The 71,326-nt window shown below is 42.9% G+C and overlaps 4 protein-coding genes across 17 annotated transcripts in view; 2 read left to right on the top strand and 2 right to left on the bottom strand.

Moving 5' to 3' along the window:
• lmnl3 (lamin L3) overlaps positions 1-10,153 on the top strand; it is a 12,139-nt gene extending 1,986 nt beyond the window's left edge. Inside the window, exons 2-12 of one of the 3 annotated variants that reach the window (XM_010877119.5) lie at positions 303-459; positions 738-863; positions 1,346-1,516; positions 2,364-2,489; positions 2,810-3,030; positions 4,260-4,482; positions 6,044-6,151; positions 6,493-6,609; positions 7,662-7,766; positions 8,019-8,097; positions 9,158-10,153. In XM_010877119.5, the coding sequence (XP_010875421.1) occupies positions 303-459; positions 738-863; positions 1,346-1,516; positions 2,364-2,489; positions 2,810-3,030; positions 4,260-4,482; positions 6,044-6,151; positions 6,493-6,609; positions 7,662-7,766; positions 8,019-8,057 (1,393 nt within the window). In that variant the 3' untranslated portion in view covers positions 8,058-8,097; positions 9,158-10,153. Of the gene's footprint in view, positions 1-302; positions 460-737; positions 864-1,345; positions 1,517-2,363; positions 2,490-2,809; positions 3,031-4,259; positions 4,483-6,043; positions 6,152-6,492; positions 6,610-7,661; positions 7,767-8,018; positions 8,103-9,157 lie in introns of all 3 variants that reach the window. The other 2 variants (XM_010877124.5, XM_010877114.5) reach the window with 2 other exon arrangements.
• Positions 10,154-11,573: 1,420 nt separating this feature from the next.
• Positions 11,574-25,420, bottom strand: zgc:158785 (RING_CH-C4HC3_MARCH2_like domain-containing protein). 10 transcript variants are annotated; one of them, XM_034297263.1, is made up of 6 exons: positions 18,362-18,852; positions 15,440-16,018; positions 14,961-15,167; positions 14,541-14,745; positions 12,857-13,063; positions 11,574-12,186 (listed from the first exon to the last, which is right to left on the bottom strand). In XM_034297263.1, the coding sequence occupies exons 3-6, from the start codon at positions 15,143-15,145 to the stop codon at positions 12,028-12,030; spliced, it is 756 nt and encodes a 251-aa protein (XP_034153154.1). In that variant the 5' UTR covers positions 15,146-15,167; positions 15,440-16,018; positions 18,362-18,852; the 3' UTR covers positions 11,574-12,027. The 10 variants fall into 10 exon arrangements, with proteins under 10 accessions (XP_034153154.1, XP_034153157.1, XP_034153167.1 ...); XM_034297266.1 differs by having other exon boundaries at positions 15,878-16,018; XM_034297276.1 differs by having other exon boundaries at positions 15,440-15,472.
• A 134-nt stretch (positions 25,421-25,554) lies between these two features.
• On the top strand, positions 25,555-26,918 carry cx36.7 (connexin 36.7). The gene is made up of 2 exons (XM_034297287.1): positions 25,555-26,100; positions 26,212-26,918. Exons 1-2 carry the CDS (start codon positions 25,611-25,613, stop codon positions 26,853-26,855), a joined length of 1,134 nt encoding a protein of 377 aa, XP_034153178.1. The 5' UTR covers positions 25,555-25,610; the 3' UTR covers positions 26,856-26,918.
• A 722-nt stretch (positions 26,919-27,640) lies between these two features.
• sh3gl3a (SH3-domain GRB2-like 3a) lies at positions 27,641-51,010 on the bottom strand. 3 transcript variants are annotated; one of them, XM_013137456.4, is made up of 11 exons: positions 50,754-51,010; positions 36,102-36,170; positions 35,353-35,425; positions 34,894-35,037; positions 32,822-32,955; positions 32,416-32,574; positions 31,993-32,096; positions 31,595-31,719; positions 31,430-31,468; positions 30,906-30,965; positions 27,641-30,484 (listed from the first exon to the last, which is right to left on the bottom strand). In XM_013137456.4, the coding sequence occupies exons 1-11, from the start codon at positions 50,991-50,993 to the stop codon at positions 30,282-30,284; spliced, it is 1,350 nt and encodes a 449-aa protein (XP_012992910.1). In that variant the 5' UTR covers positions 50,994-51,010; the 3' UTR covers positions 27,641-30,281. The 3 variants fall into 3 exon arrangements, with proteins under 3 accessions (XP_012992910.1, XP_012992906.1, XP_019911488.1); XM_013137452.4 differs by having other exon boundaries at positions 30,906-30,968; positions 50,754-51,006; XM_020055929.3 differs by lacking the exons at positions 30,906-30,965; positions 31,430-31,468 and having other exon boundaries at positions 50,754-51,009.
• Positions 51,011-71,326: the final 20,316 nt, after the last annotated feature.

Here is a 71,326-nt window from a genome sequence, read left to right as displayed (position 1 = left end):
TTCATGTTGACTGTGGTAAAAGTGAAATGCTGACACACATGGTTACAACCCTTCATGAACTGGCAGCAGGCAATCAGGTGATATCCACCCTCGTAGTGTTGATGAAGTTGAGCTGAAAAGTGGAATTAACCTCTGAAAGTGAAGTTGTTCTTTTTCTTTTTTTTAAGTTGGTTGAAAATTAATTGCTGTCCTCGATGTCACTCATTGTTTTTAAGCCCTGACCTCTCACCTGTGTGTACATATATCTTTCATCCCAGACCAGGAAACATCGTAATCACCTGTCTTCTCTTTCATCCTAACAGGAACCAGAAGAAGGAAGCTGAGTGCAACATGGCTGTTGGTCAGTGGAGGAACTTGGAGGCGGTCCTCAACTCTAAAGATGCAGAGCTTGCCAATCAGCTGGCCGATAACCGGAGACAGCAGGAAGTTGTCAATGACCTCCAGGCCCAGGTGGCCAATGTAAGGGTTACACTCCAGGCAGGAGGTGTTCAAGTGGGGTTCAGCATTGGGCGAAACATGTATATTCTGCATTTCTGATGATCAACCATCTTTGCTCTTGCCAGATGTAATATTTGAAGCTGACTAACTCGACAAGCCGTAGATTGAAACTGGTACCACAGTTTGCTAGAGTGAATCTTCTGGTGCTGTTTGGAGGAGCTTGCTTATACATGAGTGTAGCGATTTACTCCTGGAAAATGATAAGCCTTTAACACAGAGTAACCTCTTTGACCTCTTAGTTGGAGTGTGCACTTGCAGAGACAAAGACACAGCTTAACTCTGAGATGTTGAAGAGGGTGGACCTGGAGAACCAGGTGCAGACGCTCAGGGAGCAGCTTGAGTTCCAGAGACACATCACCGAACAGGTAACGTATACTGAACGCGCGCACACACACACACACACACACACACACTGCAGTAGCTCCCTAACAGATGAATATCACAACACGACAATACCACCAGTGGGAGACTGATGTACTACTGACTGGTTGTAGAAGTAGCACCTTTTGACAAATAAATGCTAATAATGACATTACAAATAAGAATAGTGCTTACTGTATTATGATGGAAATGTTCCCTCTGCCTGCCTAGTGGGGGGGGGTGAAATCCTAAGAATTCAGAAGACCGTTAGGTTCAGGCGAGGGTTAAAGGGAAGTGGCTAGGGTAGGTTAGTGAGGGGAAAGGGTTTTGTCAGAGCTTTGGCTAAAGTTCAGGGATGTATGGCGCATTTAGTTTCTGTCATGTTGAACAAAAAAGGTGTTCGTTAGGGGGTTACGGTGGGGCCAGGGGAGGGGTTTGAAGTTGGAACCGTGGAACCTAACCTGCATCTTCTGCCTGCTGCGTGTAGGAGGCCAGGGAGCTCCGGAGCAGACATGAGAGTCGGCTGGTGGAGGTGGATTCCGGGAGACAGAGGGAGTTTGAGAGCAAGCTGGCGGAGGCCATGCAGCAGCTACGGCAGGAGCACGAGGCACAGATCATGCAGTACAAAGACGATCTGGAGAAAAACTACAATGCCAAGGTTGTCTCTCCTTTCGGAAACATTGGGCCAATCGGAAAAGTGTGCCGCAGCACTCACGTCCAAGTTTTACTTTTAATATGCCCCTGGTTTTAACGTGACATGTCATAATGTATTGAGATGGGTGTGTCATTGCAGTGTAACTGTGTTTCTCAGAGAGGCCTGAGTTCCAGGGTGTCTCAGTGTGCGCACTCTGGATTGTTAGGACAAACAGCAGAAGTGAAAAGGGAAGGCAGACAGATGCCAGTGCAGATTAGGGAGTGTGCTATCCATCTGACAAAGGTATTCTCAACCTGTCCGCGCTTTAAGTCCAAATCACAGTCCATAGGCGCTGTGGTCCAGAGCTTACATGACTCTGACGGCACCATCCACAGAGAAAACGCACCCCGAACGCTTACCCACATTTCCCCCACCAACGTCCGGAATTCTGTGGTTATGCGTTTTGGACTATGATGATGCCTTTAGGTAGCAGTGTACTCTTTTGTATACTGTATTCAAAATGAATCATATAAGACCTAATTGGACACCAGTTGAAAGGGAAAGAACCAGCAACCACTAGGCCCTCTATGGATTTAGTTTGATTAGAACAGTCATTGATCTATTACAAATTCCATCCGAACAGGCTGAATTTCCACATACCTGGAATTCTTGGTTCTGTTATGTGTATCTCTACTCATAGGAGAAACTGCAAATCTTAATTTGATTACCGGTCTACAGATGCATCCCTAATTTTGGGGTTATAATTCATCACATGTCGAAGGAGCAGTAGGTAAAATGAATTTAGATCTAGTGTGACATTAACTGTGTGTGTGTGTGTGTGTGTGTGTCTGTCTGTCTCTGTGTTAATCAGCTGGAAAATGCCCATCAGACAGCGTTGAAGAGCAGTGACTTTGCCTCCTCTACCCGAGAAGAGCTGTCTGGCACCAAGCTCCGCATCGAGAGTCTCTCCTCCCAGCTCAATCACTTCCAAAAACAGGTATTTGGTGGTGGAGGTGGACACAGGTGTAGTGCCATTTCCTGTTGACAAAGACCTGTGGGACTAATAAAGGTTATGGTTAGGATTGGGGAAGGAAAGCTGATCCTAGATCTGTATTTAGGGCTGTGTGTACATTTGTGCCCCCCCTCCCCCCCACATCTAATATTAGGACATCTCCAGAAGTGCTGGTGTTTTGTTTCTAAGTGGTTTTATTGGTGAAACAAACTTTTCGACCCTTTGGGTCCTCATCAGGTTTTTAGCTGATTGCAGTGTTCAGTGTTTTCCTGTTGGTTTGTGCCCCTATGTGACCGAACACTCAGAACAGCGCCTTGGAAGGCCGCGTGCGGGATCTGGAGCGGACACTGGACGGAGAGCGCGAGGCGTGGCAGCAGCGGCTGAGCCACAAGGACGAGGAGATGTCGGCCCTGAGGGCCCATATGCAGAGCCAGCTGGAGGAGTACGAGCAGCTGCTGGATGTCAAGCTGGCCCTGGACATGGAGATCAACGCCTACCGCAAGATGCTGGAGGGAGAGGAGCAGAGGTGACGCACGAATGAGCAGGCAGTGTGGAGGCCAGTGTACACGTTCGCGCAAGCACGCGCCCCCCCGCACGGTCACGGCAAGACCTTTTGGGGCTAGTGGGTTTTGGAGTGAACCGTCTCATGCATGACTCCTAATAGTGTCGCGTACATCCGTACCCCAGTTCCCTGAAGGGGGGGAACATCTCGGGGTACATGCCCTCACCGCAGACATGACCTGAGCTCAGCGTTCAATCATGCCTTTCAAGGCCGCTCAGCATTGAAGACTGACTGGAAGCCCGGCCTATTAGGTTATATAATTGTGGCTGTGCATTTCCCAAACCTATTCCGGTCTGCCCTTCATTGAGCCTTGACCTATCATAATTCATGTGCGGTCATGTTCGCTGTCAGGCGTTCACTTTGAAACAACCTTGGTGTTAGAATCAACCCTGAACATGCAGCCAGTGAGACTAGACCGTCGTGGTCTTCAGCCGTGTCAGCCTCTTATTTACATGTCTGAGAGCAATCCAACATTTCAAGCCACTTCCTTCCTACCTTGTCTGAAACACCCGACTCCGACTGAGTCAATGCCGAGGGGTTGGTGGAGGGGTTCTGGTTAGACTTTGTGACAGAGATAGCTGAAGCTGGGAGGCACAAGCTACTTGATAACAAACGGGATATAGAACACAAGGCTTAGACACGGTCGTCAGGCTGGCTGGGGTTTTTCTTGTAGGCATTAGCTTTTTATTTTTGACTTTTTAAAATGTTAACACCTTGCAGGGATTTTCCCAAATTGGTCAGTCAGGCAGATGTGCTAAAAAGTATTCTAACGTTAGAAACTTCTTAGAAAAGTTAGACCTTCAGTTCTGTGATGTTATCAGAAGGATGATGAGTTCACATGTTGCATGTGGTGAGGGCATTTACCCGAAATGTGACCAACTGGAGGGGAAATTTGGCATTAAAGAAACGCATAAGAGAAGACGTTTCACCCACCTTTTAGCAGAGATTCTACCTGAGCACCTTTCTGCTCCTCGGTTGGCAGTTGCCTCATCTGTGACCTGGACATTCATGCCAGGTTTTGTGCCACAAATCTGAAAATGATTTGCATTTGGAGACCGGAAAACAAAAACAAAGCATTTGTTCACAAATGACAATGCTGTTTTACTTCTAATCAATGTTAACGGTATGTTGTTGAGCAGAAAAGGTGCAAGGACATGGAGATGAACATTTAGGTGTTGTTGTTCTGTTTTTAGACTCCACCTCTCCCCCAGCCCCTCCCAGCATTCGGCCGTGGGACGCACACACGCGCATGGTGCTCGCAGAGTTGTCCGTGGGAAGAAACGCAAGAACGAGGGCCGCACAGGGTCTTCCCCGGCCTACAAGGTCTCACAGCACGCCAAGGCCCACAGTCACATAATGTTGTCTGATGTCGACCTGAAGGGAAACTACATCGTGCTGAAGAACACCTCGGAAAAGGTACAGCCCCCTTAGCTACCGCCTCATTCTGGCCAATCAGGACAGTGAGTACTTACCGCCTCGCTGAAACCTTATTGCATTGAGAAGTCCCAGCAGCCTTTGATGAAATTCTTATTTGTGGAGTTATAGCTCTTATTGGCTCAGCAAGCAGCGTTTGTATAGTCATATAGTATCAGGTGGAGGGGGCCGGGTACACTGGCCATAACTATCCAAGTCAAAACATGGCGCAGCCTTTGGCTGGCTATCTTGTTACTTTTTAGCTATCATCAGCACTCGTTAAAGTAATTATGTGCTTTGTCCGCTCTCTCCTGCACTGGCAGCTCTCACTCTCCCCACGTAGGGAGATGAAGCACAAGTTAATGGCGGTTGAGCAAGATTTCTATATTTCTGTTGGGCTCTAATCTCGATTCCCAAACACTTCAGCCAAGTTTGCGGAAGGTCTGATGGAACATTCCATCAAACTTGGCCTTCATTCAGTGTGAACTGTGTGTCATACAGACCAATCAGGTCTCAAAACACCTCCTCCCACATCTACAACTATCGGTGTGTTGAAACTTTTGATGTGGGACGGCTGAACATACAGAACAGCTCCTCATTCTCGATTGATACTGACTTTGGGTATTACAAGGCAGTTGTAGAAAACACACTACCGTAGACCATGTTTCAAGTTTAATTAACAAGGGTAATTCATAAGCAGTAATAAGAACCCAAAGGGCTTTTTGTCATTGTGAAGTTACCAAATGTCCCTCGTGTGTCATGTCTCTGAGTAATAACTTTAAACAGTGGTTATGTGGGGTTACATTCTGGCAGTTGAAACACAAGCTTGTTTAAATATGACTTGATATTCATGTTAATGTTAATAAAAACATACAGATATTTTTATTTATGCCTTACTAGAGCAACTGTTGTGGAAAATAGTACAGGTGAGCAGGGGGTGGGATTTGAACCCAACCAGCAGAAGTACATGTGCTTTGGCTGTAGCGGACCACCTTAGGCCTGGACCGTTCTACACCACTTATTTATACATATTTTTTTTTGCCATGAGCAAAGGGACCAGCAGCAAGTTATCTTGTGCTACTTTCACAAACTTCTATCATTGTTAGTTTTCATTGTCATCCGATCTTATTGGCTACACTGTACATATCTTTATTGCTTCATGCATAACAAATGTGGAGAAGCTAGCTGGTTTTGCTAGCTATTCTTATGTTTTGGGTCAACAAATGGGATGTTCCTTCGGACATTCACTAATGAATCAATGACATGGCTATCTAGCAACGTTATCATATTTAGATTTTAACAATCTAGCTGTTTTGAGTTCCCCCCCAAAAAAGTCTTCTTGTGCCAAAAAGATATCTGATCACTGTCATATTTTGACCTGCTATATATCAAAGTTAGCATCATACGTTTCTTTAACATGTTAGATTTTTTCCATCTTTTCCTATCTGTATCTTTTTTTTTTAATATAGAATATTTAATCATGAATGTTTTAAGGTAGTGCTTATTTTTCTGTTTGGTGCCTAATGAATATGCTACACCCCACTGTTTTTCCCTGCTGTTTCAGGAGCAGCCACTAGGAGGCTGGGTGGTGAGGAGAAGTCTCTTAGACTCTCCTGACATCATCTTCCATATCCCCTCTTCTTGCGTACTGGCTGGGGGAAACACCCTAACTGTGAGTACTCATGCACACATGCAGGCATTCATTGGGGAGTACTTGAGTTTGGTAGAACTGGCATGAATCTACTCTAACCAGACATTTCATACAGAATTACATTTATTTTTCAGTTATTTAGCTGTATTTCTTATTTAGAGAAACTTATAGTGATGAGTGCATACAGTACATTTTTATACTTTTCTTATATTGGACTCTAATAGGAAATTAACCCAACACTGGCCTTGTTAGTGAGATGCTCCACCTTTTGAGCTGTAATGGTTCTAATGACAAAAGGAGTTAGTGAGTGCAAAACTCAACAATTGTTGTAGCCAGCACACATGTCAATCTCCGTCTATCAGATCTGGGGTTCAGAGTCTGGCATTGAGGCCTCTCCAGGTGACCTGGTCCTGAAAAACCAAAGGAACTGGGGTCTGGTTAACAACGTGATAGTTACTCTACTCCGCCCAGATGACGAGGTAACTGTTCAACATCACCCAATCAGGGTCCTTTTATTTACAGTGTCTGAGAAGCTTGATCTTGCCCCTGAATGAATCTAATGTCGAGTGCACAAAGATACATTTGAATGAAAATACCATTTTAAAATTAACAATATCATGAAGAAATATTTTATTAAAAATATTGTTGCAATTATTGGATCCATTGGAAAATCTTATGAACAAAAACTAAGTGATGTATTAAGACTATTTAGTTTTACCAAAACTGTGTTTAGATAACACCTCCATGCAAACAAGTTATTTGAAAGGTTTGCCTGAAGAAAGGCCCTGCTGTCACCAAACCACTAATGTAAATGCCAGTAGTTTGCCAAATGTCATTTGAACTTTGATTGGAACCAGGATCTGAGATGTGATGAGACAAAAATGTAGTATTTTGGTATTAAGACCAGAGGTTGGTGTTAAATGCCAAATACATGTTATTTTGTGTACTATCAAGCTGATTACATTCCACAGCCTTTTTTCATATTTTCTTAGGGTGCCAATAATTTTGGAGGGCACTCTGTCTTAGTCCACATTTCCAAATTGCCATCTCACAAAAGCCTTGTTGTCTTTATTGCAATTGTGCAGCTGTTTTTGGAGCCATGTGTCGCAGATTTAGTAAACATGCAGCTGAATTAAGATCATATTTAATTTCCTACATGGTAAAGATGGTCTAGACATTACTATTATATACAGGGGAGGGCCCCTATCCTGGATTACCATTCTACTCTGAAACACTTCTATGGAGTGATTCATCTCACCATACAAACCAAATATGATTTATTAGACCGCAAATAAGACATCCTGGAATGCAGCCTTTGGTGAAATTAATTTGAATCCGGGGGACTTTTCCCCTGCGGTTTAAATCCAGGATAACCTTCTTCTCTCCCAGTTCTAACCTTCACTAGTGGGGGAGATCAGACTGGTGGGAGACCAGTGTTGGGGGGGGGAAGGTCTGCCCACTCCAACAGGCTGTCAGAGGGGTCTCATGTTTCTGACGCTGACTGGCTTTCCTATGCTGATGTCATCACCAGGTGATGGCTGAGCTGCGAGTTCAGGGCATGGACGAGGAAGACTCCGATGTGGAGGTTGATGACGAGTTTGTGGACATGAGCAACATTCACCACCTCAGAAGACAGGTACCTGTTCTTTTCCACGCACCTTAGGAAAATGGGAAATGAGTCACAGATGGGACAGGAAGAGGCAAACCAAACCGGTTACAAACGCTTAAAACGTCAATTCCAATTTCATAAACTCCAAGTGGCATTTTTTCCCCCCTGGGGTGTGGTACTGCTTTAGGTTAGGGATGAAGGACGGGGAAGGTGAACCTTCATTTTTCCCTGGAGGATGTTTTCTTATTGCTGTGATTTTTCTGTCACCATTTCTTTAAGCCTAAGAAAAAGAAAAAGAAGTGCTGTCTGCTGTTGTGAAGCGCCTACTGTAGGTGGTCTCCTGACAGCCATGCTGTAGGTGAGGTGACTATTGCAGCATGGCTGTGGACATCCTCAATGTGCCCCGAGTCTCACCCTATTCCCAATATAGTGCACCAAGGCTCTATGAAGGGAATTGGGAGCCGTTTTGTTTAAGCCCCTGCTTGCCTAACACCAGCTACAGCTCTTGTTAACGCTCCATGACCTAATAAATGTGATTTCCCCTTTGCACCCTAGTGCTTATAAATGTGGAAGGGCTTTTGTTGTTGAGGCAAACGTCCTACAATGTTGACAAAAGTAAACACATTTTAGTTATCTGTCGCCATTCTTAACCTGCGGCACAGTGACTAGTGTCTAGTGTGAAAACCAAAAATGTCCAGCAGCTGTCACACACAAAATAATAGTCTGTATGTATTGGTTTTCTTACATTATTTATACAACTTTCAAAATAACCTCTTGTATTTCAAAATGGCTCGTCGTACTGCTTTTGCCTGTAGGCTGTTGTGACCTGGGTAAGAAGGTTTGAAACCCGGGGTCCATATACCTCTGGGGGCCCGGGAACATTTGGGTAAAACAAACAATGGAAGAATATATTTATTTTAATTTTATCCTGACCTAGGGTGCATTCAAAATTAAGCAACACTCATCCCTCAGTGCAAATGGACGCAGTTTCTCCCTTTGCGATGGCACTGCTGGCTTGACTTGTGTTGGGTTCCCTCTGCATGAACTGAGAGGGCTGTGTGTTGGCCTGTCTTGTAGTCTTAGACCTGACCCTGGGCAAAACACTCAGGAGTCTGATTTTAGCGATGGACTCTTTTGTCTTGGCAGCACAGTGTTACTTTGCTGAGGGAAGGAATAAATTGGTTTGAAGATTTTGTTTTAGTTAAGGCAGTTATAGCTAGCCTAGCCACCTGAGAAATGCATTCATTAAGAATAACCTCCGGGAGTCCTTTCTAGCTACTACTTTTATCAGTAACATAGTGGCCCTGCTAAACGAGTCCGTTGTTGAGGCAAGGCCCTCCTCCAGTGTATCAGGAGGCCAAGTGTGTATGTCTCTGTGTGTGGAGTTTTAATGCTAATGGATGTTTTGTGTCTTCCAGGCTCCAGCAGGAACAAATGAAAGTTGCTCCGTCATGTAATCCATGCCATAGCACTGTTACAGGCACACCGCCATCTTGGATCGTCCTTGAGTTGGAGTGGTTCGGGAAATTTGCCTTTGAAATACCGGAGTTGAAATTACTAACTTTAAACTGCTATTCTCTACATAGTGAACTACTTTAACTCGGAGTCACAGCTCCAGTAGGACACTACCCATGGAAATGTTTAGTTTGTCACATCCCCTGTGTGAGCTTGGTGATTTAGGAGTACTGCTACACATTTGTGTGGTTTCAGTTAAGTTTTTTCTTAATCTGTGTAGTTTGGTATGGCTGGCTGTGCCGAGAAAAATAAAATAAGTAACTCTTTACACAAAAGTTCAGATTAGCTTGTGCTGTACAGTCTGCGATTATGGTCTGATGTTTAAACAGCACAAGCACATCTGAGTCTTTAGCATCAGAATGGCATTTGCACACGTACTGTGAGCAATATTCGGAATTCCCTTTTGTTCAGTAAAATGCAACCTCTTTCATTGGTCATTGTTTTTTAAGGAAAAAACTATTTTTCATATATGCCTTGTCCTGACCATGTTTAAAATCTGTGCCACGCTCGAATGGTATTATAGTATGTTTGTGCAATGACTTTAAAGTGACATGGATGTTTTTTGGGGATTTTCTACTCTCGAACCTACAGCTCTTTTTGCCATTGAGCTCTGACCAATTATGCTCCAAAAATATATTGTACAATGTGGAAATATTTATTATATTTATGGTAATCCAAATATATAAACAGTATTGTTTCCCCATGTTTAAAGGGTACTTTGGTTGCTTTGCAATATTGTTTATTTTTAATTTATTAAAATTATAAAAATAATTTCTAACAGTCCTGTCAATGGTCGGTTTTGTCTTCGAGAAACTCATTGTTGCCTTTCACAGTGTACCATATCCTTTTGCGTCAAAGTACTAAGATGAAGATTTCAATAAAGATTGGTCCTGAACTAATGTGGGTAGTTCATTGTAGGTGTAGTTCACTTTCTGCCTGGATGATGGATGAGCCGTTACAAATGTTCTAATGTAATTACAGACTGTAGTAATGTAATAGGTACTCCTGTAGTGGTGATGTTTGAGTCAGGATCCAACCTGGTGCGGCGCGATATAGGTGACATTTATTTTGTACGGAAAGAGGCAAAAACATAATTGTGGCAGAAATTGTGCTTATTTTCAGGGATCATGGTCACGATACACTCATTTCACTAATGATGTGAGACCATGGCATCAATATACTTACTGTAGTACATTCTGTTCTTACTGTCCCCGAAGACAGCTGTTTCTGTTGTTCTGCTTGTGATAAACAAACCTGTCCCTGATACTCCTGTACTCCTTAGAACACATGGAATTTAACTTTTGTTCACTGAATAACGGAATTGTTTAGTGCACTTTCATTTTTGTATTTCAGAAGACACACCTTTTGATTTTACAGAAATCAGTTAATGGAAAACCATCTTTCCACTTAGTTTTCAGATAACCTACATATAGTCTCCCTGTGTCACAAACTCAACTTCACATCTAACACACACTACCAAAGTACAGGTTGACTCTCCACTCTCAGTTTCTCTCACTCACTAACAATGTACACCCATTTATCTCAGTTCACATCAGCTGACCACTCACTCGTTTTTTCTCTTACACCGACACACACTGCTCTCAACTTGCACTTAAGGGTATCAACCGGAATTTAAGGGGTCACCAGGAAGAAACGTTTGACTATGATATGATATTTACATTGATTACATCTACTGAACCAATCCTGCCTGTATTGCAAGTCTTTTGGCATCTGCTGGGCATTGCGTAGCCCATCAGTCCCATGTCTATTCCTGGGTTAAAGCCTACCGTGCTATATTTGACTGAATTTTCCTGTCATCCATGTTTGTAGCCCTACTGAATAATGGAGTTTGCGAAAATAGCAAACATCTTATAATGTGTGTGAATCCATGGCGTAAAAGGAGGTCTGGTTTATAGGGGATGGTGCTTGTCCTTTGGGTATTGATACATGGTTTTCAGTGACACTTTGCTCTTGGTTCTCCGGTGATCTGAAAATGTGCACCTGCTCGCGTTCAGGGGGCGGCTCTTTTTGTGCATTTAAATTAAGCCTGATATGGGGGTTACATTATAAAATGTGCGACTGGTTGGCTGAACGCGTACGAACACGTGCAAAGTGGATGATGCACGTTCTCTGACAATTATCTGACATCACGCTCAACGTCCTTTTTCTTTGAAATATATGTCAGTTTATGGATGCATTTCCAAGTCAGTTCATTTGGTTTTCTCTTCGGTTTTATGTGATTTGTTGATGAAAACGGAAAATATTACAAGAAAGGGAAAAGGGATATTTTCCCCCTCAAACAGACCCCCCCCCCCCCCCCAGACTTACATAGGCAGAGTTTTTCTATTCTATATAACTTTAACAGGGTCATACATGAACTGGGAAATTTCACTGTAATCTTGTCCCAGAATGATCTTTTGAAATATAGTCTCCAAAAGAATGCTGTCAATTAAATATATGAAAAATGTTCTTCAGAGAGAAGTTTGGTCCCCCAAAGCTTGCTTGGTAGAAAAGTATCCTCAGGCTACTCACCGTCTTCTTGTGCCAAGTCGTTGTTTAAAAAAAAAGAATACCAGATGGTACCTGGTTCAAATAGAAATGCACCTCATGTCCTTGCATCCTTGATGATCATAAAGACGTTGTCCTTTAGATGTGTTCGGCCTTGTTCCAATCCAGATACAGCATTCTCCTTGCAGAGTAAACCCAGATCTATTCTGGATACACCACAGTCTGTGTCCAGGAGGAGTGTAAACTGCACCCAGTACCCTTCCAGCTAAACCACGGTCTCCTTGTTGGTGTCCTTGCTTAGGAAGCTGTGTTTCAGTGTGTGATACGTGTGTGGGGTCGGTGGTGGTCGGGCCATCTGTAACCTCACTCTCTGGTCTGTCCGTTTCCACGTCCTGAACAGGTGGATGTGGTAACGCAGCGACACCTGGTGGTGAACAAGAGCAGTTTATTGCCATATATAGTGGCGGCGGTTCTGAAAGTTCTGGAATGCGATTTGTTATTGCTGGAAAATATTTCAGGGAATCTGTGGAATCCGCTTTGTACTTTTTGGATTCTTTACTGTGGCTCAGTATTTGCTATGAACCCCACTCACTCAGACCCTCACAAAAGCACAACTCAAATAGGCAGCCTCTTGCCTGCTCTGTTTTCAGGACAGCAGCTATAAGTTTCAGCAGAAATTCAAACAAGCTTAGTAGACAGGCATAGTGACAACGCACTGATAACTAACATCACTACAGTAACTCATCTGCAAAAAGAAAGATTGTTAAGCTTTTGGTGGCAACTGTTTTAAAACAGTGATACTCTGCGAGCAGTCATGTTCTCACGCACTCTCTAAGCTTCTATGGAATGCTTCTCTCTTGCTGCATTTTCAATAAACATTGGTAAATGCTTAAATCAATTCATCTGCATTATCACACCTGTCCAATAACTTACAGTACAAAACTCACCAGTCTAATAACCAGAATCCAATTACATCAATCCCATGAATCACCAACAACCTACCTCAGTACAACAACTCACCAATAACTCACCACAGCCTCATAACACACGTCAGTCCAATAACTCACCAAAAATCCACCTGCCTAATAACTCACCAGAGTCCAGAAGCAGTAGATCGTGAAGAGAGCCAGAGTTAGCACGATGAGTCCCACGGCTTCCGTACTGTTACTGTAATAGAGGTCCATGGCACCCTGCACACACAGCCATCCTGATAGGCTGGCGAGCGGAGTGATGAACAGGAAGCAGATGATGTCTCCGCACAGCGTCCATCTCTGGTGCTGCATGGATGGCGATCCCAGCCACTGAGTATGGGAGGCAGGAGGAGAGGAACAGGGTTGGGGGGAGGGGGTTGTGTTCTGTAATTGGTTTATATACAGCCCATTCACTTAAGTTTTAGAATAGGGGTTACCGCCCAATTGGGGTTGCCTTATGGGTTTGGGTTAAACATGGTTAGGTTATTGAGATTAAGACTTGAGTCAGGTTAAAGGAAGTGTAAAGGGGTGGTTGTGTGTGTGTGTGTGTTTTCTCTCATAGGTTAGCTCATTGGTTCCTAATCTGCAGATTACCGTCACACGTGTGATAGGCAAGGAGGAGACCATTAATACAAGATGATGTAATGTCCTGACCTGGCCTGGCTTCTACAGCCCAGAGAAGCTCATGGAGATATGCTGGAGTTCCACTCCTGTTTTTGCTTTGGGTGCTTCTGTGACATCAATGGGCTGTGCCACTGAGGGCTGTCCTGTCTTTGTTTGATTGTAGACAATTCCCTCTTCAAAAGTGATATGGCCATTTTAAATGAATCAAAAAGGTGAATACTCTGCCACCTCTTACTGTGCTGGTGTATAGTTTCAACAGGTCTAGTCTAAAGCCATGGTTGGTTATTTATTGGTGGGTTATTTTTTTCACCTGACTTGTCCTGCTGACCTGGATCATAATGGCATGGCAAGTTACACACAGCTGACTTATTATAAATTATGTAAGCCATTCTTTTAACTAGCCATGCTAAAACAGTCTTTGGGACAAGTGCACCCTCCCTTCAACTCTTTGGAGCATCTACAGACAGGAAAGACACCATCTAATCTGCTCCTCAGGCTAAGTGGCTTTATTGGTCAAACCAGTCAGGGACATCAGACACTACAATGTGAATCCAACAAGGATCTCTGTTCAACAGCGTCAGATGTTACATAATCCATTTCAATCTGACATTTGAGTCTGTGTCTGCAATATGAATACGATTTTGCTGTACTGAATGTATCCCAGGACTCTATAGATGGTGGAGTGTGTTCATTCAGTGGTACCTCAGTGGGTTGTTGGCCATCGTTTGTTTGTTAGTTTTGCTCTTCGGCTTGATTCAGTTATTGATTTATTTGGGTGGGTATGGATGTGCTTGTTTGTTTGAATGTCATGTGCTGATCGTGAAGAAGATGCCTGTGTATTCCTTTGTATAACTGATGTCTCCAATCCTTCTTACTGTATTTATACATATATGAAACTGGATGCGTGTACAAAACGTATGTATATGCTTATGAGTGTACGATTGGATGTGGGTCTAAACTGTGTACTCGACCATGTGTTGGTTTGCTTGCATGCGTGTGCAAACGTCTTTCATCTCCCCAAACACAGGAGTAAAATGTATTATCTGCCAAAAGCTTCCCCTCCAATACAATCCTTAACAGTCCCATTCGTGAGAAAAGACCCCAACCATATTACCAGGGAAGGTGGTATTCCGAAACAGAATCCGTGTCTATAATCGCATACACTCTCCATTGTTTCCCCTACCTCAGTGAGAGGCTTGGGCAGTCTCTCCAGCGAGTACTGGTGGTGGCAGAGCTCACAGCGGCTGCTGTTGGAGGCCGTGAGCCAGTGTTCCAGGCAGGCCCGGTGAACCGCGGCCAGACTCCCCGCACACTCGCAGGGGGAGAGCAGCTCCCCGACACCCCCTCCCTCGTGACAGATACGGCAGAGCGGCTCCTCACTGCTCAGGCTGCAGGACAATGAAGACACAGTCAACAAAGAGGAACATAGAAAGAGATGTGTTCCAAATGGCAACATGTCCCCTTAAAACGGAAAAAGGGATGCTCTCTGTAGGGAATAGGGAGCCATTTGGGTGCAGTGTAGGAGATGGTAAGAGAGTCAGTACAACCTCTCTAACACCCCTCCACTCTTCATCTGTTATTTCCCCCCTCTGTCCTGACCCACCTGTCAGAGGTGGGGCTGTGAGTCATTGAGGTAGTGTGGCAGAAGCAGTCCATCCCTTCCTGGGGACAGGGTTCAGATTCCTCCCCTGGCCCCACCTCCGTCAAGGCCTTCCCTTCCCCTACAGGGCTGCCCACCTGCAGGCCCAGGGTCTCCTCTGGGGTCATGGCTGCTACATAGGGGGGCATTGACTCAGACTGGGGTGGGTTTCTGCAACACAAGGGCTCAGTCAGAAACATCCACCCTGCATGTAGGTCATCCAATCTCTGTACAGTTGACATGTATGTTATTTTTGGGCCAATAAACAAGTTGGGTTTAGGCCGGGTTGAGTCTGGGGCTAAGAGAATATTGGATCTGGGACTATGTGATGAGGGGCTAGTAGTAAGAGGATCGGTTTTGTGAGTTAGGACTTGGGGTGGGGCTAGTGGTGAGGGGTTATGGTTTGGGGGTGTGGCTGGTGATTGGGTTGGTTTGGTGATTACCATGACAATGGCATCCAGTCCTCAGAACAGCCTCTACTGACACAAATCAAAGCAGAGGCTGTGGTAGCCTGGAAACACTCCTCAGAATCCAGCTTGATTAATAGATTAACAAGCTGCCATATAATGTATAGCCCAATCCTTAATGTACACTTACGCTAACCCCTGACCCCAGTGCACAAGATGTGAGAAGATTGGACAGGTGCCACCATTAGGTTACTGTTCCGATGTATGCAATTAGATATTTATTGTAATCTTAGATCTCCACAAGTGCTTAGGGCCTGGTGAATCATCTGTAATTGGACGATAGACAGCATATTATCTATGATTCATCTTTAAAGGAGGGTTTCCTGAATAGCCTTTTATCCATGTGTAAAAGGCTACATCTGCCCCTGTTTTGATCTAAATGTCCAGACCCCCTGGGAAGAGGATGTTACCCACACTCAAATCCTGGGATGGGATGTTTTCTCTTCTGATTGGTTAAGTCAACAACGTCTTTGTAGCCAATCAACTCCAGACACTCCCAACTCCTTTGCATCCTCCAACGTGAAGTTCATCTGATTTAACATGTCATTGATGGGTCTGTGGTGAGCATTTGGTAATGAGTCTTCAAATCGAAATACTGCAAAGTGTCTTGATTCATTTTGATGATACTGTTTTGGACAGTAATATATAGTGGCCTACTGTTGTAAAGCAACATCATTGCACTGAAATAATTTCAATTTTATAATGGTATTTTTTGCAGTTTAATCACTTGATAAAAGGAAGGCAAGGCATACAGAATTTCCTGATCCAGCCATTTATCTTTCAGGCTGGTTAGAGCAAACTCATGTTGTAATATGAATTTAAAATATAACTATAGCAGGAATATGATAATATTCCAACAGAATTACTTAAGGAGTTATTTCCTGTGCTAGGTCAGCCAATGTTGAACATAATAAATTGCTCCCTTTCCTCTGGATGTGTACCAAACTCACAAAATTTTTTGGAAATTAAGCCTCTTTAAAAAAAAAAACATTTGAATCCTGACATATTAAACAATTATAGGCCAATATCGAACCTCCCGTTTCTCTCAAATAACTTAGAAAAATTGGTTTCCAAACAACTGAATGCCTTCCTGAAGACAAATAAAATGTATGAAATGCTCCAGTCCGGTTTCAGACCCCATCATAGTACAGAGACTGCACTCGTGAAGGTATCAAATGATCTTCTGATGGCCTCAGACAAAGGTTCCGCATCCGTCCTGTTGTTTCTTGATCTTAGTGCTGCTTTTGACACTATTGATCACTCCCTTCTCTTAGAGAGACTGGAAACCCATATTGGGCTACGTGGACATGTTCTAGCCTGGTTTAAATCTTATTTATCTGAAAGATAAATACGTTTTATGGTCGTATCCCAAAAAACGGTAAGTAACCTCTGCGTTACCCTTGATCCTGACCTCTCCTTTGATGAACATCTAAAATATGTCTCAAGAGTTGCTTATTTTCATCTTCGAAACATTGCAAAAATCAGAAACTTTCTATCAAAACTGATGCAGAAGAACTAATCCATACTTTTGTTACTTCTAGATTAGATTACTGCAGTGCTCTTCTTTCCGGTTACCCTGACAAATCAATAAATAATATATTCTGGACATGCATTTATTAAGTATTACAATTTGTACTCTTAATATGTTCACCCATTACAGCCAGAAGAGGAGTGGTTACCCCTCTGAGCCTGGCTCCTCTCTAGGGTTCTTCCTAAATTCCGGCCTTCTTAGGGAGTTTTTCCTAGCCACTGAAATTCAACACTACTGTTGTTTGCTCCTTGGTGTTCAAGGCCGGGTGTTTTGTAAAAGCACTTTGTGACAGCTGCTGATATAAAAAGGGCTTCATAAATAAATGTGATTGATTGATAAACATTAATATAAATAGCTTTGAAGCCACTTCCAATACCTATAGCCATTAAAATGTCTAACAAATTCTAAACTGAGTGGTTTGAATGTAGAGTACCGATTGGCCAAAAGCCATATTATTAAGAACTGTATATTGTATACCAGTTAATTTAACCAATATGGAATTTCTAGAATGTGTAGTATATGGCCAATATACCATAGCTAAGGTCTGTATGTAGTCACTGCTGTTAGCCATGGTATATTGGCACCGTTAACACTGAATGAATTTCTAAAGCCCTCCCACCACGCCATCACTGCTACTACTGTAGGCACACACAAGCTAGCCCCTCACCAAACACCTTCTAAAAATAGTGACCATTGGTTAGTGTTATGTTGTCTGCAAATTCCAACCAACTGTCTCATACTGGCATTGAGAATCCATAATACACCTAATGAAAAACAGCTTTTCACAACTCATGAGTGTAAATTAAAAAAGTTGACAATAACAGTGCCGGAGTTGACCGTGGCAGGGTTAACAATCCCCTTCCATTAAATCAGTGTACTCCTCCCATAAACTGATGCTCACCTGCTTTTACACTCATTTTTAAATGAAACTACATAATACTTAAACAATAAAAGGAAAGGTCTGGTTTTGTAAGGAGAAGTACATTGATCACTGATCACATGAATTAATTAAAAACCTTTAGAAATGACTTTGCCAAAGCATTAAAATAACTAGTGCTTTAAAGAGATATTGCAAATGTTCTAAAATAGCGAGTTTAATAAGCAAGTCCGATCCTTCTCAGAAGTTTAGTTAGTAGATGAAGGTGATGTGTCTGATGGACGCGCAAGCTGTTCTATTTGTGGAAAGACCCACTTGCAACACACATACCCACCCCCTTAACTTATCATGTAGACCTGCCTACTTACAAAACAGCAAACATGCAGCCATGAAAGTGGATCAACACTGTAACAAACACTATAGGACAAAATGGAGCCAGAGAGATAGAGAGTGAGAAAGAGAGAGAATGTAAGACAAGAAAAAGTCTTACCATCAAGGCAGCAGTGTTGTTCGTGTGACCGACCCTTATTAAATAGTGGGAGCCCCTATTCTCCAGGGCGGCTTGCCATCTCTGTCCTTTCTATTCCTCTGTGTGTGTTTGCGTAAGTGTGTTGGAGGAGAAAATGAGGCTCAACCCAGTGTGTTTTTCCATGTGTGTGTGTGTGTGTGTGTGTTTGTGTGTAGATTAAGTATGCTAAAGGTGGACCGGTTAGCCGGTGTGCTGAGAAGAAAACAGTGAAGGATTATCTCAACTAGAGGGGGGAGAGGAAAGTAGCCCGGGCCCTGACCAGACCAGACACACAGAAATCCTATTCAGTTCACAGTGAGTTACACCGGGAGCCGCTCCACCTCACCATAACCACATAATCCTGTTACAGGCAGCCTCAACCAAGTCCCTTTCACTCAGTGAACCCGCTTCCCGGTCCATACTAATGCTGCTAGCATAAACCCACAGCCACCACTACTTCAAAGACATGAGGGACAGAAGGTGTTGGCTGAGGCAGGGGTTTTTCTATGTACTCTTTATTTTGTGTATTGTTATTTTAGGGCAAATAAATACTGGTATAGATATAATTCCAGTGGGGCGAACAAGTATTTGATACACTGCCGATTTTGCAGGTTTTCCTACTTACAAAGCATGTAGAGGTCTGTAATTTTTATCATAGGTACACTTCAACTGTGAGAGACGGAATCTAAAACAAAAATCCAGAAAATCACATTGTATGATTTTTAAATAATTAATTTGCATTTATTGCATGACATTAGTATTTGTTCACCTACCAACCACTAAGAATTCCGGCTCTCACAGACCTGTTAGTTTTTCTTTAAGAAGTCCTCCGGTACTCTGCCCCCTGTATTAACTGCACCTGTTTGAACTCGTTACTTGTATAAAAGACACCTGTCCACACACTCAATCAAACAGACTCCAACCACTCCACAATGGCCAAAACCAGAGAGCTGTGTAAGGACATCAGGGATAAAATTGTAGACCTGCACAAGATCTTGGCCAACAAGATCTCTATTGAGAGGAGGATGGATGGGGCCATGTATCACGAGATCTTAGCCAACAACCTCCTTCCCTCAGTAAGAGCATTGAAGATGGGTCGTGGCTGGGTTTTCCAGCATGACAACGACCCGAAACACACAGCCAGGGCAACGAAGGAGTGGCTCTGTAAGAAGCATCTCAAGGTCCTGGAGTGGCCTAGCCAGTCTCCAGACCTGAACCCAATAGAAAATCTTTGGAGGGAGCTGAAAGTCTGTACTGCCCAGCAACAGCCCTGAAACTTGAAGGATCTGGAGAAGGTCTGTATGGAGGAGTGGGCCAAAATCCCTGCAGTGTGTGCACACCTGGTGAAGAACTACAGGAAACGTATATTCTCTGTAATTGCAAACAAAGGTTTCTGTACCAAATATTAAGTTCTGCCTTTCTGATGTATCAAATACTTATGTCATGCAATAAAATACTAATTAATTACTTAAAAATCAAACAGTGTGATTTTCTGGATTTTTTTTTGATTCTGCCACTCTCAGTTGAAGAGTACCTATGATAAAAATTACAGTATTCTACATGCTTTGTAAGTGGGAAAACCTGCAAAATTGGCAGTGTATCAAATACTTCTGTAATAGTTCTGTATATGATTTATTATTAGAATAAATATTTTGTTTTTTTTATTAGACAGATTACTTATAGCTCATCTCTAGACAGGTGGTCGGCACAGGGACAACACACACACTTGAAGTAAATGTGTACTGTACATTTAGTATCCTATTCAACCTAACACCTGATCCTATTCAACCTGATACCTGATCCCATTCAACCTGACACCTGATCCTACTCAACCTGATACCTGATCCTATTCAACCTGACACCTGATCCTATTCAACCTGACACCTGATCCTGTTCAACCTGTTACCTGACCCTATTCAACCTGACACCTGATCCTATTCAACCTGATACCTGATCCTATTCAACCTGACAACTGATCCTATTCAACCTGATACCTGATCCTATTCAACCTGACAACTGATCCTATTCAACCTGATACTATTCAACTTGACACTTGATCATATTCAACCTGACACCTGATCCTATTCCACTTGATACCTGATCCTATTCCACTTGATACCTGATCCTATTCCACTTGATACCTGATCCTATTTAACCTGACTCCTGATACTATTCAACCTAACACCTGATCCTATTCATCCTGATACATGACCCTATTCAACCTAACACCTGATCCTATTCATCCTGATACATGATCCTATTCAACTTGATACCTGATCCTATTCAAACTAACACCAGATCCCATTTCACCTGACACCTGATTCTATTCAACCTGACACCTGAACCTATTTAACCTGAAACCTGATTCTGGTACATTATCAATTTCTCAGTATTCTGTGTGTCAGTAGTGTGTGTGTGTTTTGATCATTATTCTTCTGATTTGTATACAGATCGGAAGCCAAAAAAACGACAGAGGAAATTTCAGGTGGGACAGAGATCTTCACACATCCCTGGTAGCACATGAAATAGGTCTTGAAATATGAAATTCAATAGGTCTGACATTCTCTGAATGGCGTCTCGAGCAGATAGCGAACTGCTTAATGTCTCCCACTGAGCTGGAAGCTTAGACTGCCCCATTGTCTCTGTCTGATACTCAGCCCAATGAAGCAACAAGGGCAGGATGGATGAACTTACAACTGAATTACATTAGAGGGGTATCAGTCTTTTTATGTGAATAGGGATTATAGCAATTTAGCTTTTAATTTTTTTTGAAGTGATTGGTGGTCCTTTGATCCTATCTTGTAACATATTCGAAAGAGACCGCTCAGTAGTCTAGACATTTTCCCATATGCCACCAGTGATTCAGAGTAAAATAAACCAAAATGTATGTTTAATTAAATTATTCTATTCTGTATCATGTTTTGGGAAAGATGGTGAGTAAATGTCAATACATTTTTTAAATCATCTACAAGAGTTAGAGAAACTATTTTACCATTTTAAATATAAAAGCGTCCAGGAAGAAGAACTTAGCTTAAAAACGTGAGAAAGCATTGTCCACTGGCTTTGAGAGTAGAGATTAGTAGTTAGTGGGCAAGGCCAATAAAATAAGCCTATCCATTCATATTTATAGCTTGTCATCTCTTTATACATTCACTCTAAGCTCAGATGAAAGTTTTGCTGGGGTAAGAAAAACACTCTGAGGAGGAATGGTGGGTGTAGAGAGACTTTTTCTATGACGGACAAAGCTGCTCTCTATGTGTTTCTTCCCCCCCCAGCTTCTCTCTCTCGGTCTTCCCTCCTCCCTCTCTTCTTCTTTTTCCCTCCCTCCTTTCTCTCCTCCCTCTCTCCCTCCCTCTAATCCTATCTGCCATTCATCCACAGTCTGCCTCTTGACAAAGCCCAGAGGGTATACAGAGTTACTGACATCACAGTGCATTTCGTCATGAGCCACCAGAGGGTGGAGAATTCCATTGACAGTCCCGCGACAGTAGCACAGAAAACCAGACGCCACAGATTACCTCCCGGAATATAAACACCACAAATGACCCCCATCGTCACACCCCATTGGAAAAGGACTTCCTATTTTGTATTTATTTACTGGGGGGCAGGGGGCAAATCACGGTTAGGGTGAGGGTTAAGGCAGGGATTTGAAGTGGTGTTGTGCATGTTTGTGTCTTGATTTAAGTTTAAGTATATAAGTAAGGAACATCCAAAGCCTGAAGGCTGTGAAGGGGCACCAGGGTCCATGTGTGAGAACATGGCAGTGTTCAGGTGTGAGAACATGGCAGTGTTCAGCTGTGAGAACATGGCAGTGTTCAGGTGTGAGAACATGGCAGTGTTCAGGTGTGAGAACATGGCTGTGTTCAGCTGTGAGAACATGGCTGTGTTCAGGTGGTCATGGTTAGGTGTGAGAACATGGCAGTGTTCAGGTGGTCATGGTTAGGTGTGAGAACAAGAGCAGGGCAGTATTCAGGTGAAAGGTGCTCTACAACCTCCCAATACCATTAAGGTCAAAGGACCACCAATAGAGGACTGTCCTTGGAGCCCTGGCAATAATTAGTTTGGTCTCAGGGAGGACTGTCTGTGTTTTTCCACAGTGAATAGGCCTGTAGTATCCATTGTCAACTCTTTTTAGCCAATTCAGTTTGGCCATGTGAATTCGAGTGTATGTTATACTGGGAGAAAGTTGGATCTCCCTTAAGACAAATACTTTTTCCACATAACCTTGAAGTGAAAATGATAACGTGTATAAATTGGCGCTACCTATAGTAGGTTTTGAAGTACTGGAATAAATAATTAGAATGTATCTTTAAAATAAAGCATTGATTCAGTAATAGATAACATATGGGTGCATTGGTAATATGCACCCAGTAGAGGCAGTCATAAAGATACAATAACTTAAACATTTTAAAATGTTATGACCCACTCCTGGATTAGATAAATAAAATACTCAAGTCTCCCTCTGACTGAAATTGAAAAGGCGTGATCTATCATTGTTTTAATGTAATAACAATGGTCTATGTACACCTTAGAGTTGAGTGTGTTAATTGTAAGTGGGTCAGTATTATGAAGGACTTTCAGGAATTTAAACATACGTTTTCTAATGTGGATCTGGAATCAGAAAGAGGGACTTGATTTCAGTTAAATTACAATACAATGTTGCAAACATACTGGAATACACAACGTAACAACCTCTACTCCCGCTCTGCATGGGTCCAAAGATCACTGCATTTGTCCAGAAATGATCGGCCTCCTGTGAAGGGCATCTATACAGACATTTGAAGCTTATCGATCCCTCCTGACATTACGTGCAGCGGGTGAAGATGGAGAAGGGGGTTAAAACGCTATGAAACCCAGACAGAGACTCTGCAGGAGACCGTCTAGAAACCAAGACGGGGGCTCTGTTAAGAAATCACAACCTGAATAAATACATTAAGAAAACGAATGAGCCGTGTCAAGCTTTGTACTGAATGACATTTCAGAAATGAAAATGGCGTTCGTATGATTTGGTGAGTTTCCCCTGAGTGCATTGTCCTTAGCTCTTTTAACCCTAACCCTAGAACGCTGTGCCGCAGAGGAAGAGTGTGTGCGAGACCCGACAGACAGGACTAGCCAGGACTGTTTGAAGCAAGCCAATAGGTCAGAGAGTTTTATCTGGGTGGCTCTGTCATTTGACTTTGAAGGGTCTTTTTTTAAAGCGCAGATAACGGGATTGGCAAGTGGACAGAGAGACGTCCAAACAAGCAGATCAGAAATAAAACAAAATCACTTACATGGATAGTGTTTCATGCAAGAGGCTCAGCTGAATGAATGCTGCATAGTATTAAGTCAGTACTTTAGCTTTTTATAGTGGCCACATTAACTCACAGACTGGTACTGAATAGACAAACCTACAACAGCTAGCAGGTAGCCCCAATCACAGGTATGCTTTTACTTTTTAGAAATAGAAGGGCCTGTAATTGCAACCAGGTGTTCAAATCCAACCAAGAGTGTGCAGGGATCTGGCAGAAACGTCCATGTGGTGGGTCGGGCACTTGCAAAGGTCAGTCCTGGTTGTTGGAGTAGTTGCAATGAGGCCAGGACATTGTAAATAGGACGCCACAAATTTGGGTGGGGAGAAAAATATAATACCGGAAATAAAGATACTGCTGAAAATGATTACGATTTAGCCGTAGCAATTTGAATGAATCCTTAAATCAATACATTTCTGAGCTTATTTTGAGTGAAAGCAAGTTATATTTACTTGCTTTCACTTACAATTGAAAAGCAAGTTAATTTAAATTGCTCAAAATCAAAATAAGATCAGAAATTACCATAAAATACTACTATTATCAACACCAAGTACAAAGGTGTGGAAATGTAATTCTTTCTATGCAATACGTCTCACACCTTACCACTTTGTTAACAAATTTATGATCAATATGTCAGATAGAAAGTTCATGCTCCAAGCCCAAATTCGTTCAGCCTTTAATATAGACAAATGACTTGCACTCTATGTAAGGGTACCATATATAATTGCATGTCCATTAATGGACAAGCTCATTACTCATTGTAAAATCTTCCGGCTGCAGAATAATCTGTAAAGAATGTTTATCAGCAAGCATTATCAGTGAGCTCTCCAAAGTGGGATGAGTGTCTCTTAGAAAATAGGTATAAAGGGACCCTGAAGACGAGAGAGAGGGAGAGGCCATACCACAGAACTCGGGTCAAGTGGCCGTTCATCCAGCTGGCTGTCTGGTGTGTGTTTGTGTATGTGTGCGTGTAGAACAGTTTTAACTTTATCTCTGAAGGAGTGTGGGATGGGATGGCTCCACTTGTCCAGTTCAGGGACAGGAGAGGAGAGTGCCTTCCTATCTACAGAGGAGCTAGGACTCAAGTGGTTCTACAACCAGTGGCTATCCTAAGAGTTCTCTATTAAAGAATGGCTAGTGTTAGTAAAGGACTCTATTGCAAGGCGGTCGTTGCTAGAGGAGGTCTGTGTATTGTGATACATTTAGGTGAAGATGAATAAAGTCAGTATGCTACAACGAAGGCTACAATGGATCCTAGGCTAGAATACTCTAGGCTAGAGTGGATCCTGGACTACTTTAGTGGATCCAAATCTACAGCTAGATTATTAACCTCAGTTTAAAGAGACAATCTTCAGGTATTACCTTCTAAGAGGGGAAGTGGATGAGTGGCGGAGATGCCAGTTGGAGTGGTGTGTCTCAATACAGATCGGAGAAGAGCGGACCCAGGACTATATTGGATCTACAGCAAAAGGGGGCTGGAGGAGGGGCGGTACTGCCCTTCTCTGACCGCTGTGTTCCAGACAAGTTATCCAGGGCTGAAGAGGCTCTACAGCACCTGTTCCCTGTACCTCCAGGACTGCCAGAGAGTAGAAGTGGATATGCCCAGACTCATTTATACTTATAATTGACTGGATTTATGTGACGCTTTTCCAGAGCTCATTGCACATAATGTGCCTCACCCGCCACCTTGAACCGCCGCTGTGGGAGACTTAGGTCACCCCTTCTCCTCCAAACGGCAGGCCACCAGGGACTTGGAGTGGCGTTCGTCTGCGCGCCCTGAGGGCTAGTCTGCCCCCGGTCCGTCCCAAACCACTGTGTTTCAGGTCAGTCATCTGGGATTAGAGTGGATCTGCTGAAGGCATCTCAGATTGGATCAATTCCAACAGCGTTAGAGAAGTCTTGTCTTTCTGAGGGGGGGAGGACCGTGGACCACCACTATCATGACGGAGTGGACACTCCTCAAACGGCTCCTGGACGCCGTCCACCAGCACTCTACCATGATTGGACGCCTCTGGCTAACCGTTATGGTGATTTTCCGCCTCCTCATAATTGCCGTGGCGACCGAGGACGTGTACGCCGACGAGCAGGAGATGTTTGTGTGCAACACCCTGCAGCCAGGCTGCACCACGGTGTGTTACGATGCCTTTGCCCCCATCTCACAGCCACGCTTCTGGGTCTTCCACATCATCAGCGTCTCCACGCCGTCTCTCTGTTTCATCATCTACACGTGGCACAACCTGTCGAAGCTGCCCCGCAAACCGGCGGGCCAGGGCCACGGGGCTGACCCGAGGGAGGCGCTTCGAGCCGAGGGGAAGGACAGGGGTCGCGAGGCGTTCGAACGGAGCTGCGACTCGGATAGCTGCTCCATCCGCTCACACCGTCACCTGGGTCACAGCCTGGCCGACGTCTTGGAGGGAATCACCACCCAGGGTCAGGGCCTCCTGAAGGGAGAGGCCGCCACTGCTACGGCCGCCACCGCCATGTCTCTAACCCCGGCCAGGGCTCTCGTCTACAGGGAGGGCCACTACCACGCGCCAGGAGGCCCTGGTGGTGGTGGAGGAGCAGGGGGTGTCCTCTCCAAGTACTATGTGTTTCATGTGTGCTTCCGGGCGCTGCTGGAGGTGGGCTTTGTCACGGCCCAGTGGCTCCTCTTCGGCTTCCACGTGCCCGTCCAATTCCTGTGCGAGGCCACGCCCTGCCGGCTGCCGGTGGACTGCTATGTGTCTCGACCCACAGAGAAAACCATCTTCCTCCTCTTCATGTTCTGTGTCGGCGTCTTCTGCATCCTTCTCAACCTTTTGGAGCTCAATCATCTAGGATGGAAGAAGATCAGACGCTCGGTCAGGCTCGGGGAGAAGGGCTCGTGGACTGGTTACGGGGGACCTAAAGGGGGGTATGATACCTTTGAGACTTTCGCTACAGACAGTCCCTCACTGAAATCTTCTCTTGGGTTCAGGGACATCATTAGCACAACGTCGCTACCAACTTTGGACCTGGTAGTTGACCACCGGCCCAACTGGACCTGTGCTGTGAACTGCTCCACATTTAAGGAGCCCGAGGCTGGGTTAGAGACAGCAGACAAGCTTCCCAAGAACCAGGAGCTCCGGATAGGAGAGATACCACTTCTGAAGAACCAGAGGGAGGGCAGGGGATTCAAGCTACACAGTACAGAGGTCTGGATATGAAATACTGGAGAATCTTTATAGTACTTGATAACTATGAGAACTGATTCTACACTCAATTTGTAAGTACATACACATTTGCTGTGGTACTCATTGCTGCTAATGTTGTTTCCCAAGAAAACACTTTAAATGAGTGTCTTTAGATATGAGCATATAGTTTCCCTCAACACTGTTTAAAAATATTACTTAAAAAATAAATAGCAGCCATAAATGTCTAGACATTATTACAACATATACAAAGCAATAGTTTAAAAACATACATTTACACATTCCCAGCTTCATAGTTTTGGGAAATGTTACGTAACTAGAGGTCAAATAATTGACAGCCCCCTACTGTACCTTATCATCCATCAGTCTTTAATCTAGCCTGTATCTCCTGACTTGAAATGGACCCCAACCGTGGACCAACCCAAAGCATTGGAAATAGTGCCTCCTTTTTACAGACCCAAAAAGAATGACAAAACCTAGAAGACAAAGAACAATCCATGGACTATCTATTTATCGACTTGATGTACCTTTAATCCACTAAAAGGACCAAAGTGGTGATTGAAACTGGTTCCAACAATGTTGTACTAGGGTAAGTTTCAAGTACAATTAAATTGTCCTGTGGAAAATGTAATTTGTAAAGGTGGAAAATGTAATTTTGTTGCATGTCTTTGAATCCCTTATTAGGAGGACATATTCACTTATATTTCAAAAGAAAATATACAGACAAAACTGTTTTGTGTGATGGCAACATGTTAAGTTTAAAAATGATCAATATCAGAGGCAAAAATGTCAAAGATGACTCAGTATTTGCTTTTCATTTATTTACGTAATATATGTATTAATATATTCATTTACAACATCTATAAAACACCTTTTTGAATAAATTATGCTAGAAAAGAAATAAAAAATGGAAAGAAAAGGTTATGTACAGACAGTTTTCATTGACTAACTTTGTGCCGAAGTGAATACTAAACATGTTGGTTTCAGAGCTGGTATAGAAGAGCAGAGCATTAACAGGGGAAATGGACACATCCAGTCGTCCTGTAAGCAAAGTGTTTGTCCCCTCAGTCACAACACAGTGGTCCCAAAAGCCACCCCATTCCCTATACTTCCTGAATAGGGTGTGGTTTGAGATGTGGACAAGCACGCACGCACACATTCACTTTTACAGTCTTTCAAAGTGGGTTTTTGCACATTCATTATCAATACCAAAACTGTATATTATCTTCAGACTAGTTTGGACATGGCTCTTTCCATGTTTAGTTAGTGTAGTTGGATAGAAATGTATTTATTTTTTTAATATTAGAGAATATACGTTTATTTTGGTAGTAATTCCAAATCTGGACTTTTGGGCAGACAGAATATCTGCTTAGTACAGTCACTTTTGAAATAAGATTTTTTTTTTTATTAAAAAGACAAATAACATTTATATATTTACAAATACTGTATATATATTTTATATTTCCTTGCAAGATCTCATTGTTTTGTAATTGTTCTAGAATTCTCCATTCCAGAGCAATGTCTCTGGATATATTTTAATCTCAGCAGAAAATGATAAACAATCAGGCTACAGAGACATCTTAGGTCACGTCTGAGCAACGCAACATTTCAGACCAGAGACATGATACTAGGGAGGCATATCTGAATAAAGTGCCACTTTGTTTCAAATTAGGCTCACCTGTGTGGCTCTACATACACTTGTTTGTTTTAGGGGTTCTGGGGGCTTGCAAGTGTGCAAAGCTGAAGGAAAAGAGAAGAGACTGACTGGTGTGGGTCAAATAGTTTTTGATGCTTTGTGTCTCAGCTATCAGTGAGGGACAGTGTGGCATTCATTTGTCAAATGTGTCCACATTTCAAAATGTTTCATTTATTTTATAACGTCTAATAAAACATATCTAAAAACAATGTAATATCTTTGAGACTTAATTTTAATCTAAAACCTTCACCTCATTTTCAGTTTAATTGTGGTCCATAACAATGTAAGTATTCAGAATAGAGATTACAGAAAGTACTGATATGATATCGATATTTCTTCTCATTGTGAAGGACAGAAAGTGCGAGGCTCGAGGAGACAACAGAGACATGTACAGCATGTGCATGTCCGTAGGTGTGCATTCGATTCTAAAGCTTCAGTGCAATACAGACAACATTTAAAAAGCACTTAAACAGTCCAAACGTGTCATGACATTCACACCTGTCTGGCACAGGATGCTAGGACTGTCTTTACCGGGAGTCAATACGTCTCTGTAAGACCAGACTGTGTAAACAGAGAGAGACAGTTACAGGTGCAAGTTTAGTTCCTCACAGTTTAAAAAGGCATGTTGTGGGTAACACTTAAGAGCACGACAGGCAGGCAGGCAGACAGGCAGGCAAGGTACTTAGAGACAGACAACTGGATGAACTCTGGACACCTGTTACACAGCCCACAGCCTATAACTGGTCCCAGATGTTTCCTAGGTCAAGTCACATAGTTAGGAATAACTCTTGGTCCTAAAGATAACAGCAGAGAACAGGAACAAAAAAAGACCACTCCTAACATCAACACTTGAAGAGTTACACAGGCAAACCCCCACCGAACGGTTATACAACACATACGTATTTAGGGTTTTTTCCAGGAACGTTTTTGTTTTTCTCTTGGTCGAAGATCATAGGAAACACATCTTCTAAGAAACCTGTCATGAAATGTAATCAATTTACAACCACGGAATGTTCGAATTTTCAGATAAATATTTTAGTATATTTTTTGGGCCGCCACCTATCGGCTGTCAGTGCTCCAAATGGAACGGTCTTTAGGTGCCGCCGAAATGTTCACATTTTACACACCATTAAAAGAACAACGTAAAAATAAATATAGCAAAAGACAAAGAAAACAGGCAGAGTAAGACACTTACTGAATGTCAATGGCAAAATGCAAGGCATTGTGGACTGAGGAGGGTGTTAATGAAGTGAGCTGGAAAGTGCATTCAACAGAGTGTGTGGTGGACGTCAAGGTTCCAGATGTAGCCTGTGCTAAGAGCTGTTGTGGAATACCAAATCAACCCTCATGCCCTAACCCACACGCCCCCCAACTGATCCAACCATTCCACATCTACATGGGTGGAGGGTGTTCAGGAGTGTCGGAGGCTGACCGTGTGACGGATGACAGGAGTCTGAAGCTGGGGATCGGAGTTTCATGAGAAGGACACCGAGGCCCGGTCCCAAAACAACCCGCAAAGCTCTGTACTTCTGGACATCTGAGGGGATCGGACACACGCAATCAATACGGAAATAACCCCACCTTGCCCTCTAATAAGCTAGGTGGAAGAAACTATTGCACAGGCTAATAAAATCCTCTCAGATCTCCACAAGAGCATGGCAGGCTTATTTAAGCATGGCCCATTGAATCCAGTGTCACTGCAGATTCTTCCCCTCCTATTGGGACCAACTGGGTTCCGCCCCGTCTCAATGGGGCAGGGGCACCATGACCTCCACATAGTTGATGGGGAAGAAGCCGGAGTCTCCGTTGATCATGCCTTCATACCAGTTTTCATCTATCTGGTTGGTGAGGATGATGATGTCACCCTCTTTGAAGCCCAGCTCGCCCTCGTTCTCTGGCTCAAAGTCATACAGGGACCGGGCACAGGGCTGGTCCAGCAGCTCTAACTCTGTCGGGAGGAGAGGGAAAACAGAGAACAGGTCACCCGCGGTCAAGCCCTCTGACCAGTATATGAAAGGTTGCCAGATCATCAGATCCTTGAGGCGACAAAGTGACGAATCTGTCGTTCTGTTCTTCTGTATGACAGCTGACCCTGGTTACTGTGCCTCAGGAGAGAGTGGGAAATACAGGGAAGAAAAACACTGACATTTCTGAAATTCACACACGTGAATTAGGGCAAACAAAAACACCCACCTAATGACTGAATGTATTTGCCTTAATAGTAATGGACTGGATATGGGGTTGAAAACACATCCAGTACAATCTGTCCAACAGGGAGGGTGCTGATGAACATGTGGAGCTGAGGATGCTTTCAGAAAACATGGTTGATACTGGAACAAGGAATGTGTGTGTGTGAATGTAGGACTCACGGTGGCCGTTGCGAGTGGGACTCTCTGGCCAGGACAGGGGGATGTCGGTGAAAGAAGGAGCTACTGGTTGAGAAATGGATGATCAGACAAGTGCAAACAAATATGCTCAGGATAGCAACATTTCTATAACATTCTCATGGGTTTTTTCAATTGGAAAAGATGCCCCGATTTCATACTTAATCCATCCTTATGCGAATTTTGTAAGCCCTTAAATGCTTGGGGTGGAATTTTTGTAAAAAGCAAACTTTTGGGGAAAGAAACGACTCCATGATCTGTCCCTCGGTAGAATGGAACACAAATCACTCTTAGCTTGATTAGTTCTTTGCCATGGAGGTTTTACTACCAGCTTTCCACAAGCAGGCCGCCTTTTAGAAGCCATATTGCTGTATTTAGTTATTTGGCTCAGAACTGTCAAAAGTTGACAAGAATTTTTACTTCACAGATTCTCAGGAGGCAGTATTATCCACGCTTAGGATTAATATTTCCAATATTTCTGTTTGTGTAATATGTACAATTATACCTACGTTTCTCATTTCCATTTACTGTATGGTTGATCTGGATGTCTGCAAAGAAACAATTAAACATGACATGACTTTAACAGTGGATGGTGGTTGAGAAATGATAACATGAAACACAAAAAAAACACTTGATCAAAAACAAACATTTACACAAACACACACACACAGTACCTGATGATTTTATTGAAGAGCTGTATGACATTGTGTTGTGTTGAGAGTTGTCTATGGCCTCAATGCTGCTCATAATGGACTTTGGTTTCAACTCTTTCTTCGGCCGACTGCTGGCTGAGGAGATCCTGTGAACAGTCATCAGGTTCTTCACTTTGGCCCCAAAGCGTCTACAATACTGCCTGACATTCTACTGTCTAAAGTGGCCATTGTCCTTCAACATCGGAATTCCCAAATATCTAAGTCATGAAGTGAATTTCAAATGTGGACCCGAAACACTGAACTAAAAACTGAAAAGGGCAAACAGATGCTCACTTGGGAATGGCGTTAATGTGTCCAGTTTGCATCTAGGAAGGCTGTTTTGGCTCTGTTGGGTATGATGGCTGTAGTCAGTTAGTTACCTGTTCTGTAGTTTATTGTTGAGGTCTTCTAGGATCTCCAAGGACTGGCGGTGGTAGTCTAAAGCCGCTTCAACCAACGCTGACAGCTGACTTACCTGTTCCACCTACGATGCAAACACAGAGCAGCAATTACTCACATCTAAATAGTAATATCATATTCACATATTTTTATATCTGGTAAACAGTTGAGCCGACTGATTTGTATTTCTTGGTAAGACTGGCATAGAAATTGTACTGCAAAGTCCTGTACTTCAACACAAAAACATTTGCAATTATGGAACATATAAATACATTTGGTTGGTAGATTGAATAACTGATTGCTCCTGCTATCCGGAATGTTCAGGGAACGTGAGAGAGTTCCCTCCCTTCAGAGAGAGAGGGAAATCTCCTATCAGGTAGCGTGTCTCTTGACTATTCACTTACGTCATTCTCCAGGAAGTTGAACATGCTCCTCTCAGCCAGCTCTTTGCTCTCCTCAAACTTCTCCACTGCCTGACGGATCTCTTCATCAGGCACCTTCCCCTGGCGTTTCCTTTTATAGTCAAAGTCCAGCCTTCTCCCCTCCAGCTTCTTTAGATGATGCTGCACACAAAACAGTGAGGAAAAACAGTGATTCCATAACATCGGTTAATATTATTGAGATTGTATGTGATTACGTACATGTTGTTCCAAGGGACACCACCTCAACACCCTTTTCCCTCTAAAGTATGGTGCCCCCCCCATGGGTCCTGGTCAAAGTAGTGCCATATTAAGGGAATAGGGTGCTGGCGCGGTAGCCCTGGGAACAACAAAATGTCCGGAACAAGTTGTGATCAAATGTACCACCGACCGTGATCTCCTTCAGGTCTTTGTCCTGTAAGTGCTGGAGTGGGTCGATGAAGTTTTGTTTGACACTGATGTCCAGAGAGTCCTTCACTTCGGCCATCTGCTTCATGGCCTCGCCGATGTCCACCAACGCGCCGCCTGTGGATGAAAAACACCTGGATAATATTCAAAATGTTTGGGAGTCCTGGAGACCTACCTGTACTTAAACAAATGAGCTGCCATATGTTTGGCTACAGTACCAACCAGTCTGTGAAAGAAGCTATCAGTTGGGGACTCTAACACCTGAACAACCCCAATTTTTGTGTACTTCTTCAGTACCCCTGGAACTACTAGAGTACAAGACAAGCTCTCCCAGTTATATGTGTCCAGCTGCATCTGTCAGTGGATCACTGACTTCATGATCATCTGGACACAAGAGGTACAGATGGGTGAGCTTGTTTCAGACTCTTTGTCCTCCAGCACTGAAGTACCACAACTATGCAAAATCTCACTTTATCCCTACTCAATCTAAAGCAAAAAAAAAAAACTAATCTGTAACAATGCTTCTTTCAAACAACTCCAGTTCATATAAAGACATAATACAAAAAACACAAACAAAACCAAGTTGGCTGACTTCAGGAAATGACTCCCAACTCCCTTCAGATTTTGGACTCAGCTGTTGGTTTTGCCGAATCATTGGAACGCCAAGGGACCATAATCTCCCACAATCACAGGTAGGAGAAAAACATCACAGGGATTACTATAAAGAAACACCAGCGGCTATATGTACCTCTTGCATCAACCAGATTACAATCTAGCACTCAACCCTAATTTGGCTTTATAAATGTATCATAGAGTTCAACCTCACCTCCTCCAACACTGCCTGCTTCCAGTTTGTGTCTCAATACAGGTCAATCAGGAGCAAAACAGCTCGAACAGCTTTTACTCCTGTGTTGTGGGCGGCCACCAGTCACCCTGAGACTAATAAGACTCACCACATCAAACCACCTTTAAACTGTCAACTAAATAGGTAAACTCTACTGCACTGAAAACCAGATACACAATACTTACCAAACTGTAAAATCCATTATTCTCCATGATTTTAAATGCACATTACCCATACTATATAAAGCTGTATATCCGTCCCTGTATGTTGTCTACCTGTAGCTGCACTATTACACCAAGTAGAAGTCTCAGAATGTGTAAACCCATAGTGATTAATGTCCTTTCTGACTGATGACAGCAGTCTATGAACACTATGGGGAAATTGCCCAAAAGGTCATTTGTTGTCTTTCTACAGTTTCTGATTGAGAATTGGCTGTAGTCTTTGGCAAAAAAATATTTTGTAGGCTATAATTAGGGTTGTTGTGTGTCTGGGGAACTGACCCTGAACACTGTTATCAAACCTTGTGTTCAGTGTTCAGTATGTTTCTTTGCCACCAGGTGTCAGAGTTGAGGGGGGACAAAGTTCAACAAAGCCAAAGTTAATACTGGCAGAAACAACACACTCACCAGTTGTCAGCACTCTGTGTGTGTGTCTTAGTGTGTGTGTCTTTGTGTATGTGTGTGTGTGTATGAATGTGTTAGTGTGTGTATGTCAGTGTGTTTTTGTGTGTGTGTGTGTGTGCGCGTGCGCTGATGCCCTCAGGTCAGGATGAAAAGCCTTTCAAAGGTTTCCTCATGTCCTATTCACAGCCTTCACAGAGCACAGCTGGTGTGTGTCTTTGTATGTGTGAAGGTGTGTGTGTTTCCGTGTGTGTACGTGCGAGGTAGACCGCCGTGGAAACTCTTCTGTGGCCAGCTGCACTGAAGGCCAACACTCAACTGACAACCAGACGGATCAGTTTCTGGAGCAAATGAAAACCCTTTCGAAGAAGTTCAGGATCAATTTTTCCTGAGGACCTGGCCTCCTGACAGACAGTCTGGAAGGCCCAAAACAACGTAGCCTTCTTACGACCTATCAGCATCAGTAGTTGTAAGCCCAGGTTCGATCTCCACAGCCACCGAAACAGCCTTATGAAAAACACAGAAGAATGTGCATGTGTACTGTCCAGGCGTGTACGAGTGAATATGCGTGCATGTGTGTGGGACTCATACCGAAGGAGGACTCCTCTCCCAGCTCACGGCCATAGCGCATCATACAGTCCCCCAGTAGGCCCTCAGTCTGTGGGTAGCCTGTGGTTTTTACCTGTCCTCTGATCTTTGACACAGTGTTCAACATCCCCAGCTTGGCCCTGGACGCTACAGCAAAACATGGACAGATCACATTTATGGGGAATGGTGTGTTTGGTTGGGTTGGTCGCCAGCAGCCTTACTGCATATTGTCTGTCCACTCATCCATCCATTCATCCACCCATCCATCCATCCATCCACTCATCCACCTATCCATCCATCCACCCACCCATCCATCCTTCCATATCACTCTATCCATCCATCCCTCCATCTATACATCCATCCATCCTAATCATTCAGCTACAAAGCAGTGTTACAGTAGATTTCTGTATTATTGTACTAACTTCAGAAATTAGTCAATATTCTTTAAATATTGATGCTTACCTGGGTTTGGTTGTAAGTATTCTGTTGTTTTGGCCAAGAGGTCAAACACTGATTTGTTGGTCACCTCGATTTTCTAAGAACAAAATAACCATGTTAGCTCAATATGGTCTTTTATTGGTTGCCATAAGTTCTTTAACCATTTTCCTTGGGACCATTCCAGCATAGTGCAGGTTTAGTAGTGGGTCTGCAAGAAAAGCTGAATTTGTTTGGTACTGGTCTGGAAGAAAAGCGTGAACACACACTGCATGAACCGGATTCAACCACTTTTACGTGGAGGGACGGTTTCACAGACCCAGGTTTAGCCTAATCCTTAGTCTTAGTCTTTGTTCACCAAACCATTACATAATGTTCAGTCGATGTTGTAGATCTTTTCCCAGCAAAAAACCTACAGGGACATTGTCAATATATACCTACGGGAAAGTCTACAGGGGCCTTGTCGATCTGTACTTAGTGGAAAGTCTACAGGGACATTGTAGATCTGTACCAACAGTTGGGAAAGTCTACAGGGACATTGTAGATCTGTACCAACAGTTGGGAAAGTCTACAGGGACATTGTAGATCTGTACCAACAGTTGGGAAAGTCTACAGGGACATTGTAGATCTGTACCAACAGTTGGGAAAGTCTACAGGGACATTGTAGATCTGTACCAACAGTTGGGAAAGTCTACAGGGGCCTTGTAGGTCTGTACCAAATGTTGGGCAAAGTCTACAGGGAGATCTCAGGTTGCTAATAGCACTGTCATCCTTACCCTTTCCATCTCCATGAAGTCTTCATCTAGCTTTGTCCCTTCGACACCACTTATCTTCTCACTCAGCAGCTACAGCGGACAAGGTAGAGTTAAAAGGGATGGAGGGAGAGAAGAGGTGGAGGGGGGGGGGGAGATGGGAAAGAGGGTGAGGTATGAGGAGACGAGAGAGGGGGGATAAGTATTATCACGTTTCTTGTTGTTGACATGGTCTCACTGAAAATGCCAGACATGTTTACCTCATCATGCCAGTGCTGCTCATTAGATTGAAATGTGTGAGAGGGAAATCAAATCCGGTGCAGTGTGGGAGTAATGGCCGTGTGCATGCCTGTGTTTGCGTGTGTGATGTCGACGCTGGTAAAAATTCATGGTTTTGACCGTCACAGTACTGTAGCACTTTGATGATGCTCCGACCAGGAGCAATATAGCTATAATAACTACCATGTTATTAGGTTTCTCTTTTCCTCCATCTTCCTTTTCCCCCAGTTCTTTCATATTTTACTGATCACCTCCCTTTTAGTGCGCGGTATCACTACCTCCTTTCCCCCACCCGCTTTCGTGTTAACACTGTGATGGAGTGTGCCCTTCAGAGAGGTGACATCGGCAGAGGCAATCACACTCTCACACGTATATGTGGGATAACCACGCCAGCTTCACTCTCATAGGGGTACAGCAAATCAAGAAGCGAGTGGAAGTTACAAACAGCCAGTCCAATAGGAACTGAAAGTAAGCTTCGATTGAAAACTACAGCGAGCTTTGATTGGTCAACTGCGATTGTCGCAGAGTATGCAACAAAAGTACCAACCTGTTCACGCTCCCTGGCCATGCTTGTCTCTGCCAGTTCTATAAACTCAATTTCTGAATAGTTTTACAATAGTGAAATATAAAGATTTGGTTCAAGCGAAAGAGAGATTCACCCTGGAGGACTTTAAGTCAAAGTGCCGTGACCCTGTTAGAATCGATGCCAACTGTCTATGTGTACCAGGGTCAGTGGCTAAAACTACTGAACCAGTAGATGTGAAGAACTTCTGAGTAAATGTACACTGCAGAGGAAATTACCTTCACTCCTTACAACACAACGGGAAGGAAATTACAACATCTCTTCTCTCTAGGAGCACTTCTCAGGCATCCTTGGACAAAGAACTAGGACTAGGAATTAGGTCTACTGCCAACCTTGGGTTCAATAAGAATCTTAAAAATGTTTTGCCCCGGTTTTGCTTAAATCTGCCATAAAAGCCATATAGAGTTTGCACTTTCTGGACTAATCAATGAGTTACATTGCCCCAGTAACGTTTTATATAGTGCTGCTAAATTATTTGAAATGTTGAATTTACTAGGCTGGATGTTTTTGCTACAAACAGACATTTCACCTGAACACTGTGTCTGACAATAAACGTCACAAAATTAGCAAAGGCAGAAAGCAGCATACCACACTGTCACCTGGAGGCTAAAGATAGTGGCGCTAATGAGTCCTGGAAGACATATGAACAATGTCATATTACTGGCTAGGAAGAGACATAGTAGACAAGACAGAAAAACAAACAGACAAGAGAAACAAAAGAACTGAGAGACAGACGGGGTCTTCCTTCCGTCCAAGGTTGTTGCAGTAAATAAGAACGTGTTCTTAGCATACTCCATAAGAAAACCAGGGCCATACACTAGAACAACGTTTTGATTAGATGAATTGGTTGGATTTACGCATGGTTGGAACAAAAGCTTCCACATCTCTAACTTGTTCATGCCCAGTGTTGGTAAACTGACACTCAGAGTGTGTGCTCTACGAACATTTTATAATCTCCCAGGTGGAATTCATTAGACTCCATTCTGTACTTCAGTGACCGTGTGCCCAAAATGGCACCCGATTCTCTACATTGTGCACTATTGTATTGTATAGCATCTAACAGTAACCCATGGCCCCCAGATAGATGGAGAGCACTAAATAAGGACAGGGTGCCATTTGGAACACAAGCCAAGTGCCTCCACCAGTGTGTGTCCTTTTCTTAGAATCAGGAGTGGGCAGTTGTGACTCAGCATAGGGAGTGCTATGTGGCTGTGGCCTTAACACAGAGTCCTCGAGGAAAAGCTATGTGTTCTACAAGTCAGAGGGTCATCGGGTGAATTGACCAGGGACCAGAGTCCTGTTCCCGAAAGTGAACACGCGTGAGCAAGCTGTGGCTGAGTCATCTCAATGACGTCATGGACGAAACCCCAGGATAAATCCATGGGAGAAAGGCTACTCACAAACTAACAGTTTCATCGGATCATGAAATACACGTTCCAAAGTGCATTTCACCTTGCCTAATTTTGGTCTACTTGGTGCGTGGACAAGATCCCTTCATTTCAGCCCACTGCCCTTTTTGGCTTGACAATGTAAAATGAAGGCTTGTTTACATGACACTACATTTTCTGAGACGTATTGACTTAGACAGTCTTACGTATTGTATTGTAAGACTCTTGACGCTAGATTATTTTGGGTCTTGAGTCTTCTAATTATATCTTCCGAGGTAGTGTGCGCCATATTGCCTATAGACTGATCTTGTTTTGCCCAATCATTCCCATTGTGTTTGAATTAACAACTGCATGTTTGAGACATGCCACGCAGGATTGCGGCCATCCATCGCAGGGAAATTGAGTGATAGGCATGCGACGCAATTGTCTTCACACCTGCAAAACTCCAGGGGGGCTTCTGTTGTGCACGCTACCTAGGAAGGTGGTGTCTCAAGATATCGATACCTGCAAGTTTACAAAACAAATATCTAGCATCTTGAGTCATGACCAACATGTATCTGAAAATGTAGCGTAACCTAACCCATGAGTTACCATTACACTTCCTTTTAACCAAGACATATTACATTATATATTTGCCCTAATATTTAATAAATGATTTACTTCAAGTTAACAATTAGCAAAACTTCAAATGATTTTATAGAACTACTCTATCAATAGGGGTAAAAAAAAAAGTGCTTGGACACTGATGAGCACAGCAATGAACATCAATGTTGGCAGGAAAAATAGGTAATTACAGGATAACTTTCTCTTCATAATATACTTCTGTCAGCTATAGCATATTTTCCAGTTTTGAGAAAGTTATAATTTATCATTAGTAATGGACTTACACTCCACATGGACAAACAGGGCCTAACAGACAAACAGGCCACAAATAAAAAGCCTCATTGTTTCAGGTTTGGCTTTTTTGACAGGGGTGTGGTAATGCCTCTGTTCCACTGATTAGATAGCAGCTGGACCCCTGCAGTGTCTGATAATAAGTGAGCTTTATTACCATGACAGTTAGTTGACCAGATGGCGACCCCTGATCTTGCAATCAGCCAATCGAGTATGTGTAAATACTTTCATTTTCTTCCTTTCCCATTGGGTCAGGCTGATTATACCGCCAGAAGCAAAAAAAGTTCTACCTTAACACTAACCCTAGCCCAGTGATAATCAACACCCTACTCCTCTGTCATGGTGTTTCTCTCTCCGAACCTATAGCCATTTACTGATATAATACAGAACACTCACATTTACTAATTATTACTGCCTATTAATTACATTTTCTCCGGATGATTCGATTTGAGATGGAAGATATTCATCATCAAACAAATAGACCTCATATCAAGACATTCTGAATACAGTTCATTTTCCACGCATTTGAGGCATTTGCCGTCACAAACCATTGTGATGACACCTCCAGTAATAGTGCTGGAGGAAATATTCACACACAGCTACCACCGCCCATTAAACGCGTGCACCCAATCAGGCAGCAGACCGTTGCAACAATGTGCTGTAACAGAGAGAGGGGGCGGAACCAGACGTCAGGGAGGGGGAGGGACCAGACCGGAAACAGAAGTGATTCTGTGTACTTAGCAGAGACACCACAGTGGCATCCCAAATGGGACCCTATTCTCTAAATAGTGCACTACCTTCGACACAAACCCACTGTGTCGATAGGCTGCCATTTGGGACACACACAACTGAGTTCTACAGTCAGCAAACCCCAATAGCTCAACCGTGCTGCTGACACCGTGCGGATTACTGGGTCAAGAACTTGGGTGTACTAATTAACATGTTCATTCTCCGTCAGTCAAACACCTCTAAATTAAGGCCAGAAAAGGATCTCTGAACCATTTCACATTTAGAAAATCGTCAATCGAAATAAATGCTCTCTCGCCGTTGAACATTATTATGTAGATGGACTAAAACATCCAAACACTAAACTGACAGCTGTCTTTGAAGCACCTCCCACAATGCTTCTCTTTTCAGTTTCGTTTTGGGGCTCTGTGAACCCAGACGGTTGTACAGAGGAGAGCCAGCTGGTGGATGAGATTGGTTCATTCGGCGTTCCTGTTACTCCACAGTTTCCTGTTCATTTCCTGTTTAAATACAGGGGCAACACAATAACGATGCCATCCAGGGGAGCTCTCATAGCAGCATCCATCCCCCCTGCCCATCTACTAGACATTTGGCCCCAGTAGGGCAGCTCTGTCCCGTGGCCTGGCTCCCCTTCTCTTCACCAGTCCTCCACAACCAGCCGACGGCCACTCAACACACAACATCTAGGTCACCGGGTAAAATTAGCAATCTCAGACGGGGGAAATAAGCCCAATATGGTTGCCAAACATTTCTAGGTCAACGGGGGGGGTGGGGGGGGGGGGGGGCTGTGGAGAGGTGTTAATGAAATAGACTGTGGTGAAATGATTAAGAGAGCAGCTATGTTCTCCTCATGGGGCGTGACCATGACAGGCTCCAGCCGACCACAGCTGCTCCTAATTCAGTACTGAGACACCTCGCAAGATTACAGGGCAAAAACCTGCCCAGCTCTTAATCCAGAGTGATGTGAACTAATCTTCACAGTGGAGGTAGCAATTAACTGAATTTAACACTGGGGGCAGGAGCCTCAAACTTCCAAATCTAATCAAGCTAGAGTCACTTTGGAGACCTCGGAAATGAGGTGAGTTAAACACTGTTGGCCTCTACGCTGAACATTCGGGAACATATTGGACTGTGTGAAGTTAAAGCGATGACATAGTTCTTTAAATGTTTCAGCTCTGGGACAGGCAACTCTGATGAGTTCATAATGAGAAGTCACGATGGCTCACCTGGATCCAAAGTGTAATTTGAAAAGTGAAGTCAGTTAGACACAGCTCGGCTCTACTCAGAACATCTGCTAACGTTCAGAACACATATTACAGGGAAGCAATTTTGAAATAAGTGTGCTGGTCTCAGCTGTGACTTTTATATCAGAATGATTAAGACGGTATGGACCCAGACCTAGATCAACAGCCCTAGTCCGACAGGATACACGAATATGGGCTTAAGTGACTGATATCGCTGGCCTGTGGAGCCTGGTAACAGTGTGGGACTGCTTTGGAACTTAGGTCTGTGGTTTTACTGAATAACATGATGCCGATGCAGCTCCTGCCATAGGATTCCCTTCAAGTTTCATTCTTCGGTTCCTTGAACCTTGACGGCTGGACAGAGGAGAGCCAGCTGGTGCAGGAGATTGGTTCTTTCAGTATTCTTGTAACTTTGCACTTTCCTGTTGATTGGAAACAATGCAGTGGCAACACTATAAAGACGATACAGAACGTCCAGAGGGGAGTTTTCACATTGAATCCTTTCCTTCCTTCAATTCCCCAGGCTGTGATAACACAGAGACACCGCACCTCTCACCATGATTTGTGTAAACAAATAATAAAGCAACAATGAAACAGTGGACAGAAAACTACACGGAGCCTGATCTCCTGCTACTGTGACAACAGCTGACGAGTTGGAATGATGCCAATAACCTGAACCAGAAGACGAAGGATTTGGATCTAACAGCGTAACAACAGTAAAGTACTGATTCCAACACAATTACACCAATCACTTTCAAGGGTGATTTTATTTCCCTTGGACGCCGATACTGACTGGAGGCAGGTGGACACAGATTAGAATATGATACTACATAAATTATCTTAGGACAACCACAAGCTATGTTCAGTATTTCCTCAGCTTTCCCCAAATCTCCCATCTCTCTGCCAGGAAAGGTTTGAGTTGGAGAGTTAGCAGGAATTTCAAAATGACTCAGCTACTACCTAGCCAGAACAAAGAAACGCCTGGACGTTGTAAACACCATAGTGACCAAAGCCGCACAGCACAACACGGGAGGGCAGAACCTATTATCGTCTCCGATTTTAAGGGCCTCTTCAAGAGGAATTTCTTTGCTTATGTAATACTGAAAGCCAGAGATAGCCAGTTGGGAGAAAAGTGGGAGAGAGATAAAGTGAGAGCTAATGTTTTTGTAGGAGAAAGAGCTAATGTTATTGTGGTAAAGAGAGCAAGAGAGGTGAGGAAAATGTTGTAGACTAGATATTCTAAAAAGCCTGTCTTTGAGAATGAGTCTTAGGCAATAGGTTAAGGGCCCAAAAATCTGGTAACTTGAAATCAGGAGGGAAAAGCATCTCTGTAAAACGTAAGAATGTTCAGAATTGTGTAAACCATAACCTGTATGTTATATAAATTATTATTTATTTACAGTAATTAGGTCTAACCCACCACCACCAACAAAAACAACCTTTTCTTTAAGAGTTGTTTAAATTATGCTTATGCTCTATTTAATGGAATTATTGAACACTACTAAACATATTAAAAGAGTCACATTCTCATGACTGTGGTTGTGATGATACTGTACCTACCAGTATTTTCTATTAGTATTGTGGCAAGGGAAAATAAGAGGCATGAATAAACATCAGTGAAACAAGTCCAAACGTACAAAACCCTGTCATCCAGAGTCAAATGCTTTCAATCCCCAAGCTACAACACACAATGTACTACCCAGTAGTTTTAAAAGGAAGACAGACTTTGGCCTGCTTTTGTTTTCATTACTGCAACAGAACATTATTAGTTTTTGCAATACAGGCATCGTCACAACCCTAGAAAAAAACATGGTTATTTTTTAACTGCATGTTTAATACTGTATAGAAAAACCCTCTCAACAAATGAAGCACTTAGTTTATCATTTGACACAGACCACACATTGTGGACCAAGTAGCTCTGATTACATGTTTGAGCTTGCAAACACTTTGGTACACAATGTTTTCAGCAATCTGGTTTCTGAGTTAAGACAGGAAAACAAATAAAAGTAGCACAATAGTACTCATGGCTTATTACAAAGCCGTATGGCTTAGACCTAAGGGGTTGGTACAGTATAGTGGGAACATTATTTCTTTTCTAACAAAAAAGGTTAAAAGTGGGGGAGTGGAAGCTACACCAAGATGTGTTCCTAGGGCAAACTTCAACCCTGAGACGTTTGGCTAAAAGACATTCCGAGTGTGCTGTGTATGTGTTGGTGTGAGGTTTACGGTTGTGTGTGTGTGTTTGTGTGAGAGATTATGGACTCTGTGTTTGATAACACAGGCTTGTTACTACGCCATGTCTCCCAATGGAACTTCAGTGGGCTGGGCCGTACAGGGCAGACATTTCTGCCGTTTCCTGACACACAAAGCAGAGGTTGTCAATACAGGCCACGCTGGGGACATCCCGCTGCCTTTCCCTGGGCCTGTTTTGATATCAAACAACTTTCCGTTGTTGTTGGGGTGTGGTCGCTCTTCCCAGACCCTTGAGACAAGGCCACCAGGAACTGACCGGAGGCCGCACAGGTTAGGGTACAAGGAAAAGCTGCGGAGCACTGTGCCTTTCAGAAGCTTTACACTCATCGTCGACGTTCAGTGTTCCAGAACACTTTAATGTATCCCAGAACACATCAATGTATCCCAGAACACATCAATGTATCCCAGAAAACTTCAATGTACCCCAGAACACTTCAATGTACCCCAGAACACTTCAATGTACACCAGAACACTTCAATGTACACCAGAACACTTCAATGTACCCCAGAACATTTCAATGTACACCAGAACACTTCAATGTACACCAGAACACGTCAATGTACAACAGAACACTTCAATGTACATTAAAAGCACAAGAAACAAAATGACCTGGGAGACACCTATAGCGGATGACTGAAAAATAAATGTAATGGTAAAATAAAAACAACAACAACAACAGTCTAATAAAAATGTCTCCCTAGCCTATTCTTACTTTTGTAAAAAAAAAAATAGTAATAAGTGCTGCTTTGTTAATTACATTTCCAGATAAGTTAATTTCTCTGGGGAAACCTTCAACACAACATGTTCTAACCAATTGCAGCCAAATCCCTACATCCATACATTGATTCTGCAGCCAGGGAAGGGATATGGCACCTTTAAAAATGTCTCAGATAGAAATGCATGCATTCATTTCAGAATCCTCTTGATTCAGGGAGGGAGATTAAACTCCCCCAAAAAGTTATTCATGTTTAAAGGATCAGTGTCCGTTTTAGATGTAGTGTTATGCATGCAGGTTTTAGTTTAGGGGTGTTTGGACTATATTATTTATCTCTAAGGTCAAACTTACCATGATTGTAATTCTGACCTTAAACAGAAATGGACTGCTTCCTGGTGGTGATAGAAACAGGGTCCTGATCATATGTAGACAGGATGAGATAATAACACTAACGTGTGCTTAAAGCTGGGCTAGATTATGTTGATAACTAGTGGAAACGGAACGTTTGAGGAACCCAGCGGTAGAAGAAAGCAGTGTGTCTCCAATAACCCTAAAGCTAATTTCAACTACATAACACAGGATATGAAACACTGCAAAACATTTCAGGGTTTCCTCAGGCACAAAGTGAAAGACAGAAAATATGGTTTAAAAACCTGCCACGGCTCCCTCCTTTTTGGGCCTGTGATTTGAGCTGTTCACTTTCTGACTGAAGCAGATTTTTTGACTTGAATCCTCCATCATTGTTCAAGTCCTGAGAAAAGAGATCCTTCATGAAGAATTAGAGACCTGTAACACTCACCTAGTCATGATGGCTAAACCAGGGGCATTATCCCGCCACGCTAAGCCCATCCTAGACCACCTAACGACTCCACGACCCAAAGACGATTGCAAGGACACAGTTTATGGCTCTGCGTTGAGCACCATCGTCTCCAGGCACAACAGACGGTTACCGTTCAGACTTTTTGTCCTTCAGCATTGGGGCTCTGTAGCAATTTCATCTTTCATATTTGTGAACTGACACAACTTTCAGGAATCCCTGTTTGCTTGTCCATAATGACAGATAGAATTCAGGGAGATTAAGCTCATTCTTGATCGGTAGTATACCTATAGAATCTTTTAACCCATAGCATAGTTTTCGTAGAGAGAGAATGGCTGCAACAGAGCTCACAATAGCCAGCAGACAAACAGCTGAAATGTTAATGAGATTAAAACATGCCAGGCAGTTTTATATTAAAGATTCATGGGGGTGTGATTACACAATGCTTTTAGCTCAACACTCCCCGAAAGTTTTTCCGGAGATCTACAGTCCTGTAGATTATCACTCCAAACCTAATATAGCACAACTGTAATAATTAGCTGGTTGATAACAGTTAAAACTAGGAGGTTAGCTGACCAGAAACAGGGTTGGAGTCAAAACCTGCTGGAGGGTAGCACTCTAGGAACAGGGTTGGGGTAAAAACCTACAGGAGGGTAGCTCTCCAGCAACAGGGTTGGGGTAAAAACCTACAGGAGGGTAACTCTCTAGCAACAGGGTTGGGGTTAAAACCTGCAGGAGGGTAGCTCTACAGGAACAAGGTTGAAGTTAAAACCTGCAGGAGGGTAGCTCTACAGGAACAAGGTTGGTGTTAAAACCTGCAGGAGGGTAGCGCTACAGGAACAAGGTTGAAGTTAAAACCTGCAGGAGGGTAGCTCTACAGGAACAAGGTTGGTGTTAAAACCTGCAGGAGGGTAGCGCTACAGGAACAAGGTTGAAGTTAAAACCTATGTAAAACTGGCTTAAATCGTTGCTTTTACAGACAGATATTTGGTATTGATGGCCTAATGCTGTTTAACCTCTGAAGTTCTACCATGCAGGCCAGCTTTAGAGTATCCATAACCACGGCTCCCTGAAGGAGGGAACCACGTCCAACACATCCAGGACATGGGGTATGTAGCCTCACAGCATGCAGAAGTTGAACAAGCATTCAGTCAAACCCAATAAGGGCTTGAGTCGACCCGGAAGCCCCTCTTCACAGGCGATAAAATCACGGCTCAGCGAGCATAGGGCCCTTTGGAGGGCAGTGAGTTCAGCTGAATGCCCCACCGTGAGCATGCTGCCCACCCTCCAGGACATGTACTACACACGGGGTCACGGGGCAACAGAGACACTCAGGAACCTTGGTCACCGGAGACATGGTCCGTTGGTGTTGCTACTAACTAGCTGAAAGGAATGAAGGTAGAGGAGCATCATTACCAGGCCCGACTGTCAAAGGGAATCCACCTCCAGGCCAGCTTCTACACACCTTGTTCATTCAACATGCACACAAGTTCTACGAACACACACAAACACACATACGCACACATGCATACTCATCTACACACATGCACAAACACAGTCCATGCTGCTGAGCCACATGTAAACACTTTACTTGTTCTTTTGGTATTATTACAACGGTTATTATTGCATTTGAAAATAGCAATATTCATGACATTATTTTCATGTCTGTATTCTCTCCCCTTTCAGTATGTTACAGCCAGACGGCAAGATCAGTCCATCCTGACATCCATCAAATAATGTACAAGACAGAAGAACCAGGCCACAGAATAGGTTTAATGATTAAATAGGCCTATTTTCACCTAGATGGCCAATGCCATTTTTCAAGGCTATTACCCATAAATCTCATCTCAGACAATGGCTTAATCTGTCACTGAAGGATCGTGTACTTGGCACTGTAAACAGAGTAATGAATGGATGCACAACCAGCGCCATGTTCCAGATGTCACCATCCTAGATGAGGTAAGGAGGTGAGGAGAGATAAGGCTACAGTATTGTGTTGGTTGTCAGTCACAGTTCCTGGCCCAAATGACACCCTATACCATTCTGTATAGGGCACTACCTTTGAGCAGAGCCCAAGCACCCTATTCTACAGAGCCCAAGCACCCTGAACTACTCAACAGAGCCCTAGGGTTGTGCCGTTTAGGACCCAGACCAGTGTGTCATAGTGTCAATGAATAGGTGTGAGTGTTTGGGCAGCCTGGCAACATCAGGACCCTGTAGACAACCCCAGCTTGCCTAGCGAGTAAGGGCAGAAAACAATTAATTACAAGTGTTGTCACTAACTGCTCCTGTCTCTCGGGGACCACTGTCAGCAGGAAAACTGTGACCTAAAAGATGTGTACCCCACACAACCACAGGGTAGACGTATCGCAGGACACACTGTCCAGGATGAGGATGTATCGCAGGACACACTGTCCAGAATGAGGATGTATCGCAGGACACACTGTCCAGAATGAGGATGTATCGCAGGACACACTGTCCAGGATGAGGACGTATCACAGGACACACTGTCCAGGATGAGGATGTATCGCAGGACACACTGTCCAGGATGAGGATGTATCGCAGGACACACTGTCCAGAATGAGGATGTATCGCAGGACACACTGTCCAGGATGAGGACGTATCACAGGACACACTGTCCAGGATGAGGACGTATCACAGGACACACTGTCCAGGATGAGGATGTATGGCAGGACACACTGTCCAGAATGAGGATGTATCGCAGGACACACTGTCCAGGATGAGGATGTATCGCAGGACACACTGTCCAGGATGAGGATGTATCGCAGGACACACTGTCCAGGATGAGGATGTATCGCAGGACACACTGTCCAGGATGAGGATGTATCGCAGGACACACTGTCCAGGATGAGGATGTATCGCAGGACACACTGTCCAGGATGAGGATGTATCGCAGGACACACTGTCCAGGATGAGGACGTATCGCAGGACACACTGTGCAGGATGAGGATGTATCGCAGGACACACTGTCCAGGATGAGGACGTATCGCAGGACACACTGTGCAGGATGAGGATGTATGACAGGATACACTGTCCAGGATGAGGATGTATCACAGGACACACTGCCCAGTACGAGGACGTATCACAGGACCCACTGTCCAGGATGAGGACGTATCACAGGACACACTGTCCAAGATGAGGACGTATCACAGGACACACTGTCCAAGATGAGGACGTATCACAGGACACACTGTCAAGGACGAAGATGTATCACAGGACACACTGCCCAGGACGAGGGTGTACTGTACCTCAGGTCACATCACCCCTTTGACTCCCAGATTGTACTACCTGGGAAGGTTATTAAATCAGTTTGAGTTGTTTTTGGACAGGCTGTTATTAAGTGTTTTACTGCAGAATCCTGCCAACGTTTAACCGGAAGCACCCTATTTGGTCCTAGGCAATTAAACCTGGTCCTGGGAATTATGATATTCCCAGAACAGGGTTTAAGAAAAATAAATTACATGCAATTTAGGTAGATTGTTTGACTCCTTTATTTATCGCCACCGGTCCCAGATAATGGTTTTGTTCAGTTACTACCCACTAACCTTTCACATAGGATGGAACGCATTTTGACGTGATCAGAAAGAGGTAGCTCAAAACACTACTGGTTGTGACTGTCATCACACAAACGCGAACCTGTTTGTTTAACTAAGGCGAATATTCCACTCTGTTGCCCGTGAAATGAATAACAGTGGAAAGCTGTGCCGATTGAACCGAATAACAGGAATGGGTTTTAATTCAGATATCAGGACAGGAACCACAGAAAAACATCCTCCGCTGAAGTAGTTAAAGCCAAAACAAAGAGGCAGGCACACTAAAATGCAGACGAAATGTTTTGATTGACACATTACCATTAACACCATTCTAACCGTTAGCCCTGTAATTGACCACTCTCTGACTGTTGTGAATGTTATTCAGAGAAAAGGGCATGTTTAGCTCTGGGAAAAAAACATATTTTAGGCTAATTAAAGTGCAAAAAATAAAACAGAAGCCGGTACATATGTTGTTGGTTTGTACCCAAACCTGGTATATCCATGAGGCCCCGTTCAGACTGCTGAACAGAGTAAAGGCCATACCCCAACACCAAGCAGTCACCACTCTGGAGTTTCCTTGTTAGAATATGAGCATCAATATATGCATTAGGTAATGTATTATAACATCAAATAAGAATGTGTAATGTGCGGATTATGCGACCAATACGAAATGTTTGTGCTTGCCTGGACCAAAACTTGGTAATGTCGGGGAGTAAAGGATTACATTTAGTTCAACCAATAATTTACCTAATAGCTACGTATTTAGTATGTACACAGTATATTTATTTTTTAATGCTCATGTAACTACTGTTATGTTGCTTATAATTTGAATCACATCACACACTAAACGGAATACGGGTGAAGTAGGCAAGAATTGCCTTTATTAAAGGAGTAGTTCACCCTTACATGTTACATTACATGTTGGTTTCCCCACCCTTTAAGCAGTCTGTCAACAAGGTAGAACAGCAATCCACACTCTCTTTATCTGCTAGAGCTATTCAATTATATTTTTTTGTATAGTTTTAGGCACAAATCTCAAATTATGGGACCCCAATATATTATCATTTTCAGTCCATAATGTTAAGATAACCTTAAAGTACCTCAAATGTATTGTGAACCTCAACAAAGTCCCTTACAGATTATTTGACTAATGCTGCATAGAAGGCATGTTAACATATCGTAATCCATTACAAAGAGTGTAGAATTGCTGGAAATTCCCTACTTAAATTCCAAATGTTAGTTACCTTCATGGCATAATGTGTAAAATATATGGTTTACCACTGGTAGTCACTGTGAAGGTGGTGCGATGTTAGTAGCTTCAAAAGCATTCATTTGTATTAGTGGGTCTTCACCAAGAGTCTTGTTATATACGAGGGTCCCTCACATTAAATCCTTTGAAAATCTTTGATGTAGGTTATCTGGTAACACGTTGACTCTCTTTGCATGAACATACACAGAACGTAGTAAGATACACACGACGAGGTTTCTTGCAAAAATGGGAATAGCTTTTGTCAGACAGACTGAGATAAAGTGTATAATATAAATAGGAAACGGGGTAACATTTCCGAAACGTAAGAAACTCACAGAAATTGAGGCTACGTGCGCAATATTGGGCGCAACCATGAAAGTAACTTTGGCTAAAGGACAGCAAAAGTAACGGCAGCAGGTGGTTGGGAGTGGGAGACAGAGCACTCGACTAAAGAGATGGACAGCTTGGGAAACGGCTATGTTGTCCATTGTTTGTGGTAGTCTTTGTTAAGCCTGCGCGCAAAGGCATCATTGTCAGAAACCCTATCAGAGAATAGCCAATTTACCAGCTGGCAAATTACGGAGAAACTCGCGCTAGAAAGCTAAAAACCGAAGTTAGTCAAAGGGACAGGCTGCTTTTGCAAGCCTACTATGGCTGCAGCTTGCCTGTATTCTTTCTTTACACACTCAAGTAGCTCTCGCGACCATCACTACAGCACATCTTACATCACATTCCTTACAACCCCGAAGGCTCGGGCCAAAAAATAGACAACACAATAAAAACTCGCAATGCAACATCGATGTAAAAGTATATTGGAACTAATATTTAATCGCCAGAAAGATTTAGCGGATTATATTTCTGTTGTTTGCATGACATATTGATCCTTGCAATTTTCAGATGGACCTAGTTACTACAGCTTACTATTGTGATATAACGGTTAGTCTTATGCTTACCTGACTTGCTTTGTGAAATTGCTTCTTCAGCCCCGCCACTGACATCCTCAAGGGTGTATCGATTGACTTTTCAGAGGAAGACCTGGTAGAATACAATCTAGATGGAGAAATCACAACAACACGATGGGGTCTATTCCGTGTTGCTTCTGGTCTACTCGTTGCTTCACTTGGCCTCCGCTGCTCTATCTCCGCCAACGTTATTGCTGCCTGCGTCGGAGGAGAGGTTTTCCTGCATCGCATGAGATGTCGCGCATTCTTAATGCTGATTGGTGGAAAGCGCTACGTTTATGTAAAATGTACTGAGCAGTGGAAGCCCACGCTTGAAAACAGCGGTCAGTGGAAAGAGAAAGCGAGTGTTTGAGTCTTTATATGTTGACATTCAGTTAATCGGTATGAATGGCCGAATAGTAAGACACTCTATATAGTTTCATGATGTATAGCTACTGTCTATCAAGGAAGGCCATGTAATTGGCAGACCTAGGGAAAAGTCTATAAACATGCCCAAACTGAAGGTGCAACAAACTACATTATCTTTCCTAGAAAATGTGTAAAGATATAGGCCATACTCGATACTTTATTAGGGTATGGAGATTTATTCGGGCCACCATGTCATAGTAAAGTCTGTTCTGAAAGACTTTGCTGCCCCCTGCTGTAATGGAATCAAATGCACAGCGACTGCCCATTGGTAAGAGTGCGACAATTAGGCCTAATAACATAATAAAAAGTGAATTTTGTTTTATTATAGATGAATCTAAAATTAATCTAGATTAATAAATCCCTCAAAGTCATTGCTGGAATTTCTGTCGAAGGGCACTACTGCTCTCACAGCGAGCTACGTTACCTACACATTCCGCTGAACAGGGGGGTGTGTGTTCTATTGCATGATCTACAGTCTCTTTAATATTTCTTCTTAAAGGGATAGTTCGACCTAGATTCATATTTTGGTGAAATAATGTTTACCCTGAGCTGTTCTTGAAGGCCTGTATGGAAAAAAAATTCATCAAAAGCCATTATTCACCTCTGTCCCAGACAGGAATTTGCATTCTTAACATCATCCAAATTCAATAATTCAAACAGTCTGGAACAATGCTAATTCCATGCTGGGACAGAACTGAATAATGGCTTGTTGTGAATAATGACTCCATGGGCTTTCAAGAACAACTCAAGGTAAGCATTATTTCACTCAAATATGAATCTAAGTAGAACTATTCATGTAATTACATACTGTAAAATACAAACCCGATTCCAAAAAAAGTTGGGACACTGTACAATTGTGAATAAAAACAGAATGCAATGATATGGAAGTTTCAAATTTCAATATTTTATTCAGAATACAACATAGATGACATATCAAATGTTTAAACTGAGAAAATGTATCACTTTAAGGGAATAATAAGTTGATTTTAAATTTCATGGCATCAACACATCTCAAAGAAGTTGGGACAAGGCCATGTTTACCACTGTGTGGCATCCCCTCTTCTTTTTATAACAAACTCCAAACGTCTGGGGACTGAGGAGACAAGTTGCTCAAGTTTATGAATAGGAATGTCCCATTCTTGTCTAATACAGGCTTCTAGTTGCTCAACTGTCTTAGGTCTTCTTTGTCGCACCTTCCTCTTTATGATGCGCCAAATGTTTTCTATGGGTGAAAGATCTGGACTGCAGGCTGGCCATTTCAGTACCCGGATCCTTCTTCTATGCAGCCATGACATTGTAATTGATGCATTATGTGGTCTGGCATTGTCATGTTGGAAAATGCAAGGTCTTCCCTGACAGAGACAACGTCTGAATGGGAGCATATGTTGTTCTAGAACTTGGATATAACTGTCAGCATTGATGGTGCCTTTCCAGATATGTAGGCTGCCCATGCCACACGCACTCATGCAACCCCATACCATCAGAGATGCAGGCTTCTGAACTGAGCGCTGATAACAACTTGGGTTGTCCTTGTCCTCTTTAGTCCGGATGACATGGCGTCCCAGTTTTCCAAAATGAACTTCAAATTTGTATTTGTCTGACCACAGAACACTTTTCCAATGTTTTCTGGAAGTATTCCTGAGCCCATGTTGTGATTTCCATTACAGTATCATTCCTGTATGTGATGCAGTGCCGTCTGAGGGCCCGAAGATCACGGGCATCCAGTATGGTTTTCCGGCCTTGACCCTTAAGCACAGAGATTGTTCCAGATTCTCTGAATCTTTGGATGATATTATGCACTGTAGATGATAACTTCAAACTTTTTGCAATTTTTCTCTGAGAAACTCCTTTCTGATATTGCTCCACTATTTTTCACCGCAGCATTGGGGGAATTGGTGATCCTCTGCCTATATTGACTTCTGAGAGACACTGCCACTCTGAGAGGCTCTTTCTATACCCATTCATGTTGCCAATTGACATAATAAGTTGCAAATTGGTCCTCCAGCTGTTCCTAATCTGTACATTTAACTTTTATGGCCTCTTATTGCTACCTGTCCCAACATTTTTGGAATGTGTAGCTCTCATGAAATCCAAAATGAGCCAATATTTGGCATGACATTATAAAATGTCTCACTTTCAACATTCAATATGTTGTCTATATTTTATTGTGAATTAAATATAAGTTTATGAGATTTGTAAATGATTCCATTCCTTTTTTACTCACAATTTGTACAGTGCCCCAACTTTTTTGGAATCGGATTTGTTTATAAATACAATATATGTGGACTGTTTATTAGGAATTTGCTCTTTATCTATATGTGTGTAGTTTTAATCTGGATTTAGTCTCTTTTTGGCATTAACGAGTCAGTCCTTTTGGCATATTACAACCATTTATTCACCAACTGAATTTGCTTTACCAGCAGTGTCCTTTAATTCCTCCGGTTACTAGATAGAATCCCAGACAGGATTAAAAATCTGTCTTTCTGTCCCTGAACACTGCAAACAACACCAATTGCTCCTCAGTCAGTACACCTAAATTAACGGCAAAAATTTAAAACGAATAAAATGTATACCCCAAGTACTGCGGCTCTAGGGCAGAGGTTAATTCTAAACACGTATCAGTATACAACAATATGAACCACCAGATGGCGCCAGAGCTCAGACCTCACAGACATTCCAACCACCAAAGGGGGCAGCCTAAGAGCAGTTTTTACACTCCCATTCATTTCGAAATGAAAAGATACATGAACTCATTCATCACGTATTTGGTTTAGATATTTGTCTGCATGACTACACAGAACAATAGAAGTGCATGACAAATCAGAAAAATGTATTGTACATGTATTCTCCCCGTACTTGCAATGCTGTTAAGCCAAGCTTTCCTGATATTTTACATTTAATTTATGACATGCACAACTAGATGCTGTAGGATGAAGCCATTATAACATTGTATTGTAACATATTGATTACATCAGTGTTGGTTGATGAATTATAAATGCTATTATAAATCATTAGTTTAATTTTCTTTAAAATGTTTGTGTCCACTACTCTCTCAAACATCTCTTGTACTATATGGGTCAAAATGATTCCTTTTTTTCCCCAGGTGACTTTCTCCAGCACCAAATATGCATAGTGTAAAAATCTGTAAATAAATAACGTGTCTGTTGAATATGGTGCAGAGAATCAATGTAAATATCAATATCAATATCAAAATGGTTGAGGTTAAGTCCACTGCTCCTGGCACATATTGTGTGCATTAACCAGCTTTTGTGTGATTGAATGCCTGGATCTACTAACTTATTAATAACATCCGAAAGTGTGTATGTATGTGTATTTTATATATATATATATATATATATATATATATATATATATATATATATATATATATATACAGTGGGGAGAACAAGTATTTGATACACTGTCGATTTTGCAGGTTTTCCTACTTACAAAGCATGTAGAGGTCTGTCATTTTTATCATAGGTACACTTCAACTGTGAGAGACTGAATCTAAAACAAAAATCCAGAAAATCACATTGTATGATTTTTAAATAATAAATGTTCATTTTATTGCATGACATAAGTATTTGATCACCTAAAAACCAGTAAGAATTCCGGCTCTCACAGACCTGTTAGTTTTTCTTTAAGAAGCCCCCCTGTTCTTCACTCATTACCTGTATTAACTGCACCTGTTTGAACTTGTTACCTGCATAAAAGACACCTGTCCACACACTCAATCAAACAGACTCCAACCTCTCCACAATGGCCAAGACCAGAGAGCTGTGTAAGGACATCAGGGATAAAGTTGTAGACCGGCACAAGGCTGGGATGGGCTACAGGACAATAGGCAAGCAGCTTGGTGAGAAGGCAACAACTGTTGGCGCAATTATTAGAAAATGGAAACATCATTCTTTGGGGATGCTTTTTTGCAAAGGGGACAGGATGACTGCACTGTATTGGGGGGAGGATGGATGGGGCCATGTATCACGAGATCTTGGCCAACAACCTCCTTCCCTCAGTAAGAGCACTGAAGATGGGTCGTGGCTGGGTCTTCCAGCATGACAACGACCCGAAACACACAGCCAGGGCAACTAAGGAGTGGCTCCGTAAGAAGCATCTCAAGGTCCTGGAGTGGCCTAGCCAGTCTCCAGACCTGAACCCAATAGAAAAGCTGAAAGTCCATATTGCCTAGCGACAGCCCTGAAACCTGAAGGATCTGGAGAAGGTCTGTATGGAGGAATGGGCCAAAATCCCTGCTGCAATGTGTGCAAACCTGGTCAAGAACTACAGGAAACGTATGATCTCTGCAATTGCAAACAAAGGTTTCTGTACCAAATATTAAGTTCTGCTTTTCTGATCTATCAAATAATTATGTCATGCAATAAAATGCAAATGAATTACTTAAAAATCTTACAATGTGATTTCCTGGATTTTTGTTTTAGATTCCGTCACTCACAGTTGAAGAGTACTCGTGATAAAGATTACAGACTTCTACAAGCTGTGTAAGCGGGAAAACCTGCAAAATTGGCAGTGTATCAAATACTTGTTCTTCCCACTGTACATACATAAAAAAATAAAAATAAAAAAAGTAGTTTAAACGTAGGCCGTCATTATGTACTGGTATGTTCATGGTGGGCCTGTATCTTGGGGCTGGCAGGACACTCCTAGAAGGAGGATTCCAGACTGTTATAGGAACACTCTGGCACCTGGTTTCCATCTCCCTCCTACGGATGTTACATCTCTGCTGCTTATGACAACACAGTAGAACCACGGAGCACCGGCCAATGGGGAGGCTGTAAGACCAGCCCTGAAAGACAACAATAGGGACCATTTATTCACTGCTCTGAATTGATCTCTCTGGAAACAATATCTTAGGTTAAGGGGACTTCAGTGATTGTGTCACTGTCAACCTGCGCCTCTGATATTCGTACATCGTAGAATTTAGAGAGTTTACGGTGAACACAGTCACAAAGAAACCGCTTCTGTCCTTGGAGTTTCTATTTAAAACTGCTTCAAACGGAGTCCTGAAACATTCAGTTCGACTCACTGACAGCCCTGTGACCGCTGTTCATTGGGGCACAAAACACACAAAAGTTTGCCATTCATAGCCACTAGTGCTGCCCAGTCAACTCACATGATACCAAACAGGCGGAGTCATAACAACGCCTGCGACCAGCGCTCACAGTTCTTCACATCCACAGCCAACTGTACCACCAACCACCCTCAGGCTTGGTCAATTTATAATACGTTTCACAGTTTCACACCAGCCGGCGTCGGACCTTCATGTGGCGTTAATGTTAGTCTACGGAAAGGCTCCGTGGCACACAGACAGAGCACCTACAATGAACCGCGACCCCTCGCCAACCCGAGGGGCGGGTAGCAGCGAGTCCGGGACGAGGTGAGTGCGTTACCACGGCCGCGGTGCGGTTCGCAGCCCGACACCTGGGTGCTCGGGAATAAACGATCTAAACGCTTGGCCGAGATTGTTTTGCCACCTCGGCCCCTCAGCGATGACACGGGGATGTGGAGGATGTATGGTGGTGTGGGGGGGGGTGGGGGCAACCCCCCCCCCCCCCGGCCCGTGGCCCTGCGATGATGCCCAGCCAGGATGAATGTAGATAAATGAGGCAGACAGCCAGTTAATAATTGTTGCCATTGTGCCCCTCAGCAGCGGCAGGGCCGGGGAGAGATCGGGGAGGAGTGGGGGAGGGACTGTGCAAAAGGCTCCACATGATCTGCCAGGCCCTGACATGGCACCCAGAACCCAGAGCTGTCACCCCCGCGGAAACATCACCCGCGCCTCCGCAATTTGTGCACTTAACACTCCACTTGGCACATGACAGGTGCTTATTTTTCGGGCGCTGGCTCAATGGGCCTTTTCCTCTCTTAGGGGCCCTGGGCACCACACGGCATCTGGTGTGGGTGTCTGTCCTCCGTGCCCCTGCCCACGGTGTGTGTGTGTGACTGGGCCATTGATACATTTCACATCCACTCACACTGCGTTAGCGGCCCACTTAGCACAGCTGTAGTGGACAGGGTGGTGCGGAGTGTGTGTGTGTGTGTATGCACGAGTGTGTGTGTGTGTATGCACGAGTGTGTGTGTGTGGACAAAGGTGTCATGTCCTCATAGCTCATGGGGAGAACGTGACGCCAAATTTTCTGGACAGGGATTTAGATATTTTCTAACAAATGGCAGGGTAGATCTTTATTGTCTCGTTGGTAAATTTGTTTTGCCATAAAAACACTGCAAAATATATACATAGCAAAATACCCCTCCATATAAATACAGTATGGCTTAGGATACCCAGCTACTGTCATACTAAATCTGTTTGTTTCTTTTGAAGCCACACTTTTCAAGTTGTCCTTATACCCCCCCACAAAAATACAAACAAATAATTACTTACAATATTATTTGCAAAACAATGTAAAGTATATGGTTTTATTTCAATATAAATAACTGGATATCTTAAAGACAGTGACTTCAACCTGCATTAGAAAAAATAATGTGCTACACAATTGCAATAATTGATTTCTAAATATTTTTACTTGTTAAAAACAAATGACTTCAAATTAAATGTCTGTCTGTATTGTTACGTACAATAATAGGAAAGTCACACTATATACACTAAATAGAAATGAATGGGTAAATCTTTTTGGTTTTGTAGTTTTTTACAGTGTGTATTTTAATTCCCTACTATTTAGGATGGATATCTAACTCATCCTCCCTTTTAGCCCTTGGTTAAATATGAAGGTTACAAAAGTTTAAAATCTATTGAAGCAGTCCAGTAGAATATAATATTATACTGTATTGGTTGAAATATGTAATCTGAATAGATAATAGCAATATCTCTCATTTTAATGTCACACTCTTTCAGACAGCATAAGAAAGGAACAGGTACAGTAAAGGCACATGGACTCTCTGCTACTTCAACATGTAAAGACATACAGATGTTAAATATGTTCCTGATTACTTTGTGAACCTGGGAGAGATACAGCGTGGGGATTGGTGGAAAGAATGCAGGGTCCGAATGTACGTTCCTCTACCCATGCTGACCGTGGGAGAGAGAGAAAGAGAGAGAGAGAAAGAGGGAAAGAGAGAAAGAGGCAGAGAGAGAGAAAACCAAATAGACAGAGAGACCAGACCAAACCCCAGATCCACAGAGAGAGCATGTCTGCCTTGAACAGTTCCTGTTCCTATGTCCTCCAAGGCCCAGGTCTTGGGAACTCCATGGAACTTTCTAGAACAGACTAGGGTGAATGGGTTCCATATGGGAGAGAAGAGGGCCTGGAGAGTCTGACCCGTGTGATGAGTGACAGGCTCAGAGGAGGCCTGCGGCTTCATTTATCCACCCAGGGTAGGTTTCTCACAACATTCTGGTGCAGGTGGACATTCTAGGATTGGCATAGGCCAGAAACCATACACATTTATCAAGCTGTTGCAACATACATAGGCCATTATCACTGACTTACTAATTTAGTATTGCTTTGGCAATTTGTGGCTTATTGATGGATGACAGTGTTTCTACATTCCCTAGGCTGTATTAGCGGGGAAAAAACCAAAATATTCAATTGTGATAAATACCAACCTCTGCAAGATTACAGGCACATGCCAGGTTTCCAGTCTTTCTTGTGTGTACACCCCGTTGATAAATTAGGTCCTAGGTGTGCTCAAGGCTGTGACGGACCCAAAGAAACCTTTTTAACTCACAGACGACAAATTCCCACCATTAGAAAGCAGCTTTTTTCCCTGGCCTGTCATGTAAAAACAGGAACACTTTCGATGCGTGTGCTTTGCATGCGTGATGGCGCAGCGTATCGCCCTTCTCTAAACCACTCTGGATGAAACAGCATCATAGCTTGTATAACAGTGTTTGATCTGATATGGCCCGAGAACATGACACAGATACTAGTGCAGTTAGAGTGTGCGTGGGAGCAGGCAGCTGTGGGTTTGATGCACATGTCCTTGACTTAACCGTTGCCCTCATACAGGCTCAAACTGAACTGTCCACCCATGCAGATGCTGAATCCAACAATCGTTTTTTTTTTTTTTTTTTTTTTGTGGCTCAGTCCAGGGACTGAATGTAATTCCTAAGAATGGGATGGACTTGCTTAGCAAATCATTTAGCATATCCAGTTCTCTAGCAAACACCCACAGGAGCCAACCACCACAGCTGAACAATGTATCCACGTAATGCTCACTGTGAACTGCTATGAAGGTGTACCAGGGACAGGTTGTCAAGCGTAGAGGGACCCGCGTTCATGTTTACAGGTTTATATCAAGCTACTGCTAATGAATGGACGAAACTATGTGAATTTATAAAATGTTTACCCTATACTGTCTTGTGCTGGCACAGGTTCTCTTCTCACATGGTCCTTTCCAGCAGGATCCCATAACAGTGGTGCCCGTTTGGCCTTGTTTCCCCCAGTCACTATGAAGAATGCTTTGTTTTCTTCCTCTGAATAGTGATGTCGACCATGCCAAAGTACCTGTGACTAAACACCCTATTAAACAAGCAGTGTAAGCCTCTGCCGTTACACAAATACACTTGGCCTTGAAAAACGACCATCTTCTCTGTCCCAGTCCTCATCAATAATTGAATGCCTTATTGAGATCGTCTCTTTCCTAACTCAACGCCCTAAGTGTCTTTCCAGGGATATTTTAATCACACTTGTCATGTTTAAGTCCTTTACCTCTTCTAGTCAAAGTCACGGTTTCATCCTGTTCTTTTTTTCAAATCCCATGGCTGCAGTTGACAATTCAACAACATGAATGGGATTTGTCTTCTTCTTTGTCCCTGTCAATCACAAGGAGCCAGGGCTTCTTCACTACGGGCCACTGCCAAGACTGCGGGGAGCGATTGTCAGGTGGCATTACTGTCCCGCTAACACAGCTAAAAGACAACTTTTTTACATAACAAAAAACCCCAGCAATGCATTATTTAGTGAGGCAGATCAGTCACAATTTCTGATGAGATATTGAGTCCTAAACCATTAGTTTCATCCGCAGAGTCTCAGCGTGTGAGAGAAACCCTTCTGCGGATTCACGCAAACACAGTGATGAGCACAGACACAAACATTTGCGTTAATATGTTTTGGGGGCAAATCCCTGTTTCTTTTCATTTAAATTCCTAATCTTCCCCAGCCCTTTATCCCCAAACCCTAAACATTACCATAAACCTAACCCCCAATCTCTAACATTATCCCATAGTCAATCAATCAATCAATCAAATGTATTTCATGTAGCCCTTTTTACATCAGCAGTTGTCACAAAGTGCTTTTACAGATACCTAACCAGAATCTGAGGAGTGGCCAGGATTCAGAATCTGAGGAGTGGCCAGGATTCAGAATCTGAGGAGTGGCCAGGATTCAGAATCTGAGGAGTGGCCAGGATTCAGAATCTGAGGAGTGGCCAGGATTCAGAATCTGAGGAGTGGCCAGGATTCAGAATCTGAGGAGTGGCCAGGATTCAGAATCTGAGGAGTGGCCAGGATTCAGAATCTGAGGAGTGGCCAGGATTCAGAATCTGAGGAGTGGCCAGGATTCAGAATCTGAGGAGTGGCCAGGATTCAGAATCTGAGGAGTGGCCAGGATTCAGAATCTGAGGAGTGGCCAGGATTCAGAATCTGAGGAGTGGCCAGGATTCAGAATCTGAGGAGTGGCCAGGATTCAGAATCTGAGGAGTGGCCAGTCTGTGTGGGGTGAAGACTGTATGAGAATAACTCAAACATAAACCTGATGCCTGAAAAGTTTTCATCCTGATGACAACAGGTGAAATGCCTCCACATGTTTGAGGTTCTTACAGTTTCATTCTACTTTTGTAATTATACTTGTACACGCACACACACACACACACACACACACACACGTCCATGTCTTAGTGTACTGTATATATGTCTTACTGTACTTGGGAAGAGTTGTCGGGGACAAGAAGTAAATCCCATTCAAAGTAATATTTTTCCCAACCCTAAATCCTACCCTCACTGTTACCCATAAAATAAGCAAAACATCCCCTCCATCAATTTGTTGGATCACTATTCTTGTCAGGACCTCACAAGTATTGTGAAACGCACACACACACACACACACACCATAAATATTCCATGCCAGTTGAGTGTAGGCTCCACACCTCTCCCCAACACACCTTCCCTGCCTGGGTAGCAGCAACGCGGTGCTGTGGGCTCGGTCCTGACAGGTGTCTGAAGAAGAGGCCAGATGTGAGCTGTGGCCAGGTGGTCCCAGTCCCAGACACTTCCTCCCTGTCTGTCTGCCTGCACACCTCATCACACCCCTGGCCTGATTGGCACTAATTGGCAGGCAGGGCTCATCGCTCAGCCCCAGACTCACCGAGACCATAGGAGAGAGGGGGATGGAGAGATGATGGGAGGGCTGGGGGTGATGGGAGGAGAGGGGGTGAGGGGATGGTAGGAGAGGAGGAGGAGCGTGGGAGGAGAGGAGGATGGAGGCATGAGAAGAGAAAGAGTGAGAGGTAGAACAGGCTGTCAGTGAGTCTCTCCAGTGGGATGTCTCTGGCTGACCTTGGGAACTCCCCACATTACCACTGTCCTCGGATCAAAGCAGAAGATGGGAAACCAGCGGAGGAATCTCTCTCTTTTTTAATCCTTCAGTGTTTCTATGTCCCCCTCTCTCTCGGCTGTCGATAAGGCCTTCAGTGGTGCGTGTGCCGAGTGGAAGTGTGTTTCCCCGTCAGGACAAACTTGACAGTTGTAGCTAGTTCTGATGCAACACCATGCGTATTATGTACCATGCAGTTCTCAGGTTTGTTTTAAATCCACCGTGATCACTTGACGCCTGATAGGTTGTCCTGTCACATAATCTGCTGATCTACCGTGCTGCATTGTTCATTATTTTATTCAATGAGCCTCAAAATACCTGGGGTCATTACGTTTTGCAGAGGGACTGTTTCTAGAGCTAGAAAAAGTCATTTCAAAAAACATTGTTTGGCATTTGCCACAAATTCAGGAGCTTCACAAAGGTTGCACATGCAGCTAATTTTGTCGGCATGGGTTTTGGAGGCTGAGCCAGGGAACCTGGAGGGCAGCTTCCAGCGGGGAGTGTGTCATTCGTTCATCCGATGGCGTCCTACTGACCACTTTGTGATGCGTGACGGAGATCAATAAACAGTGTGTGACTGCCAGGCGAAGTCAGTTAAACCAGAAAGAAATGCCACTTCAGTTCAGCACCGCTTTTATGCTTGCAAACTTTTTGCGGACCTGACTTTCAAAGGCAAACACAACCCCAAGGCACCCTGGGATTGTTTGTCCAAGCATTCGGCGGGGCAGACCGGCTGACTGAATGAAAGGAGGCCCTCCTAAGTGTCTCGCTGTCAGTCGCTGTGCCAGCTACAAGTGGTGACTGATAAAAACCTGTTTTTCTCTCAAAAAACCTTTCTCCTTGTTTTTCCCCTTCTTCGTCTCTTTCTCCTGAACCCAGGTGACTCAGTCCTTTCGCTCTTTTCTTCCCTCGGGGCTGGATTGATGGCGGTGCGGGAGTTAATTGTTCAGGCATGTATAGGGCTTCCTGGTGGAGAGTGGGAGTGGGCCACTGGAGGTCAGGGGTTGCAGTGACATGTTTTTTTCTGGACAGCAGAGAAGCTGGAGAGGCCATGGGAGAGTGGTGAACACCAGGTTGAATAGGACATACAACAAAAGACAACATCATCTTATACTATCAGGAGATTGTAGAATGTCAGCCAGAGATGGCACTCAGAACTAGAGTGAGTGATGTGTTATTGTAGAAGGAAAAAAGAAAGATTGAAAGACACATGTAAGTTGCAATTTTCTGTACAAAGGGAAGACTGTAAAGAAAGTAGAAGACGAAGGAGTCAGTAAACACTTGTGGCATGTACTGTAATATTTGCAGAGTCGTGGTGTAATGGTGCCATTCCCCAACATGCCACTAATACAGCTCCCCACTAAAGAACAGGTTGAATCCCCAGTCCGCCCTTGCTCTTCCTGGCCCATTTCCCTCTCTGATTTCCTTACTGTCTGGATAAACTGTTTAAACATTTCAAGTATTCATTTTTAGATGATAGACAACTAAAAAGGACATGTTAAACCACTGTTGGGTTTATGCCAGAAGCAGGTAGGTGTTCTTCAATCCACGGTTACAAAGAATTGAATAATGATTCATTATAATAATGCAAACTTCCATTAAGATCTCAAAAAGGAAATCAGCTGTTAATTAAAATTCAATTAATCAAAATGAAATCCGAATTGTTGTTTTTTAATCGACTGATTTAAACTGTTGTTTTCTTAAGGAATAATGTTAAACAATAAGAATCAATAATATTCATGAGGATTTCCTGCATCCAGACAGTCTCTTTTGATTGTGTGCCTATGTTTCAGCAGTGGTTGTCCTTTAATTATCTAATTATTTGATGTTAGAAAATAATATTAGTTGTGATTAAATTTACTATTGTCCCTACAAAATGAAGCAGAATCATCATTAAAAGTTCCATGCTGCAAACTGAGAAAGGAATAAAAAAAGAAAGAAAATACAGAACAAGGAATTGAGAAACAGATATATAACAAATGTCAATCATTTTCATTAACAAGATCATCCTGTAGATAAAAAACAATACTTACAAAAAAATGATAAATTATCTGATTCATAGATTAGTAAAATAAAATTCAAAAAATATGTTCTTCAAATAGTGTGTGTGTTTGTGTTTTTTTGCGTGTGGCTGTGTGTTTCGGTGTGTACACACGCGCGCTTGGTGCGTGCGTACGTGCGTGTGTGAGACGTCAAACTGGACGTTGGGCAGAGAGAGAGAGGCAGTGGATAAGATGAAAAGAAGCCCCCTACTGAGTTGGCAGCACAGCTATATGGTTACTGTGAAGAAACACATTCAGGCATTATACACACAGCCATAATCAGACCAATCAGCCACAGCCCCGCTGACACACACACACACACACACACACACGCACACAATCTTGCACATACCCACACACGCCGCATGCTATGTGTACAGGAGACATAAATAGCCCACGTGAACAACTTTGACCCCGACGAATCCACAGCGACTGACCTCGCCACAAAAACACAACAAATCCACACATAGTCACTTTGGAATCAGACTGAGGATGTCAGACCATCAATGGCAGTTGTCGACCATTTTCCATCTTGAACTTTTCCTCCTAATAGAGAGAGCGAGGGGGCAGGAAATCAGAGAGGCCCATTAACCAGGCCTGGTGTAATTGATTGTGGCAGATCCCTGCCAGGGAACAGCAGGTCCGGGGCCCTTGAATGAGCCCAGCAGAGGGCCCTGCATTGATGTGGATAAGGGAATTATCTATACTCTGGTGGCCACGACTGGAGGACAGTGGAAATTCAATTAATCCAATCTATGTTCTCTGTATACAAGACCGTGTGATTGTCTGCAGTGAGCAGATCTGAGGCCTATTTATCCGGCACAGGTTAAAGCAGTGCTTGTCCAACCTCTCCCGGGGACCAGCATTTAGTTGTAGCCCTGAACTCGCTAGCTCTGTAACACGTCTGATTCATGGATGGCTGGGAATTGTGAAGTGGAGGTTTTTATTGGAGGGGAGTGCACATTTTAATTGAAATGTATAATGTGTTACACATTGGCAAAATATCTTATTTCTTCCACACAAATTATATTTTTTCATGAAACCAATTTTGTAACTTTCGTTCTTTTGCTGAAAATCTTTGAAGGAAATGCCTTTAATATCGGCCACTAGAGGTTACAGCCTTACCACCATCCACTAGACTTCCTGCTCGCTAGGGACAGAGATGGTAGATGGGCATCAGTGATGAGCTCCATTTCAGAGGATCCAAGGTTAAACAACAGTGATAGGCAGCCTACAAAACTGTTAAAAATCAATGTTGATCAACATTGAGTATCCAGTATCGAAGACAGACCATGAGATGTTGTTGCCGACCTCAGTGAGACTGCAGGGAAAAGTTAACCATGAGACAATCAGGTGGGGGGGACCACTGCTTTCTGCAAGACTGGAGTCAACATGGAAGAACATGCAGTCAAAATGGTTACAACTATCTCTGGTTATACTTTGGTTGTTTGAGTTAAAAAAGTAGTCAGGCAGAAAGAAAAAAAGAGGAAAGAAAATATAATATATATATGTATTAATTAGCATTTACTTAAGACTGGCTATTTATGTTAAAGGTATTTTCAATGAAGTCACAATACATTCATTTGAAGAAAGTGGAGAGGCTAAAAGACATGATACATTCACATCAGTCCTAGAAGACTCAAAACTGTCCAAACAAGCAATGCTTTTGTATTTGTGAACACAAAGCTACAGTTTTTTCATTTGTATTACTTTACATGTGGTTTCCTGTCAGCAGACGACTCAAATAACATTAAACTGCACACCAAAGGTGCCTGGTGGAACATTATAAGTAGATTTGATTTCATATGATCAATAAATACATGGCTCCACTGCTTAGCATTGATAATAAGATAGTGTTCGCATTTCACTCCATCTCTCTTTTGATTTTCTCTCTTTCTGTCTGACTCAGTCTCACACTCTCCATTCTCTCTCTGACTGCATAGGATGTTTTTCATTCTGTCTAATACTACACAAATTAATTAATAATTCAACAGGGTTTTTTCCCCATATCCAATTATTTCCATACTGTATTATCTGCTAGTAAAAGGAAAGACATCCACTAAATAAAAAAAAGAATGACTATAAAGTAACAGATGTGCGTTGAAGCGTACATTAAGACAGATTTAGAATATCATTGACATTTAGAAAGAATGGGGCTTAGACAAAGCTGTGGTCTTTGGGACAGAATGTAGAAGTGGACGTAAATACAGCAGAGGAGAATTATAGACAAGAGAAGCAAGGAGAAAAGGGGAGAGGGAGATGAGAGGAAAGGAGAAAAGATATATGAGTGCTTTGTGGAGGAGAAGAGGCAGATCCTGGGTGTTAGGCCTGAGGGGTGAGTAATTAAACATAGAGGAGTAACACCACCATCCTCGGCATGACTCCTGTCTGGGATCAAACTGCACTGACTAACCTCTCAGAGCCTATTCAAACTACTAGAAATTCACCTGAGGTTTTGGGAGGATACCCTTAAATATACCTTTTAATCTGGTGTAAACTTCCAAACCTGCTACATCTCGCCCACTACCTTCAGAAGTAGCTCTCAGTACTCACCATAAAGTGCCCCCCTCAAAGCAAGGCAAACAATTAACATCAGCTAACTCATCTATAGAATGATGCTAGTAAAAAAATGTTTAAAACCTGATTTTTCTTTTTATTTACCAGAATTTCCAGTAACAGCCTGTTACTTTCTGAAATGGTTGTTGTCTTCCCTGTGCCATAGAAAACAATGAAGTCAAATTCCAAAATTGATGTACACTGTTGATTGATGGTAGACCCTGTACATAGGGACCAGTGAGGTGGGGCTACTCGTTTTCCTGGAGCCTGGAGTTTTTCCTGATCCGGTAGGACAAGCTAGCCAACGATGGATCCTAGTGGTAGGTTATAGCATAATAATGAATCAGATGTTATTGTCTTTTTTCCCCAAAGGGGTGTGAATTGACCCAATACTTTTTCTAAGCAGCTTGTACTCTTTAAATACTTTCATAGGAATTGTATAATGTTTTAATTTTCTCAAAACACAAATAAGTGGACTTTATATAGACCATACATTAATTTTGTCATTACTTATTTTTTGCTGTTGTGGTCAATAGGTTCTTGCTTATAAGACTGTAGCACAGATTAATTGATGTACAAGTGGACAAAGCATGAAGCATAAAAATAAATCATTTTCTGGGTTACATCAAAGTAACTTCCAATATACCCACATTACAATTCCTCATCTAAATTATTTGCATGATCCTGATAAAAAATGTAAATGTGGTTTATTGGAATGTTGATGGGATGGTTAGACTAATTGTAAATTTTTTGGCAGGCCAAAGTTACTTGATGATGTGTTGCTAGGAACTTGTGCTTTTTATTTAAACAATTATGTAAAGAGTGTAGCTAACAGATGAAAAAACATACCCTTTAATTATCTTCAAATGCTCAAGAATTGTTGCAAAATTCAAGATTCATATGCTGTTTAGTTCCATTATTCAAATAAATAATATTCCCTGATGAAAAGGGGCTTTCTTAGGCCTAGTAGATTAATAATTTGCGATATCTATCTTAGGCTACTGGTCAGTAGCTACTGTGTAATGTATGGTACTTTTAAGAGCAACAAAGCAAGAATATCAACCTAAACCAATCTCAGCTCATGAGATTCCTGTTGCAGTGTGAATTAAAAAGTTAATCACCATGTTATGTAAATTAAAATGTAATTCCCAAATTTCTACTCAATGTGAAAAGGCAAAACAGGTGGCTGAATTTCCTACCAAATATGTAATTTATTTACATATTTTCAATTTTTTTTTTGACAACAACAAAAAAAGGTTTGGCTACAACATGTTCATGCGTCGACAGCTCGCTGTTTTCCTGACGTTAGTTAATTTGGGTTATTATTCCTTATATATGTTCATTTTGTTGTTGTCAAAATACACTTCTCTTTCTCATTTGTGTGGAGTGATTTAAATGCTGAATTCCTTGCATTTAGTGTAGCATGATAGATGTTTTAATTGTCAAATAATACAAAATGCTCAACGCTTCACCATTGTATCCAGTCTATTATTTAAACACAATGATGGAAATTCAGGTCTCCCATCAGCCGTGTCAATAGAGTGAAATGCATTATGCAACTAAAACCGTGAGCTAGGTATTTAGATTTTCACCATGTCATTTTATTTATCCATATTTCAAAAGGCAGGAACCAAATATTCCAAGACACATACATAGAAGGGATTTTTAATACAATTGTTAAGGAACGTTTTGTGGTAACATGGAGGACACCAACAGTGAACTGTCTATCTAGGAATCATCTGTACCATCAAGCTGTCTTAGACATGCATACAGAATGACTGATCAATCTGGGAAACATCAGGGATTCTGTAAAAAAAAAAACACAAAAAAAACACGCACGAATACACGCACACACAAGCACAGATCACTAAGCACCATCCCCCCTATGTTCACGCGTTTGTGTGTAATGGATTTTATCAGGGCAAAAGTATCAGGGCTGATTTTGACGAGTCCCTAGGCTGCTCTAGAATTCCTTTTGAAATGCCTTTCTTTAGTAGTCTTGTTCAAGTAGCCTGGGGCCATGGCCCTCAGAGATCACAATGTTATTAATACAAACATGTCAAACCGCATGCTGAAATTCAAAACAGAGGTGCCAAAATGTCAAGGTGTCAAACTCCTGAAATATAAATTATGCTTTAATATTCCTAAGCACTACACAAAATATGCTTCAGCGCATAAAAAAGCAGATGTGGCCGAGTGTTTAATATTTCAGAGGAATGTCACCAGTTGCAACAGCAAAGGGCTTTCTCTGACGCGCAACCAGGTTGTGATGTCAAATGCACCTACAGAATTAATTACTGTAATGACTGGACTAGATGTCCCCCCTTGCTGGAAAAAATCCCTTCTGACGAATTTCAAGGACATTTCAAGGAAGTGTTTTTGCCGGAATGTCAGATATCATTTGTATGTTAAAAGTGTTATGTTGGCAATTGTCATTTTTAATGAATTAATTTGGTTGTGTGAAGTATTAGATGCCAAACAGTGTTTGCACTACAGAAAATCCAATTGAACAATTCATTCTTTAAAGTATACGATTTACTTCTTCAGATTTTTTACACTATTGGTATGATTTCACATGATTTCTTTCATTCTGACTTGTCATGAGGTACATTTTCAGCAAAGGAACTCTGTAACCCAAAACACAGTTCGTAGAGTCCTCCACAAATAGTCTGCTTAAAGGATTAAAAGTACTACTGTCATTCTCTTCCACGAGTTACAAGAGGGACTAAAATGGCTTTAATTGGAAGACCTTGCTTCTCCTTGCGCCTCCTCAAAAGCCTAGGTAGCATGATTCCATTTTAGTCACCCTTGATATTTCTCCCCTTAGCCATATTTATGCTTTTACACATGAATGTATTTATTTCCCCAGACATCTATCTGTTATATGATAAGTTAATTATTTTAACAGCCTCTGTGAAAAAAAAAAAGGGAAAAAAAGACACTGTCTGGTAAATATTCAGGACGCTGTGCTGTCTAACTGAGAAGGCGGAGAGGAAAGAAACAGCTGGGACATGATGGGCCAGTTAGCACCAGCGACTGCCACCTCGTTCCTGCTAAATATTCTGACTAGCGCTCCCTCTTCTCTCCCCAGAGCTCAAGTGGATGTCACCCCCCATGACCGTTAACACACTGACATAAGTGCATGATACATATGTGACACTACAACGGCCCTGGGAACCACACCGGAAAAGCAAAGTTACCTGATGTGTTTTGTCACCTCTTCCGGTTGCGTGAGCAGGCATTTGGGGGGGGGGGGGGGGGGGGGGGGTTGTGTGTTTTACTCCAGGGCTGATCGCACGAGCGTCAGGCTGCATCTGCTCCTGTAGTCCGCCCGACCCAGCTCCCTGCCATGACATGTGATACTAGGCAGGGCAACAGCAGTTTACACTTGAAATGCTGTGGCCACTGAGCCCTGCGAAAGCTAACTGTCAGTCATAACTGCTCCGGGACCTTGAATCACTGACCTGCCTGCCCGGCCCCTGCCTGCCTGCTAGAATCAACTGAATACAGCTCTGTGGTTCTTTATACACACGGGGTTGTTCAGGTCTGCCTTTAATCTACCTGCATAATTCTGGGAATCCAATCCTCTATTATACATCACATGTTTGGGAAAGTGCATATTGCTTTATGAAGTGAATATTCTTAATTATAGTATACATAGCAAAAGGATTGTGTTTTTTTTTACCATTATAAAATACCTCATAGTAGGTTCTTTAAAACAGAACTCTGCCTGCCACATCTCCACCTGCCACAACATAGTTGATGAGTGGACAACAATGTTTGTTTGGGTCCTTGCGTTATCTGAATAGGGAAGTCGGCAGTCTGAAGGAGAAAGACCTGCCTCTTTATTGTTCTAGATTGAAAGTCTGGAATCAGGTTAGTTTATAAGTCTGGAATCAGGTTAGTTTATAAGTCTGGAATCAGGTTAGTTTATACGTTTGGAATCAGGTTAGTTTATAAGTCTGGAATCAGGTTAGTTTATACGTTTGGAATCAGGTTAGTTTATAAGTCTGGAATCAGGTTAGTTTATAAGTCTGGAATCAGGTTAGTTTATACGTTTGGAATCAGGTTAGTTTATAAGTCTGGAATCAGGTTAGTTTATAAGTCTGGAATCAGGTTAGTTTATACGTTTGGAATCAGGTTAGTTTATAAGTCTGGAATCAGGTTAGTTCATAAGTCTGGAATCAGGTTAGTTCATAAGTCTGGAATCAGGTTAGTTTATAAGTCTGGAATCAGGTTAGTTTATAAGGGCGCATGGACCCGGGTTCAGCTCATCTATCACAAAGATGGCCAAATTCTAAATGTCTTTAAACTAGTGCATGGGACTTCATCCTATTGGTTACCAGGAAGAACAGACTCACACACCCAGACATCGTAGTGCAGCTAACTACTGAACCATACATTCCCCCCCGTCACACTTCTTTCACCACATACCTCTTTGTCAGGGGTCACCGACTGGTGGGGGAGGCAAGAGGGGGATGGGTCGGGAAAAAACAAGGAGAACAGAAAGAGGGCAAAGGAGAAAATGAGACCGATTTGAGAAAGTGTTAGGACAAGATGAAGTGCACCCCTTGTGTTCCAACAATGCATACCTCCCCCCTCACCTTAGATACCTTAACGCTCTCCTTCAGCAGGAGACGGATCAGAGGAGGAGAACAGACGTAGGAGGGGGAGAGATGAAGAGGAGAGCATGAGAAGAGGAGAGGCAACAGATCCTCAGAAAGAGAAAGGCTGCTGTTTTAGTGAGGAGCCTCGACAAGGGTCCCCTAACAACAGAGGGAGGCTGGACCCGATCCCTTCCCCGCTACCCCTCACTCATTGCGGGGGGGGGGGGGGGGGGGGGGTTGCAGGAGAGCCTATAATCCAGTTAGAGGGGGGTAAGGGGTTTGGGTTAGTGAGTTTAGCCCCCAGCCCAACAGAAGGCTGCCTCAAAGGTCACTGAAACCCCTCCCCCTTCTCCCCAGTCCCATCCCCTTTCGCCTCCCC

This window comes from Esox lucius, chromosome 2, assembly GCF_011004845.1.
Source record: "Esox lucius isolate fEsoLuc1 chromosome 2, fEsoLuc1.pri, whole genome shotgun sequence".
In the NCBI taxonomy this organism is placed as follows: domain Eukaryota; kingdom Metazoa; phylum Chordata; class Actinopteri; order Esociformes; family Esocidae; genus Esox; species Esox lucius.
Note: the sequence above shows the minus strand (reverse complement) of the source record. Positions and strands in the feature narration are given on the sequence as shown.

Coding starts and splice junctions, on each gene's coding strand:
- zgc:158785 (XM_013136661.4), bottom strand. CDS start 15,442: ATGGTAATCACCAAACCAACCCAATCACCAGCCACACCCCCAAACCAT. Junction 14,746..14,960: donor CACAGCCCCACCTCTGACAG/GTGGGTCAGGAC, acceptor ATTGTCCTGCAG/CCTGAGCAGTGAGGAGCCGC. Junction 12,187..12,856: donor TCTACTGCTTCTGGACTCTG/GTGAGTTATTAG, acceptor GTTCACCACCAG/GTGTCGCTGCGTTACCACAT.
- cx36.7 (XM_034297287.1), top strand. CDS start 25,611: ATGACGGAGTGGACACTCCTCAAACGGCTCCTGGACGCCGTCCACCAG. Junction 26,101..26,211: donor GGAGGGAATCACCACCCAGG/GTCAGGGCCTCC, acceptor ACGCGCCAGGAG/GCCCTGGTGGTGGTGGAGGA.
- sh3gl3a (XM_013137452.4), bottom strand. CDS start 50,993: ATGCGATGCAGGAAAACCTCTCCTCCGACGCAGGCAGCAATAACGTTG. Junction 36,171..50,753: donor AATTTCACAAAGCAAGTCAG/GTAAGCATAAGA, acceptor TGTCCGCTGTAG/CTGCTGAGTGAGAAGATAAG. Junction 31,469..31,594: donor CTCTTCAATAAAATCATCAG/GTACTGTGTGTG, acceptor GTTTCTTTGCAG/ACATCCAGATCAACCATACA.